At 45.6% G+C, this 72,089-nt stretch overlaps 5 protein-coding genes, 1 non-coding gene and 1 pseudogene across 6 annotated transcripts; all 7 read right to left on the bottom strand.

Moving 5' to 3' along the window:
* Positions 1-18,010: 18,010 nt before the first annotated feature.
* Positions 18,011-18,899, bottom strand: LOC123058810 (acidic endochitinase-like; annotated as a pseudogene).
* A 4,713-nt stretch (positions 18,900-23,612) lies between these two features.
* On the bottom strand, positions 23,613-24,512 carry LOC123058809 (zinc finger protein 6-like). The gene has a single exon (XM_044481484.1). The coding sequence runs from the start codon at positions 24,450-24,452 to the stop codon at positions 23,715-23,717; it is 738 nt and encodes a 245-aa protein (XP_044337419.1). The 5' UTR covers positions 24,453-24,512; the 3' UTR covers positions 23,613-23,714.
* Positions 24,513-45,884: 21,372 nt separating this feature from the next.
* LOC123058808 (acidic endochitinase SE2-like) lies at positions 45,885-46,778 on the bottom strand. The gene has a single exon (XM_044481483.1). It carries the CDS (start codon positions 46,776-46,778, stop codon positions 45,885-45,887), a length of 894 nt encoding a protein of 297 aa, XP_044337418.1.
* Positions 46,779-49,289: 2,511 nt separating this feature from the next.
* LOC123058807 (acidic endochitinase-like) lies at positions 49,290-50,183 on the bottom strand. Its single transcript, XM_044481482.1, has one exon. It carries the CDS (start codon positions 50,181-50,183, stop codon positions 49,290-49,292), a length of 894 nt encoding a protein of 297 aa, XP_044337417.1.
* A 5,262-nt stretch (positions 50,184-55,445) lies between these two features.
* LOC123062676 (acidic endochitinase) lies at positions 55,446-56,781 on the bottom strand. Its single transcript, XM_044486312.1, has one exon. It carries the CDS (start codon positions 56,554-56,556, stop codon positions 55,675-55,677), a length of 882 nt encoding a protein of 293 aa, XP_044342247.1. The 5' UTR covers positions 56,557-56,781; the 3' UTR covers positions 55,446-55,674.
* Positions 56,782-56,997: 216 nt separating this feature from the next.
* On the bottom strand, positions 56,998-60,195 carry LOC123062677 (60S ribosomal protein L10a). Its single transcript, XM_044486313.1, has 6 exons — positions 60,085-60,195; positions 59,949-59,978; positions 58,877-59,096; positions 58,380-58,545; positions 57,313-57,518; positions 56,998-57,200 (listed from the first exon to the last, which is right to left on the bottom strand). Exons 2-6 carry the CDS (start codon positions 59,951-59,953, stop codon positions 57,147-57,149), a joined length of 651 nt encoding a protein of 216 aa, XP_044342248.1. The 5' UTR covers positions 59,954-59,978; positions 60,085-60,195; the 3' UTR covers positions 56,998-57,146.
* LOC123063923 (small nucleolar RNA snoR26) lies at positions 57,904-57,999 on the bottom strand. The gene has a single exon (XR_006430621.1). It is a non-coding gene; the product is annotated as a small nucleolar RNA snoR26 (small nucleolar RNA).
* Positions 60,196-72,089: the final 11,894 nt, after the last annotated feature.

Here is a 72,089-nt window from a genome sequence, read left to right as displayed (position 1 = left end):
TGCGATATCACAATATCTCTTATTTAATTAATGCATCTATATACTTGGTAAAGGGTGGAAGGATCGGCCTTATGCCTGGTGTTTTGTTCCACTCTTGCCACCCTAGTTTCCGGCATACCGGTGTTATGTTACTTGATTTTGCATTCCTTACGCGGTTGGGTGTTATGGGAACCCCTAGACAGTTCGCTTTGAATAAAACTCCTCCGGCAAGGCCCAACCTTGGTTTTACCATTTGCCTACCTACCACCATATACCTTCCCTTGGCTTCTGCAGACTCAAGGGTCATCTTTATTTTAAACCTCCCCCCCGGGCCAGTGCTCCTCTGAGTGTTGGTCCGAAACGGGCGACCTGCGGGGCCACCTCGAGGCAACTTGAGGGTTGGTTTTACTCGTAACTTGACCTATCCGGTGTGCCCTGAGAACAAGATACGTGCGACTCCTATCGGGATTTGTCGGCACATCGGGCGGCTTTGTTGGTCTTGTTTTACCATTGTTGAAATGTCTTGTAACCGGGATTCCGAGTCTGATCGGGTCGTCCTGGGAGAAGGAATATCCTTCATTGACCGTGAGAGCTTGTGATGGGCTAAGATGGGACACCCCTACTAGGTTTTGAACTTTCGAAAGCCGTGCCCGTGGTTATGGGCAAATGGGAATTTATTAATGTCCGGTTTTAGAGAACTTGACACTTAACTTAATTAAAATGCATCAACCACATGTGTAGCCGTGATGGTCTCTTTCCGGTGGAGTCCGGGAAGTGAACACGGTTCTTGTGTTATGTTTGAACGTAAGTAGATTCAAGATCACTTCTTGATCACTTCTAGTTCACGACAGTGCTTTGCTTCTCTTCTCGCTCTCATTTGCGTAAGTTAGCCACCATATATGCTAGTGCTTGTTGCAGCTCCACCTCACTACCCCTTTTCCTACCCATAAGCTTAAATAGTCTTGATCTCGTGGGTGTGTGATTGCTGAGTCCTCGTGACTCACAGATTACTTCAAACAATTCCAGGTGCCGATGATACCATGCAGGTGACGCAACCGAGCTCAAGTGGGAGCTTGATGAAGATCGTGTTTGTTGTGTTGTTTCGTTTCCAGTCGATCAGTAGTGGAGCCCAGTTGGGGCGATCGAGGATCTAGCATTAGGGGTGGTCTTCTTTTATTTTGGTTCTGTAGTCGGACCGTGATTGTATTCTGGATGATGTAATGCTATATTTATGTATTGTGTGAAGTGGCGATTGTAAGACAACTCTTTATTCCTTTCTTATTCAGTACATGGGATGTGTAAAGATTACCCCTCTTGCGACATGCCTACTATGCGGTTATGCCTCTAAGTCGTGCTCCGACACGTGGGAGATATATCCGCATCGTGGGTGTTAGAACCTATCAGAGCAAAGTTGATGACTACTCGATAGTTCAGTGTGCCATGCTTTACGGCTTAGAACCGGGACTTCAACGACGTTTGAACATCATGGAGCATATGAGATGTTCCAGGAGTTGAAGTAAATATTTAAAGCAAATGCCTCGATTGAGAGATATGAAGTCTCCAATAAGTTCTATAGCTGCAAAATGGAGGAGAATAGTTATGTCAGTGAACATATACTCAGAATGTCTGGGTACCACAACCACTTGACTCAGCTGGGAGTTAATCTTCCTGATGATAGTGTCATTGACAGAGTTCTTCAATCACTGCCACCAAGCTACAAGAGCTTCGTGATGAACTATAATATGCAAGGGATGGATAAGACGATTCCTGAGCTCTTCGCAATGCTAAAGGCTGCGGAGGTGGAAATCAAGAAGGAGCATCAAGTGTTGATGGTCAACAAGACCACCAGTTTCAAGAAAAAAGGTAAAGGGAAGAAGGGGAACTTCAAGAAGAACATCAAGCCAGTTGCTGCTCAAGTGAAGAAACCCAAGTCTGGACCAAAGCCTGAGACTGAGTGCTTCTACTACAAAGGAACTGGTTACTGGAAGCGGAACTGTCCCAAGTATTTGGCGGAGAAGAAGGATGGCAAAGTGAAAGGTATATTTGATATACATGTTATTGATGTGTACCTTACTAATGCTCGCAGTAGTGCCTGGGTATTTGATACCGATTCAGTTGCTAACATTTGCAACTCGAAACATGGGCTACGGATTAAGCGAAGATTGGCTAAGGACGAGGTGACGATGCGCGTGGGAAATGGTTCCAAAGTCGATGTGATCGCCGTCGGCATGCTACCTCTACATCTACCTTCGGGATTCGTTTTAGACCTAAATAATTGTTATTTGGTGCCAGCGTTGAGCATGAACATTATATCTGGATCTTGTCTGATACGAGACGGTTATTCATTTAAATCAGAGAATAATGGTTGTTCTATTTATATGAGTAATATCTTTTATGGTCCTGCACCCTTGATGAGTGGTCTATTTTTACTAAATCTTGATAGTAGTGATACACATAGTATTGAAGCCAAAAGATGCAGAGTTGATAATGATAGTGCAACTTATTTGTGGCACTGCCATTTAGGTCATATTGGTATAAAGCGCATGAAGAAACTCCATTCTGATGGACTTCTGGAATCACTTGACTATGAATCACTTGGTACTTGCGAACCATGCCTCATGGGCAAGATGACTAAAACTCCGTTCTCCTGAACAATGGAACGAGCAACAGAGTTATTGGAAATCATACATACTGATGTATATGGTCCAATGAACATTGAAGCTCGTGGCGGATATCGTTATTTTCTCACCTTCACAAATGATTTAAGCAGATATGGGCATATCTACTTAATGAAACATAAGTCTGAAACATTTGAAAAGTTCAAAGAATTTCAGAGTAAAGTGGAAAAGCATCGTAACAAGAAAATAAAGTTTCTACGATCTGATCATGGAGGAGAATATTTGAGTTACGAGTTTGGTCTTCATCTGAAACAATGCAGAATAGTTTCGCAACTGACGCCACCTAGAACAGCACAACGCAATGGTGTGTATGAATGTCGTAACCGCACTTTATTAGATATGGTGCGATCTATGATGTCTCTCACTGATTTACGGCTATTGTTTTAGGGTTATGCTTTAGAGACGACTACATTCGCATTAAATAGGGCACCATCTAAATCCGTTGAGACGACACCTTATGAACTGTGGTTTGGCAAGAAACCCAAGTTGTCGTTTCTTAAAGTTTGGGGCTGCGATGCTTATGTGAAAAAGCTTCAACCTGATAAGCTCGAACCCAAATCGGAGAAATGTGTCTTCATAGGATACCCAAAGGAGACTGTTGGGTACACCTTCTATCACAGATCCGAAGGCAAGATATTCTTTGCTAAGAATGGATCCTTTCTGGAGAAGGAGTTTCTCTCAAAAGAAGTGAGTGGGAAGAAAGGGGAACTTGACGAGGTAATTGTACCTTCTCCCTTATTGGAAAGTAGTTCATCACTAAAATCAGTTCCAGTGATTACTACACCAGTAAGTGAGGAAGTTTTTGATGATGATCATGAAACTTCTGATCAAGTTACTACCGAACCTCGTAGGTCAACCAGAGTAAGATCCGCAACAGAGTGGTAAGGTAATCCTGTTCTGGAAGTCATGTTACTTGACCATGACGAACCTACGAACTATGAGGAAGCGATGATCAGCCTAGATTCCGCAAAATGGCTTGAGGGCATGAAATCTGAGATGGGATCCATGTATGAGAACAAAGTGTGGACTTTGGTTGACTTGCCCGATGATCGGCAGGCCATAGAGAATAAATGGATCTTCAATAAGAAGACTGACACTGATGGTAATATTACTATCTACAAAGCTCAACTTGTTGCAAAAGGTTTTTGACAAGTTTGAGGAGTTGGCTACGATGAGACCTCACCCGTAGCGATGCTTAAGTCCGTCCGAATCATGTTAGCAATTGCTGCATTTTATGATTATGAAATTTGGCAAATTGATGTCAAAATGCATTCCTTAATGGATATCTTAAAGAAGAGTTGTATATGACGCAACCATAAGGTTTTGTCGATCCAAAAGGTGCTAACAAAGTGTGCAAGCTCTAGTGATTCATTTATGGACTGATGCAAGCCTCTCAGAGTTGGAATATACGCTTTGATAGTGTGATCAAAGCATATGGTTTTATACAGACTTTTGGAGAAGCCTGTATTTACAAAAAAGTGAGTGGGAGCTCCGTAGCATTTCTGATATTATATGTAGATGACATATTGTTGATCGAAAATGATACTGAATTTCTGAATAGCATAAAAGGATACTTGAATAAGAATTTTTCAATGAAAGACCTCGGTGAAGCTGCTTATATATTGGGTGTCAAAATCTATAGAGATAGATCAAGACGCTTAATTGGACTTTCACAAAGCACATACCTTGATAAAGTTTTGAAGAAGTTCAAAATGGATCAGGCAAAGAAAGGGTTCTTGCCTGTCTTACAAGGTGTGAAGTTGAGTCAGACTCAATGCCCGACCACTGCAGAAGATAGAGAGAAAATGAAAGGTGTTCCCTATGCTTCAGCCATAGGCTCTATCATGTATGCAATGCTGTGTACCAGACCTGATGTGTGCCTTGCTATCAGTTTAGCAGGGAGGTACCAAAGTAATCCAGGAGTGGATCACTCAACAGCGGTCAAGAATATCCTGAAATACCTGAAAAGGACTATGATATGTTTCTCGTATATGGAGGTGACAAAGAGCTCGTCGTAAATGGTTACGTTGATGCAAGCTTTGACACTGATCCGGATGACTCTAAGTCACAAACCAGATACGTATTTTTATTAAATAGTGGAGCTGTCAGTTGGTGCAGTTCCAAGTAGAGCGTCGTGGCGGGATCTACGTGTGAAGCGGAATACATAGTTGCTTCGGAAGCTGCAAATGAAGGAGTCTGGATGAAGGAGTTCATATCCGATCTAGATGTCATACCTAGTGCATCGGGTCTAATGAAAATCTTTTGTGACAATACTGGTGCAATTGCCTTGGCAAAGGAATCCAGATTTCACAAGAGAACCAAGCACATCAAGAGACGCTTCAATTCCATCCGCGATCAATTCAAGGAGGGAGACATAGAGATTTGCAAGATACATACGGATCTGAATATTGCAGACCCGTTGACTAAGCCTCTCTCACGAGCAAAACATGATCATCACCAAGATTCCATGGGTGTTAGAATCATTACAATGTAATCTAGATTATTGACTCTAGTGCAAGTGGGAGACTGAAGGAAATATGCCCTAGAGGCAATAATAAAGTTGTTATTTATATTTCCTTATATCATGATAAATGTTTATTATTTATGCTAGAATTGTATTAACCGGAAACTTATTACATGTGTGAATATGTAGACAAATAGAGTGTCACTAGTTTGCCTCTACTTGACTAGCTCGTTGAATCAATGATTGTTATGTTTCCTAACCATAGACATGAGTTGTCATTTGATTAACAGGATCACATCATTAGAGAATGATGTGATTGACTTGACCCATCCATTAGCTTAGCACGATGATCGTTTAGTTTGTTGATATTGCTTTCTCCATAACTTATACATGTTCCTATGACTATGAGATCATGCAACTTCCGAATACCGGAGGAACACTTTGTGTACTACCAAACGTCACAACGTAACTGGGTGATTATAAAGGTCCTCTACACGTGTCTCCGATGGTGTTTGTTGAGTTGGCATAGATCAAGATTAGGATTTGTCACTCCGATTGTCGGAGAGGTATCTCTGGGCACTCTCGGTAATGCACATCAATATAAGCCTTGCAAGCAATGTAGCTAATGAGTTAGTTACGGGATGTAGCATTATAGAACGAGTAAAGAGACTTGCCGGTAACGAGATTGAACTAGGTATTAAGATACCTACGAGCGAATCTCGGGCAAGTAACATACTGATGACAAAGGGAACAATGTATGTTGTTATGCGGTTTGACCGATAAAGATCTTCATAGAATATGTAGGAACCAATAGGAGCATCCAGGTTTCTCTATTGGTTATTGACCAGAGACATGTCTCTGTCATGTATACATAGTTCTCGAACCCGTAGGGTCCGCACGCTTAACGTTCGGTGATGATCGGTATTATGAGTATATGTGTTTTGATGTACTGAAGGTAGTTTGGAGTCCAGAATATGATCACGTACATGACGAGGAGTCTCGAAATGGTCGAGACATAAAGATCGATATATTGGATGACTATATTCGGACATCGGAATGGTTCCGGGTGATTTCAGGCATATCCTGGAGCACCGGGAGGTTACCGGAACCCCCGGGAGGTATTGTTGGAAATATGCCCTAGAGGCAATAATAAAAGGATTATTATTATATTTCCTTGTTCATGATAATTGTCTATTATTCATGCTATAATTTTATTATCCGGAAATCGTAATACATGTGTGAATACATAGACCACAATGTGTCCCTAGTGAGCCTCTAGTTGACTAGCTCGTTGATCAACAGATAGTCATGGTTTCCTGGCTATGGACATGGGGATGTCATTCATAACGGGATCACATCATTAGGAGAATGATGTGATGGACAAGACCCAATCCTAAACATAGCACAAGATCGTATAGTTCGTTTGCTAGAGTTTTTCCAATGTCAAGTATCTTTTCCTTAGACCATGAGATCGTGTAACTCCCGGATACCGTAGGAGTGCTTTGGGTGTACCAAACGTCACAATGTAACTGGGTGACTATAAAGGTATACTGCTGGTATCTCCGAAAGTGTCTTTTGGGTTGACACGGATCAAGACTGGGATTTGTCACTCCGTATGACGGAGAGGTATCTTTGGGCCCACTCGTTAAAGCATCATCACAATGAGCTCAAAGTGACCAAGTGTCTGGTCATGGGATCATGCATTATGGTACGAGTAAAGTGACTTGCCGGTAACGAGATTGAACGAGGTATTGGGATACCGACGATCGAATCTCGGGCAAGTAACGTACCGATTGACAAAGGGAATTGTATACAGGGTTGCTTGAATCCTTGACATCGTGGTTCATCCAATGAGATCATCGAGGAGCATGTGGGAGCCAACATGGGTATCCAGATCCCGCTGTTGGTTATTGACCGGAGAGCCATCTCGGTCATGTCTACATGTCTCCCGAACCCGTAAGGTCTACACACTTAAGGTTCGGTGACGCTAGGGTTGTAGAGATATGAATATGGAGTAACCCGAAAGTTGTTCGGAGTCCCGGATGAGATCCTGGACGTCACGAGGAGTTCCAAAATGGTCCGGAGGTGAAGAATTATATATAGGAAGTGCAGTTTCGACCATCGGGAGAGTTTCGGGGGTCACCGGTATTGTACCGGGACCACCGGAAGGGTCCCAGGGGTCCACCGGGTGAGGCCACCCATCCCGGAGGGCCCCATGGGCCAAAGTGGGGAGGGGAACCAGCCCATAGTGGGCTGGTGCGCCCCCCTTGGCCCACCCCATGCGCCTAGGGTTGGGAACCCTTGGGTGGGGGGCGCCCCACCTGGCTTGGGGGGCACTCCACCCCTTGGCCGCCGCCCCCCTTAGGAGATCCCATCTCCTAGGGCTGGCGCACCCCCTAGGGGGCTATATAAAGGGGGGGAGGGAGGGGGCAGCCGCACCCTTGAGTCTTGGCGCCTCCCTCTCCCCTGCAACACCTCTCCCTCTCGTAGTAGAACGGTGAAGCCCTGCTGCGGTGACCCCTGCATCCACCACCACGCCGTCGTGCTGCTGGATCTTCATCGACCTCTCCTTCCCCCTTGCTGGATCAAGAAGGAGGAGACGTCACGCTGACCGTACGTGTGCTGAACGCGGAGGTGCCGTCCGTTTGGCGCTAGGATCTCCGGTGATTTGGATCACGTCGAGTACGACTTCCTCATCCCCGTTCTTTGAACGCTTCCGCGCGTGATCTACAAAGGTATGTAGATGCAATTCGATCACTCGTTGCTAGATGAACTCATAGATGGATCTTGGTGAAACCGTAGAATTTTTTTTGTTTTCTGCAACGTTCCCCAACAGTGGTATCAGAGCTAGGTCTATGCGTAGTTCTCTTTGCACGAGTAGAACACAATTTGTTGTGGGCGTAGATGTTGTCAACTTTCTTGCCGCTACTAGTCTTATTTTGCTTCAGCGGTATTGTGGGATGAAGCGGCCCGGACCGACCTTACACGTACGCTTACGTGAGACTGGTTCCACCGACTGACATGCACTAGTTGCATAAGGTGGCTAGCGGCTGTCTGTCTCTCCCACTTTAGTTGGAGCGGATTCGATGAAAAGGGTCCTTATGAAGGGTAAATAGAAGTTGACAAATCACGTTGTGGCTTTCACGTAGGTAAGAAAACGTTCTTGCTAGAACCCTTTTGCAGCCACATAAAACTTGCAACAACAATTAGAGGACGTCTAACTTGTTTTTGCAGCAAGTGCTTTGTGATGTGATATGGCCAAAGTTGTGATGAATGATGAATGATATATATGTGATGTATGAGATCATGTTCTTGTCATAGGAATCACGACTTGCATGTCGATGAGTATGACAACCGGCAGGAGCCATAGGAGTTGTCTTTATTTTTTGTATGACCTGCGTGTCATTGAGAAACGCCATGTAAATTACTTTACTTTATTGCTAAACGTGTTAGCCATAGTAGTAGAAGTAATAGTTGGCGAGCAACTTCATGGAGACACGATGATGGAGATCATGATGATGGAGATCATGGTGTCATGCCGGTGACAAGATGATCATGGAGCCCCGAGATGGAGATCAAAGGAGCTATGTGATATTGGCCATATCATGTCACTATTATTATTTGATTGCATGTGATGTTTATCATGTTTTTGCATCTTGTTTACTTAGAACGACGGTAGTAAATAAGATGATCCCTCATAATAATTTCAAGAAAGTGTTTCCCCTAACTGTGCACCGTTGCGACAGTTCGTTGTTTCGAAGCACCACGTGATGATCGGGTGTGATAGATTCCAACGTTCACATACAACGGGTGTAAGACAGATTTACACATGCAAACACTTAGGTTGACTTGGCGAGCCTAGCATGTACAGACATGGCCTCGGAACACAGAAGACCGAAAGGTCGAGCATGAGTCGTATAGAAGATACGATCAACATGAAGATCTTTACCGATGTTGACTAGTCCGTCTCACGTGATGATCGGACACGGCCTAGTTAACTCGGATCATGTTATACTTCAACGCGTGGGAGTTCATTATATAATTTGATTAGATGAACTTAATTATCATGAACTTAGTCTAAAATCTTTACAATATGTCTTGTAGATCAAATGGCCCATGTTGTCCTCAACTTCAACGCGTTCCTAGAGAAAACCAAGCTGAAAGACGATGGCAGCAATTATACGGACTGGGTCCGGAACCTGAGGACCATCCTCATAGCTGCCAAGAAAGATTATGTCCTAGAAGCACCGCTAGGTGACGCACCCATCCCACAGAACCGAGATGTTATGAATGCTTGGCAGACACGTGCTGATGACTACTCCCTCGTTCAGTGCGACATGCTTTACAGCTTAGAACCGGGGCTCCAAAAGCGTTTTGAGAGACACGGAGCATATGAGATGTTCGAAGAGCTGAAAATGGTTTTTCAAGCTCATGCCCGGGTCGAGAGATATGAAGTCTCCGACAAGTTCTTCAACTGTAAGATGGAGGAAAATAGTTCTGTCAGTGAGCACATACTCACTATGTCTGGATTACATAACCGCTTAACTCAGCTGGGAGTTAATCTCCCGGATGACGCGGTCATTGACAGAATCCTTCAGTCGCTTCCACCGAGCTACAAGAGCTTTGTGATGAACTTCAATATGCAGGGGATGGAAAAGACCATTCCTGAGGTATTTTCAATGCTGAAATCAGCAGAGGTAGAAGTCAAAAAGGAACATCAAGTGTTGATGGTCAATAAAACCACCCAGATCAAGAAAGGCAAGGGTAAAAAGAACTTCAAGAAGGACGGCAAGGGAGTTGCCGCGCCCGGTAAGCAAGCTGCCGGGAAGAAGCCAAAGAATGGACCCAAGCCCGAGACTGAGTGCTTTTATTGCAAGGGAAGTGGTCACTGGAAGCGGAACTGCCCCAAATACTTAGCGGACAAGAAGGCCGGCAACACAAAAGGTATATGTGATATACATGTAATTGATGTGTACCTTACCAGTATTCGTAGTAGCTCCTGGGTATCTGATACCGGTGCGGTTGCTCACATTTGTAACTCAAAGCAGGAGCTGCGGAATAAACGGAGACTGGGGAAGAACGAGGTGACGATGCGCGTCGGGAATGGTTCCAAGGTCGATGTGATCGCCGTCGGCACGCTACCTCTACATTTACCCACGGGATTAGTTTTAAACCTCAATAATTGTTATTTAGTACCAGCTTTGAGCATGAACATTGTATCAGGATCTTGTTTAATTCGAGATGGCTACTCATTTAAATCCGAGAATAATGGTTGTTCTATTTATATGAGAGATATGTTTTATGGTCACGCTCCTATGGTGAATGGTTTATTCTTAATGAATCTCGAGCGTAATGCTACACATATTCATAGTGTGAATACCAAAAGATGTAAGGTTGATAATGATAGTCCCACATACTTGTGGCACTGCCGCCTTGGTCACATAGGTGTCAAACGCATGAAGAAGCTCCATGCAGATGGACTTTTAGAGTCTCTTGATTACGAATCATTTGATACGTGCAAACCATGCCTCATGGGTAAGATGACCAAGACTCCGTTCTCAGGAACAATGGAGCGAGCAACCAACCTATTGGAAATCATACATACTGATGTGTGCAGTCTAATGAGTGTTGAGGCTCGTGGTGGCTATCGTTATGTTCTCACCCTCACTGATGACTTGAGTAGATATGGGTATGTCTACTTAATGAAACACAAGTCTGAAACCTTTGAAAAGTTCAAGGAATTTCAGAGTGAGGTTGAAAATCAACGTGACAGAAAAATCAACTTTTTGCGATCAGATCATGGAGGAGAATACTTGAGTCACGAATTTGGCACACACTTAAGAAGATGTGGAATAGTTTCACAACTCACGCCGCCTGGAACACCTCAGCGTAATGGTGTGTCCGAACATCGTAATCGCACTCTATTGGATATGGTGCAATCTATGATGTCTCTTACCGATTTACCGCTGTCATTTTGGGGCTATGCTTTAGAGACTGTCGCATTCACTTTAAATAGGGCTCCGTCGAAATCTGTTGAGACGACACCGTATGAATTATGGTTTGGGAAGAAGCCTAAGCTGTTGTTTCTAAAAGTTTGGGGATGCGATGCTTATGTCAAGAAACTTCAACCTGAAAAGCTCGAACCCAAGTTGGAAAAATGCGTCTTCATAGGATACCCTAAAGAAACTATCGGGTATACCTTCTACCTCAGATCCGAAGGCAAGATCTTTGTTGCCAAGAATGGATCCTTTCTACAGAAAGAGTTTCTCTCAAAAGAAGCAAGTGGGAGGAAAGTAGATCTTGATGAAGTACTGCCTCTTGAAGCAGAGAGTAGCGCAGCTCAGGAAAATGTTCCTGTGGTGCCTGCACCAATTAGAAAGGAAGTTAATGATGATGATCAAGATATTTCTGATCAAGCTCCTACTGAACTTCGAAGGTCCACAAGGACACGTTCCGCACCAGAGTGGTACGGCAACCCTGTCTTGGAAATCATGTTGTTAGACAACGGTGAACCTTCGAACTATGAAGAAGCGATGGCGGGCCCGGATTCCGACAAATGGCTGGAAGCCATGAAATCCGAGATAGGATCTATGTATGAAAACGAAGTATGGACTTTGACTGACTTGCCCGATGATCGGCGAGCCATAGAAAATAAATGGATCTTTAAGAAGAAGACAGACGCGGATGGTAATGTGACCATCTATAAAGCTAGGCTTGTCGCTAAGGGTTATCGACAAGTTCAAGGGGTTGACTACGATGAGACATTCTCTCCCGTGGCAAAGCTGAAGTCCGTCCGAATCATGTTAGCAATTGTCGCATACTATGATTATGAGATATGGCAAATGGATGTCAAAACGGCATTCCTTAACGGTTATCTTAAGGAAGAACTGTATATGATGCAGCCGGAAGGTTTTGTCGATCCTAAGAATGCTGACAAGGTGTGCAAGCTCCAACGCTCGATTTATGGGCTGGTGCAAGCATCTCGGAGTTGGAACATTCGCTTTGATGAGATGATCAAAGCGTTTGGGTTTATGCAGACTTATGGAGAAGCCTGCGTTTACAAGAAAGTGAGTGGGAGCTCTGTAGCTTTTCTCATATTATATGTAGATGACATACTTTTGATGGGAAATGATATAGAACTTTTGGACAACATTAAGGCCTACTTGAATAAGAGTTTTTCAATGAAGGACCTTGGAGAAGCTGCTTATATATTAGGCATCAAGATCTATAGAGATAGATCAAGACGCCTCATAGGTCTTTCACAAAGCACATACCTTGATAAGATATTGAAGAAGTTCAATATGGATCAGTCTAAGAAGGGGTTCTTGCTTGTGTTGCAAGGTGTGAAATTGAGCTCAGCTCAATGTCCGACCACGGCAGAAGATATAGAAGAGATGAGTGTCATCCCCTATGCCTCAGCCATAGGTTCTATTATGTATGCCATGCTGTGTACCAGACCTGATGTAAACCTTGCCGTAAGTTTGGTAGGTAGGTACCAAAGTAATCCCGGCAAGGAACACTGGACAGCGGTCAAGAATATCCTGAAGTACCTGAAAAGGACTAAGGAAATGTTTCTCGTTTATGGAGGTGATGAAGAGCTTGTTGTAAAGGGTTACGTCGACGCTAGCATCGACACAGATCTGGATGACTCTAAGTCACAAACCGGATACGTGTATATTTTGAATGGTGGGGCAGTAAGCTGGTGCAGTTGCAAGCAAAGCGTTGTGGCAGGATCTACATGTGAAGCGGAGTACATGGCAGCCTCGGAGGCAGCACACGAAGCATTCTGGGTGAAGGAGTTCATTACCGACCTAGGAGTCATACCCAATGCGTCGGGACCGATGACTCTCTTCTGTGACAACACTGGAGCTATTGCCCTTGCCAAGGAGCCCAGGTTTCACAGGAAGACCAGGCATATCAAGCGTCACTTCAACTCCATTCGTGAAAGTTCAAAATGGAGACATAGAGATTTGTAAAGTACATATGGACCTGAATGTAGCAGATCCGTTGACTAAACCTCTCCCTAGAGCAAAACATGATCAACACCAGAATTCCATGGGTGTTCAATTCATCACAATGTAACTAGATTATTGACTCTAGTGCAAGTGGGAGACTGTTGGAAATATGCCCTAGAGGCAATAATAAAAGGATTATTATTATATTTCCTTGTTCATGATAATTGTGTATTATTCATGCTATAATTTTATTATCCGGAAATCATAATACATGTGTGAATACATAGACCACAATGTGTCCCTAGTGAGCCTCTAGTTGACTAGCTCGTTGATCAATAGATAGTCGTGGTTTCCTGGCTATGGACATGGGGATGTCATTCATAACGGGATCACATCATTAGGAGAATGATGTGATGGACAAGACCCAATCCTAAACATAGCACAAGATCGTATAGTTCATTTGCTAGAGTTTTTCCAATGTCAAGTATCTTTTCCTTAGACCATGAGATCGTGTAACTCCCGGATACCGTAGGAGTGCTTTGGGTGTACCAAACGTCACAACATAACTGGGTGACTGTAAAGGTATACTGCGGGTATCTCCGAAAGTGTCTATTGGGTTGACACGGATCAAGACTGGGATTTGTCACTCCGTATGAAGGAGAGGTATCTCTGGGCCCACTCGGTAATGCATCATCACAATGAGCTCAAAGTGACCAAGTGTCTGGTCACGGGATCATGCATTACGGTACGAGTAAAGTGACTTGCCGGTAACGAGATTGAACGAGGTATTGGGATATCGACGATCGAATCTCGGGCAAGTAACGTACCGATTGACAAAGGGAATTGTATACGGGGTTGCTTGAATCCTCGACATCGTGGTTCATCCGATGAGATCATCGAGGAGCATGTGGGAGCCAACATGGGTATCCAGATCCCGCTGTTGGTTATTGACCGGAGAGCCATCTCGGTCATGTCTACATGTCTCCCAAACCCGTAGGGTCTACACACTTAAGGTTCGGTGACACTAGGGTTGTAGAGATATGAATATGGAGTAACCCGAAAGTTGTTCGGAGTCCGGATGAGATCCTGGACGTCACGAGGAGTTTCGGGATGGTCCGGAGGTGAAGAATTATATATAGGAAGTGCAGTTTCGGCCATCGGAAGAGTTTCGGGGGTCACCGGTATTGTACCGGGACCACCGGAAGGGTCCCGGGGGTCCACTGGGTGGGGCCACCCATCCCGGAGGTCCCCATGGGCCAAAGTGGGGAGGGGAACCAGCCCATAGTGGGTTGGTGCGCCCCCCTTGGCCCACCCCATGCGCCTAGGGTTGGGAACCCTAGGGTGGGGGGGCGCCCCACCTGGCTTGGGGGGCACTCCACCCCTTGGCCGCCGCCCCCCTTAGGAGATCCCATCTCCTAGGGCCGGCGCACCCCCTAGGGGGCCTATATAAAGGGGGGAGGGAGGGGGCAGCCGCACCCTTGAGTCTTGGCGCCTCCCTCTCCCCTGCAACACCTCTCCCTCTCGTAGTAGAACGGCGAAGCCCTGCTGCGGTGACCCCTGCATCCACCACCACGCCGTCGTGCTGCTGGATCTTCATCAACCTCTCCTTCCCCCTTGCTGGATCAAGAAGGAGGAGACGTCACGCTGACCGTACGTGTGTTGAACGCGGAGGTGCCGTCTGTTCGGCGCTAGGATCTCCGGTGATTTGGATCACGTCGAGTACGACTTGCTCATCCCCGTTCTTTGAACGCTTTCGCGCGTGATCTACAAAGGTATGTAGATGCAATCCGATAACTCGTTGCTAGATGAACTCATAGATGGATCTTGGTGAAACCGTAGAAATTTTTTTGTTTTCTGCAACGTTCCCCAACAGGTATATGGGCCTTATTGGGCCATAGTGGGAGAGAAGAGAGGGAGGCCTAAGAGGGGGCGCGCCCCCCTCAAGCGCAATCCGAATTGGGTGGGGGGCGACCCCCCTTTCCTTCCCCCTCTCCCCCATCCTTCCACTCCTAGTCCAAATAGGGAAGGGGGAATCCTACTCCCGGTGGGAGTAGGACTCCCCATGGGGCGCGCCATAGGAGGGCCGGGCCATCCCCTCCTCCACTCCTTTATATACGGGGGAGGGGGGCCATCCCCTTAGCCGTGTGCGGTGCCCCCTCCACCATAATCCACCTCGGTCATATCGTAGCGGTGCTTAGGCGAACCCTGTTCCGGTAGCATCATCATCACTGTCATCACGCCATCGTGCTGACGAATCTCTCCCTCGACACTCTACTGGATCATGAGTTCGTGGGACGTCACCGAGCTGAACATGTGCAGATCGCGGATGTGTCATACGTTCGGTACTAGGATCGGTCGATCATGAAGACGTACGACTATATCAACCGCGTTGTCATAACGCTTCCGCTTACGGTCTATGAGGGTACGTAGACAATACTCTCCCCTCTCACTACTATGCATCACCATGATCTTGCGTGTGCATAGGAATTTTTTTGAAATTACTTCGTTCCCCAACAGTGTTGCAGACCGACCAATCCATCTGCCTACTTTCTGCTTCGCCCCCATCCACAACCACCGCCAAGTCAGGGAGATGCGCCCCACGGTGGCCAATCTCCGGCGACCACCGGCGAGGTCGCCCGGCCCCACCACGCACCTCTCTCCTCCTTGTCAGCTTCGCTGGAGCCGTCCCTTCCTCGACCCTTCAGTCAAGCCCCGCCTGTAGGTCGTCTTCGCTTGAGCGCCTCCATCTCGGATCTCCGCTGCCAAACGCCTCCCCGCCACTGGATCGACTGATCCGGCGAGATTCGACACACCGCCGCAGAGCGCCGCCAACCTTGTCATTGTCATATCACGCCGGCAAGAGCCATAACCACCGCGTCGTTCATCTGCGCTTTCCCTTCTCGGCCCGGTCGCGAACGGTCTCCAGCCCGCCACGGGAAAAAGGTTAGGAAGGTGACGTTTCTACAACATGAGTTATGTTGCAACTTTTTTTGCAACAAGGCTATTGTTGCAGGAATATAGGGAAGAAACCGAAAATGCTATTGCAATTTTTTGCAACAAGGGTCTTGTTGCAAGAATATTTTGCAACAAAGGCCTTGTTGTAGGAAAGTAGATAAGCGGAACGATCAGGAAAATAGATAAAAAGAAACGATTGGATGCCTCGTGATCCGACCAATATTTTAAAAAGATCAGCTGGCTAGCACGGCCCTAACCCAACATGACTTAATTCTCTTATCTACTCAGATCGAATCAGAGTGGGGGTTCCCCCCTTAAGTGTGTGAAGTGTGAACCCATATGTTCTTGATCAGTTACACATGTCATGAGCAGCCTACGTGAACTCAATCGACCCTCGAGTACCTAGTCAGGCTCGAGTACACTACTCGAACTCTGACTTACTCTAACATGGACCATAATTGGTACTGGCCCCTAGAAGGATGTGCCAACTAACGTGCTCACAAATTCATGTAGAAGAACCTCACAATGTGGCATATGCTGCCGCAGGATATATGTTGCCCAACCCACTGTGAGTATTTAGAATCCTTGTCGAGCGGCTCAACATCTACTAGACTCATGATATAGATTCCTCGATAAGGTTAGCACTTAAAGTTGGCTACACAGCCATGCATCATTTAGTCTAGCCAATTGAGAGGCCCAAGAGTCATCTCTCCAAGTCTGGGAAAAATCCTATCTTGGTCGGCCATGCCTCGCGGAATGCTTGGCAGCAAGCTCTAAAATCATCTTTATGACTATTCAGTTACGAACAAGTGTTGATAGACCCTAAGGAGGCCTATTAAGTATTCACATCCCGAGAATGTATGGTGACCTCAGGTGTAGACCATGGCATATACACTATACTTTAGACCAACAAATGACAATTCACACTACATCTTAAAATAGGTATGTCACGTATACTCAAGACCTACAAAACAAGGTCATCGACAAATGATATGCTAATCTTCGAATATGTGAGCTCATATCCTCAATGGATAGCAATTGTTATCACAACATCATACAACAAAGAGTTTCACAAAAGCTAAAGTATTCACCAACCTATGTCACGATGATGTTGAAGGACAATATTAGTAACTCATGGATACATGGGAGCATAATCATCATTATAATTGCCTCTAGATCATATTCCCAATCCAACATGTGACGTAAGGCCAAGGTTTGATAAATGAAGATGAGGCAACCTATTTTGTCTACGCTATGCAAATAACTTTCACATATGGTAAAACAACCACTCATGCAATCTTATGTTATGTACCTCTGTAAAAAATGTTGTTTGAATAGTGCTTTGGCCTTTGTTGGCTAGTTCGGTTGTATTGTAAACTTTGTACTCCGGAAATTTTGGAAAATAAATCTGGCCGGTTGTTCTCCATTCATCGTCCCACAAAATATTAGAGCCTCTTTCTTCTCTTGAGATATGCAAATGACTTGTTGATGTCCTGCAAGTGCACAGAAATAATTGAATCAAAATTCCAGGGAAGTATTTTCCAAAAACTTATTATTCTTAAATACTTTCTTCTAGTTCTAGTTCTAGCTCTAGTCCTAGTTCAGCATCATCTATAAAATTTCTTCTAGTTGCAAGATGGCAAAAGTTATTATTCTTAAAATTTTGACAAGTCATGTTGTCGGTTAATGGTATCCAAACTGACCAATATTGAACTAGAACCACGGTTGATAGACCAGATATTGTACACTTACTTTTCTATAGAATCAAAAGCAATATAGTGCATGATGAAAAATATGGAGTTCAAAATTTGATGTAATATGGGACTTGGTTCAAAGAAACTATACTGTGTTTTTATTCATATATTCACATATGGCAATAGCAGATGTCATCTCAAACAATTAACACATGATCCTATGATACATAATACAAGACACACAATAATAACAACTCAACCGAACCAAACAGACTAGAGAAACTATCACACATCGCTCTTGATGGCAGAGCTATAGCCGGTTTGGTCGTCATAGAACTTGGACCATAGCATGACACCACCGTACTTTGAAGAGCCCTTGATGAGTGGCAGCACACTCGAAGTGAGCTCGCTGGCAGGGACGAACCCTGTGCCCGCTGCGTCCTTGGAGACCGGAAGCCCCAAGAAGATCTTCCCCGCCGGCACTGACTCCCACTTCTTCCACGCGTCCATGAATGCCCCCCGCCCCGCACTAAACTGGCATTCTTCGTTGTTATAGAACTGCACCCACACGTAGTCGAACAGCCCTGTGCTGATCGCACCGCCATCCCATTCATCCGGAAACGGGCACTGAGGTGCCGCGCTCAGCAGTACGGTCTTGCCTCCGTTCTTTCCCAAATTCTTTAGGTCAGTGGCGAGATCGTTCCAGAATTTGGCGCTGCCTTGCTCGATGTCAAAGTCAATGCCGTCCAGCACGACGTCGCCGAGGGGACCGGACGAGAACACACTGCCCAGGTAGTTGTTCCAAAGGTACAAGGCAACCTGTCGTGCGTCGCCGGGAGAAGAGAGGCCATAACTACCATCGCCGCCGCCGATGGAGAGAAGGACTTTCACGCCACGGCTCTGGCACATTTTGATGTCCTTGCTCTGGCCTCTACAGCCACCGGACGAAGGGTCGCAGTGGCTAGCAAGGTCGAGCTGTGGCGTTTGGCCCTTACCGAACTTCGGGATTCGAGGATGACAACTCGTAGTTCCGGAAGGTGCACGTCTCTGCTAGCGACGCCTCGCCGTCATTCTGGCCCCAGTAGACGGCTATGCTGCCGGCATGGCATGTCGCGAGTAGCGCCACCAAGAGGGTGGCAGTGAGCTGGAGGAGAGGGAGAGCTCGGCTTGCCATGGCTGGGATCAAGCGGAGCGTACCTAGCTAGCTGCTTCCGAGGCAGTAGTGAGGAGGTGCGCTCTGTATTTTGAGTTGTGATGGATATTGGGTATGTTTGGATTTTATAGTGTCTCGATGGAGCGTCATGGACGCTTTCTTTAGTGGATTTCGCTTCGTGTCGTCGCTTGTCCGTTCCTGCGTCTAAATCTACCGGCAATGTTCGCGGTTAAAGTAAGGCTGAGATGCAGAACAAATTTCGTTGCAGCCGGTATGTTTCCATGCTAAATAATTTTACATTAGGACTGATCAACGGTTCACCAAAGATTAGTGAAAGCGAGTGCGTCTCCTAAAAAAAAGAGTGCGTCCAAATCACAAACGCTCCGCCGTACTCAACCAAAATATCAACAATACGTGCGATAGAAACTGTACCTTCTCCTCTGTTTTCTGGCGTACATACGAAATCTTACTCCTCTGGTCTTTTTTACTCCAATTCGTCAAAAGTAAAATTTCAGAAAGTATGACCAACTATAGAAAAGAAATATAAACATTCACAATGCGAAATCAAAATCATTAGATGCATCATGAATTTGACATTTCCATTGTATAACTTTAGAATTATAGATGTTGATATATTTTAATATAAATATGGTCAAACGCTATGAAATTTGGCTCCTGACAAATCTTATATATGGAGTAAAAAGAACCGCAGAGAGTACGATTTGTCAGGAGCCCATATATATGGAGTAAAAAGAACCGCAGGAAATCACGACCGTGCATCTCAGGAACGAAAAAAAAACATGTTTTCTCTCTTTTTTTTCTTTCGCAAGACGTACGGTTTTCCTTCCCCGAGAGGCACGGGCGTGCCTCTTTCGGAAAGGGAAAAAACCGTGCTCCCGAGTTGGTTTTTTCATATGATTTTTGTCGTGAAGAAAAAGTTCGTCAAAACCTATCAACATGGGATCTAGGTTTGAAGATATCGACATGGGGAATCCAACGATAGAAACGGTTCGAGATTTGGACGCGCGGTTTAAGAGATAAAACGTTTTGAATAAACGAATCTACAAAAAAAGGAAACCTTCCAGGTTGCGACAAGTGGCGCACATCTCGCAACCTTGAAAGCTGGGAGTGATCTTTACAACGAGTACTTCTTAATTAGTGATTTCGCCAAGCCGGGCACGTTTATATCTCATTTATAGCAAGATGTAGGGTAGCCTCTCCTAAAGGCGACCACCAGAGAGTGACGGCCCAGGTGTGCGGGAGGCCACAGGCCACAACTTGATTTTTTTTTTCAAATGTTTTTTTCATGTTTTTATATGTGTATAAAAAAAATTCTTGTGTCTACGAAAAATGTATACAAAAATATACAAAGTTAACCAATCATTTGAAAAATGTTCATCACACATTTGGAAAATGTTAAATATGTATAGAAAAAAATGGTTCCCATGTATACAAAATATATACAATATGTATGAAAATAATGTTGATCATGCATTTTAAAAAGGTTAAACATGTATAAAAAATGTTGATCGTATATTTATAAGATGTTCAACATTTATAAAAAATATTGATCATGTGTTGAACACTTTAATGATGGCAATAGCTATTTTTCACACACAATGTACATTTTGTATATACATCAGAAACAATTTGCATACATGTTTAACATTTTTAAATACATAATTAACTTATTTTAGATGTATGTTTTTTGGTGTCTACTTTTATTTAATGTACGGTGTACATTTTTTGTATACACCAGTAACATTTTTATACACGTCTAATATTTTGAAAATGCGTGATCAAATATTTTTCATATAAACAATAAAAAAAGACCAATGAAAACTTAAGAATAAATAAAGGAAATCATTATAAAAAGAAAAAGAAAAAACCACAAAAAACCACCACAAATAGAATTGAAAACCGAGAAAGAAACAAAGAAAATGACAAAAACCGAAAACAAGAAAGATACAAAAAGAAAACCGGCAAAAAAAAGAAGAAAAGAAAAAATACCAGTGAAAACCAAGAAAGAAACAGAAAAATCAAAGAAAACAAAGAAAAATAGAGAATCGATAAAGACACAAAGAAAACCAGTGAAAAGCAAAAAAAGGGAAGAAAATCAGCAAAGAAACAAAGAAACCGAAAAGAGAAACAAAAAGAAACGATAAAAAACAAAGAAAACCGCGTTTGAACCAGGGAAAAAATAACAAAGAAGATCGTGAGCCAAGGAGCAAAAAAAAAACCCAAAGAAACGGGGCAACCCAGTTGCCACGTTAGATAAAAATCCTTCGGACGAGAGAAGTTACCAACTCGCACTAAGCGAGCAATAGCTCTCGCGCGCCACCCCTGCCCAACCCCGAGCGCCCGTAAGCACGAATGAACGGCACAGCTAGCCCACCCCACACTAGCACTGCTTGATTCCATGGAGACTACTCAGCATGCATGAGTAAAAAAAGTGTGTGTTGTTTCAAACACACGAGATTCAATACTTATCTTTTTCAAACTAAGCCTCCAAACCAGTAGCGGCGGCAGGATATCAATCCATGCATCAAGCAAGTTGTTAGATAACTGTATACTACATTGTGCTAAAGTGTTACTTTTTGCTACAGTCAACAAAGCCAAACTCCCCCACGCTCCAGGCCAACGCCCTGCCTGCCTGGGGCCTAACGCCACCCCTGCTCCAATCCATGATCTGCTTGAACGGCTGTACTTGTTGCAATGATGACATCATTCTAACAAGGCCAAACACATGTACATTTGGGCGATACTTTTTTGATATTTTTTTCTTTTGTGTGTGTGCGTGTTTGTGGGGGGGAGGGGGGAGGGGGTTGTGGGTACTACGATTATGTCCAATGAAGCCTGTGAGTTGTGTTGGGCGCATTTTTCCCATGGTGGTAATCGGCGGAAAACCTCTGTCGATTACCAGGGAAAAGGGTCCCATTTTTCGTCGATTACCATATTCAATGAAGCTCGTGAGTTGTGTTGGGCACACTTTTCACATGATGTGTCCAATGAAGCCCGTGAGTTGTGTTGGGCACATTTTTCCCATGGTGGTAATCGGCGGAAAACCTCTGTCGATTACCAGGGAAAAGTGTCCCATTTTTCGTCGATTACCATATTCAATGAAGCTCGTGAGTTGTGTTGGGCACACTTTTCACATGATGTGTCCAATGAAGCCCGTGAGTTGTGTTGGGCACACTTTTCACATGGTGGTAATTGCAATTTGATAGCTGGAATAACAACATAAGTAGAATGGTGATAAAAATAGCATATGCAACTAGATAACTAAATATTAAATCAGTGTCATGGTGGTAACTGCAACTTGAAATTTGGGTAACCATGCTACTGCTATCGTCATAACTATAACCTAAAGTGCCTGGTAATTATATTATTGTTATGATGGTAATGCCAAATTGAACGACTCAGTAAGTACATACATGTTATGGTGATCAGTACTACCTAGACATCTGAGTAATTACATCAATGCGATCCTGGTAAATATGACATATAGATTCTGTCGTGGAAAGCATTTACCTGAAAGTCTGGGTAACTACACCATTCTATGGTGATAATTATAACCTAAATACTCTCCATTCACAAATATAATACTCCCTTCGTTCCTAAATATTTGCCTTTTTAGAGATTTCGAATGAACTACCACATACGGATGTATATAGACATGTTTTAGAGTGTAGATTCACTCATTTTGCTCCGTATGTAGTTACTTGTTGAAATCTCTAGAAAGACAAATATTTAGGAACGGAGGGAGTATGTTCTAACTTTTTTCTAAATCTGATATATACAGATACATTTTAGTGTGTTCGTTCACTTATTTCAATCCGTATGTCCTTCAATGTGAAATATCCAAAACATTTTATATTTGTGAAAGGAGGGAGTAGTTGAGAAACTACATACATATGTGTGGTGGTAGCTGTAGTCTACAGTGGCAAGTATCAAGAGGTAATTCGCACCTACACATCCAGGGACGCAGCTCCTCTGACGTACGGCGCACTCGCTGACGTGTGGACCCGGACCCACGCGTCAGTGGCCCAACGTCAGGTGGCCGTACGTCAGGGGATCCGGCTCGCACATCCAGATACATATATTAGCACAACTGTAGTAACTATAATATGGACAACTGGGTAACTTCATTGGTGTAATAATGATACTTTAAACTGGACATCAAGATAATTACCGTGATCTTAGCATTTTGTAACTAATCACATACTATGATGCTGATTAATCACTAAACAGCCCGAGTACATTATCATTTTTTGCGGGGAGTACTACATTATCATTTACAATGATAACAGATCACTTAATAACTAGCTATGGTGGTTATTATCTAATATCGAGGTACCTATATCACCTGCAGCATGTCTGTAGCTGGTTACCCTGATAAAGATCAGGTAATATTTAATTGAATAACAATTGAAATATTTGGTGTCAAGTTCAGTAGTTAGTATGAAATGGTGGCCTCCTTTTCTTATGGATTAATTTAAATACTGGGCAATCTTTGGTTCCAAATACTGTTAACAATGTTATCACGATTTACTTATGGATTAATTCAATTGAAAAATGGTTAATATATTCAATATGATATGATCCGGAAAGAATATTTGAGATGTATTTAATTTCTTAAACGATTTTTCAGATATGATCATCATGTATACCCATCGATCATTTCTTCGCATGAAAGTCCGAATGAATGGACAACGAGTAATAGGATTCCCAAGAGAACGAAAGAAGTGACGTGGTCATAAACTTTGGAAGATGGGACTTGACAACTTGTTACATTACATGGTTAACTCATGCATGTGAGGATGGATTTATCCAATTTCACGATGACGTGGCCGGAGCAAGTCTGAGATCGAGGTCGAGCCCCACCCCCATCGCCGAGGCTTCCTCGGTGCTGTCATCCGCTGGAGTGCAGGCACGAGCACCACTGCTGGTGCTGATGGCGGCACTGCCGCAGTCCTCCTTTGGTTCCTGGAGCAGCCGCGGCTGGGCGTGGCACCCACCACCGGCCGGCAGAGCATGGAACGGCAGGCCCGCCGCTGACTGGTGCGCGAAGTAGACCCATCTGTGGAAGGCGTCCCGCGTGTAGGCCGACGACCCTGCGTGTCCCACGGCGATCAGGTGCCCCGGCGGCGGCGCGAAGTAGCTCATCCTGGCGTCCACGTGCAGGCGCGCGCGCTTCAGCTGCTGCCGCTCCTTCTTGTGCGCGTTCTGATGCCCGCCCAGCGCCTGCGAGTTGGCGAACTCGCGAGAGCAGTACTGGCACCCGAACCTCCGCGCGTCGGCCGGCGGCGTCGGCGGCGGAGTCAGCACGGCGGCAGCGGCGTCGGTGGCGCCGCCGGGCACGTCGTAGCCGAAGATCCTTAGGGACGACGGGCTTGCTGGCGTCATCTTGGGCTGGTCGCACCGTATGTCCGCCATGGATGATCTAGCTAGCTTGCTAGGTAACACGTAAGTGTTGAGGTGCTCAAGTGTCAGCGATGCACGAGGTGAGAGATTATGTAGCGCGCGGGGAGCGGAGGGAAGTCGCACCTGCTCGGAGAAAATGGAGTCATGCATGGGACGGGAAGAAATCGGAGGGCATGCATGCCTAGCAAGATTGGAGGTAGGTGAGTGAACATTGAGCAGATGGTCACACGCAACGCCAAAGCTTCCACCTTCCAGATGAGATATCAAAGTAGCATCGTTCTAGAACGGCAAAGTGCGTCTGCTTGTGCGCTACGCTGGCCCTCCGGGATGCCATTCTCGTACCGCTCGATGTATGGGTGTGAATGACATCTTTATCGATTGTGTCGTTTGTAGATGGTGACATGAAGGTTCCATGAGTTCCGCGCAAGTAGGACGTACGGAAAGACCCATTAGCTTACCTGCACCTTTCCCTTCTTGTCAATACTCAGTACCAACCAAGGAGAATTTTTTCACTTTATATAAGAACTTCAGAAATAGATTGGTAGAGAAAAAAGTTAAGAATAGGTTTGCTTCTCTCTATTAGTCTATGGGCCAACAAATTAAGAGGATTCACGTGGTAAAAACATTGTTTGCATATACAAGAAGATTCACACACTAATTACATTATTTGATAAGAAGCTTCTAGGCGCCCGGCTGTGCATTTGAAGGAGCATTTAATTAGTTAGATAATATTTCTCTTAAGTGGGCTGAACCTACAGGAGTCTTGCACTGCTGTGTGAGCAATATTTTACGTGTGCATAGGGTGTTGTTCACAGGACGAACATTCCCTTTCTTTGACATGATTGTTTCTTGTTCAGCCCAACCCCCCCCCCCCCCCCCAGCAGGAGAGAGAGAGAGAGTATGTGTGTGTGCGTGTGTGTGTTGTTGTTGTTGCAATGTTTTTTTTACATAATGAATGGGAGAAAGAGTGTGTTTTGCAAACAAGTTAGGAGAGAGAGAAAAGAGCATGGTCCGGTCCCATGTGGCCACAAAAAGGGCAAATTTAGGGGGCGAGGGGAGGCTAGACCCCCCCCCCCCCGCCCCCCTAATGAATTGTTTTTCTTTGTTACTACTGGTTGTTGTTACAAAAAAATCACTCCATAAGAACTTTGCCTCCTCCATTAGCAAACTTGTCCCCTCTATGTGTGAATCATGGCTCTGTCATACAAAGCAACATCCTACCTACACCGTTCGCCATGGGTTGATGTTCCCTCCGTTTCCTTTGGTGGCGGACGAGGTGGTTGGCTGGTGCGGCCTGCATAGCGGATCGGCTGTGTGGGTGTGGCGGCGCAAGGAGCACCGGCGGCTGGATCAGTTGCTCGGCTTCCAGATCCAAGGGATTCGCATGCTGAGACAACCTTGTCCGCTTGCAGGCGGCTATGTGCTCCTGATCTAGCAACGACCGGGCTCCGCAAGCGCCCGTCGGTGATGATGATCTGCCTTTTGTGCTCTAGCTCCAGCAATGTCAGCCTTAGGCCGATGGGCCTGTGCAGAGAGCTCTCTTTGGCAAAGTGGTAGTCTGCAGTGGTGTGCTTCGCTGTCGGATTGGTCCTTATTACTCTGACCTGCGACGGCAACCTTGCTGCGGATTACGGTGGCCACCGATCTTCAGGTTCAGTGATTGACTTTGGCGAGAAGATGCAAGCTATAGACAACGAATTGATGTAGAGGGATGGTTGTGCAGCAGCGGCGGTACATCGCGGGTAGCTGTTGGGGTGGCGGAAAAGCGGTGGCGACGACACATGATTGCCTTCGATGGTGGTGCTTCTCGAGCACCTGGTCTTAAGCTCCGGGGTGAAAACCTAGGTCTGGCCTGGTAATGGCAATGTTTTTTCATCGTTACCTTGTTGAAGGCATTGTTCGTACATGCTTAGACTGATTCTTCAAGGTGAAAACCTAGAATCTGGCCTTGAGTGGTTGGATCTTGCTGCTGAAGAACTTCGTTGTCCATGTAATGTCATGAGTCGGTTGGTGCGGATATGGTCATTGTTGTAGTTTGTCAATCGCGATCTGGTCGCTTTGGGGGGGGGGGGGGTCTCGCCAACACATAGCTTCGGTCTTATATGACTTTGTGGGTGTTTTTGTGTATATGTGTTCACTGGTATTGGTTGTGTGCATCCTAACTATACAGAGGCCGAGTGTGTGCTCGTTATGTTTGTATCTTCTTGATGCTCTATTTGAGTGGATAAAAACCACCCTTTATCAAAAAAAGGTCGGGGGTTTGTAGTGCTATGCGAACAATACTTTGCGTGTGCGTAGGTGTTGTTTACCGAGTGGAGATTCCTCTTCTCTCACATGATTGTTTCTTCTTTATCCACATGTTGCTCAAAATTAGAGTGTATGGTGCGTCAAAAATTAGGAGAGAGAGTATTCAATTGACATTTTCAGACAAAGAGCGTGAGAGAGAATGTGTGAAGCAAGCGAGTTAGGAGAGAGAAGAGAGAGCCTGGTTCGGCCTCATTTTGGCCACAAAGCAACAACCTTCCTATAACCTAGCTAGCCACCCGGCTCAAAACATCGAGTCAACCCCATGTTTTGAAACACCCACAACCTGCAAACACGTTTGCATGGCTCATAACTACGCACACATCTCAGTGTTCAACAATGGCTAGGATAAGTGGTGTGGGTAAGCCCAGGAGTAGTCACACATTTCCCTATTTCACAAAAAAAAAAGTGGACTTTCTACTCTTGGATGTGGGTACACCCTCTATCCACGCCATTCGCCACAGGTTGTTGTTCACTCGTGATGTAGACAATGTGCATGTGGTCGGGCTGATTTGAAAGGATGTGGGTCGAACTTGCAAGAGTCTTGCAGTGCTATGCGGACAGTATTTTGCATGCGGACAGATATATAGAGAAGTGATGATCGACTATTAATGAAAAAACACCATGCATGTTGAGGTGGGCCTTTGATAAGGTGGCATGAGTAGTGATGCATGTTGAGGTGGGCCTTTGATGAGGTGATGTAAGTAGTGATGTAGTATGTCTGTATGTTGAGAGAATTTAGTAGTGGAGATCAACTACTTAGATCTATATAAAGGATATGTTAATGTGTATTCGCATATTTAGACCATGAGAATATGGTGAACCTGCATACCGGATCGTTATACATTGAGGTTGCTAAATGTCAGATCATAACTAGGTGATCGTAAAAGTAACTTATAGGTATACCAGAAAAGTATGTCATGGTGCTTGTTGTAATTTACTATATGTCGGGGATATACCCCACGGTGTAACCCGGCTGGATGTATAACCCGGATGGATCTTGGTGACTCACTGGTGACCCGCCCGGAGCTTGGCGACTCACGAGTAACCTACCCGATCTTGGAGACTCGTTAATAAACCGGCGTGCGGGTCAGACGGATGACAAGGCCCAAGGCCCAGTATGCCGGTTCGTATGATGGTGGGCCGGTTTAAGAGGAAAGCATAAGGAATATTCCCTTACAAAGGAAGCAAGACTAGGACTCCACTTGTAATAGAGTAATCCTAATCCTAATAGGACTAGTCATATAAGCCGCCCCTTCAACATATATAAGGAGGGGCGGGGCTCCCCAAGAGGGACATGTTCCACAAGTTTCACAAGTTAGGTTTAGATAGACAAGTCAATAGCTCTCGAGAAAGAACACCCTTGTAATCGTGATCATCATCATCAATATCAATGAAGCAGCATGTAGACTTTTACCTCCACCGTGAGGGGCCAAACCTGGGTAAAAGCCTCGTGTCTCTCGTCCCGTTCAACCACTCTCAAGTTACCACATAGATGCGTTGGCCTTACGACTAAGTCCTCACACTAGGACATCTGCAGTGACAATTCCACGACAGTTGGCGCCCACCATAGAGCTTGCGTATGATGGTGTTGAGTTCTTGAAGAAATCTCTTTAGGGATCGAGAAGCTCATGAATAGACGGATGAAGAAGAGCCGGCTTTGAACAATCGCGCAGGGTAACGCGAGGCCGGACAACCTTGAGCGCAGCTGGTGGTATTCATCGTGTTGATTAAACTTTGGAGCCATCAGGTACAAGATTATGATCACAAGAAAGGTAGGGTTGCGTCCGCTCCGCCGCAACCGTCCAAAAAAGTAGTCGAGACCGAGATTAAAACTTTCCGTTGTAGTTTTTTCCTTTTTGGATTAGGGGACATATACACCGAGGCCGACGCGAAGTCATCTTGTGCTATGGTCAAGTCGCCGTAAGCTTTGTTTTCCTCCAATCGATCAAGTTAGGTACACCGTATATGCACATGCAAGGGATCAGACCAGCTGCGGTGTCCTCTGTTTGTACGAGACAACAGTAGCAATCCTACTACTTCAAATTAGTACTCTGCCACGAGTTGGCCAAAGTTGATCTACAAATTTTCTATTGGCCAAAACTGCTACAGGGGGAGCGACCAGATCGGATCTGCCTTTGCAAATTTATACAGAAAATATACACCAAGAAGACTGAAGTTATTATGTGGTCAGACAATCCATCATGATACTAGATGATGTTGCTAATACGCAAGTGGTCAAAGGTCAAAATACTATGAGTCAGCGAGAAAAAAAAAGGGGAGCCAACGAGGGGGGGAGATCGCGGACTTGACCTCGGCAATTGTGGCCCATCTTGCCCTGACCTCGCCTCGCCTTGCTGAACGACTCGCCTCGCTCCAGCTGACTTGACTCGACTCCGTATAGCCCTGTAGTGTTGGGATGTAAGCCGCCGTTGTCTGAGCCGCCCCCGCACGGACCTCGCGTCGAGCTGCGCGCTTCTGTCGGCGCGCCTCCGCTGTCAAGCCGCCTTCACCGGCTGTTGTTGTGCCTGACTCTCCTGCGGTCACCTCCCGCAAGTCGCCATTGCAGGTGCGCCGGCCGCCTCCCGTACCGAGCGCTGGGCCGCCTCCGTTGAGCCGCCCATGGCCGGCTGGCTCCGTGTCCATTGCTTCGCCGCTCACCTACTGAGGTATCAATTCAAAATCGCCATGGAATCAGGCCGCGGCCTCGCGCTGAGCCGCCCCGTAGCCGTAGTCTTGACCCGCTGACGCGTTCTTCCGACCCGCCATGGCTTTGAGTCGCCTCCGCCTCGCTGTTGCGGGCTCGCCTGCGCTAAGCCGCCGCCATGGATTTGCCTCGCGGCAGCCGTTGAGACGCCCCGCGATCAGCGTGTCGTCTCTACGGCCTCAAGCCATCTCTGCTCGCGAGCCGCCCCTAAACCGATGCGACCTCAGTTCTACGCAAGTCGACGTGGGCCACCTGCTCCTTGCTGGTTTTGATTCCGCGTCAGCTGCCGACGAGCCTCGCTACTGCATATGTTGCGTGGTTGCAGTTTCTCCAAATCACCGCTACAGCCTCGCTTCCTCACTCAGAGCCTCTGTTGTTGCTACCGCGTTGAGCCGGCCCGTCGTCGCTGCGGCCTCCCCTCGCAACAACAGCAGCACTCAGGAATATGCGTGTGGAGTTGACTGGCTGTTACTACTGTTTTCCTGTATAAAACTGCATGACAAGATTGAGCAGTTAAGAATGCAAGGACTTACAATGACAGTCTCCGAAAGCACTTTTTGAGGAAAGGAACTCCTCTCACGCCAAGTGAGGGAGTCCTGGATTAGGGGGTATCCGGACAGCCAGATTATATCCTTTGGCCGGACTGTTGGACTATGAAGATACAACATTTCATACTAAATTCCTCTGCATATTTAATAGTCCTATCCTCAAATAGAATTATTAAAGAAGCAAACATATGCAAACAATGCAAACATAACAGCAATCTGCCTAAACAGGATAGTCTGTAAAGAATGCTGCAACATCCATACTTCCTAGCTCCAAAAATTATGAAAAAAATACCCACTGTATTAAATTTATCAGAGATTAATATGAAAAAGGTTTCAACATTTTATCGCATTCTGACTTTTCTAGGGACTTATTGCAACAGCGGTAAACTTTCTGTTTTCAAACAGCAATATGTGGACTTCTAACATAAGCATAGTAAAGGCTATCAATGCCAATTTTATTAAAATAAAGGATGCAAGACATTATTCTAAATAACAGAAAGCAAATCATAACAAAATAAATTGACGCTCCAAACAAAACACATATCATGTGGCGAATACAAATATAGCTCCAAGTAAAGTTACCGATGAACGAAGACGAAAGAGGGGATGCCTTCCGGGGCATCCCCAAGCTTAGGCTCTTGGTTGTCCTTGAATATTACCTTGGGGTGCCTTGGGTATCCCCAAGATTAGGCTCTTTCCACTCCTTATTCCATAGTCTATCGAATCTTTGCCCAAAACTAGAAAACTTCACAACACAAAACTTAACAGAAAACTCGTAAGCTCCGTTAGTATAAAAAAATAAATCACCACTTCAAGGTACTGTAATGAACTCATTCTTTATTTATATTGATGTTAAACCTACTGTATTCCAACTTCTCTATGGTTTATAAACTATTTTACTAGCCATAAATTCATCAAAATAAGTAAACAACACATGAAAAACAGAATCTATCAAAAACAGAACAGTCCGTAGTAATCTGGATCAAACGTATACTTATGGAACTCATAAAATTCTCAAATAAATTGCTGGACCTGAGTAATTTATCTATTAATCATCTGCAAAAATAATTAACTAAATAGCACTCTTCAAATAAAAATGGCAGCAATTCTCGTGAGTGCTAAAGTTTCTGTTTTTTACAGCATGATCTTAAAGACTTTCCCCGAGTCTTCCCAACGGTTCTACTTGGCACAAACACTAATTAAAAGCATAAAACCACATCTAAACAGAGGCTAGATGAATTATTTATTACTAAACATGAACAAAAAGCAAGGAACAAGAATAAAATTAGGTTACCTCCCAACAAGCGCTATCGTTTAACGCCCCTAGCTAGGCATGATGATTTCAATGATGCTCACATAAAGGATAAGAATTGAAACATAAAGAGAGCATCATAAAGAATATTACTAGCACATTTAAGTCTAACATACTTCCTATGCATAGAGATTTTGTGAGCAAACAACTTATGAGAACAAGAATCAACTTGCATAGGAAGGTAAAACAAGCATAACTTCAAAATTTTAAGCACATAGAGAGGAAACTTGATATTATTGCAATTCCTACAAGCATATATTCCTCCCTCATAATAATTTTCAGTAGCATCATGAATGAATTCAACAATATAACCAACACCTAAAGCATTCCTTTCATGATCTATAAGCATAGAAATTTTATTACTCTCCACATAAGCAAAATTCTTTTCATGAATAATAGTGGGAGCAAACTCAACAAAATAACTATCATGTGATTAAAAATTAAGATCAAGATGACAAGTTTCATGGTTATCGTTATTCTCTAAAGCATACGTGTCATCACAATAATCATCATAGATAGGAGGCATGCTTTCATCATAATAAATTTGCTCATCAAAACTTGGGGGATAAAAAATATCATCTTCATCAAACATAGCCTCCCCAAGCTTGTGGCTTTGCATATCATTAGCATCATGGATATTCAAGGAATTCATACTAACAACATTGCAATCATGCTCATCATTCAAATATTTAGTGCCAAACATTTTATAGATTTCTTCTTCTAGCACTTGAGCACAATTATCCTTTCCATCATACTCACGAAAGATATTAAAAAGGTGAAGCGTATGAGACAAACTCAATTCTTATTTTTTTGTAATTTTCTTTTATAAACTAAACTAGTGATAAAACAAGAAACTAAAAGACTCGATTGCAAGATCTAAAGATATACCTTCAAGCACTCACCTACCCGGCAACGACGCCAGAAAAGAGCTTGATGTCTACTACACAACCTTCTTCTTGTAGACGTTGTTGGGCCTCCAAGTGCAGAGGTTTGTAGAACAGTAGCAAATTTCCCTCAAGTGGATGACCTAAGGTTTATCAATCCGTAGGAGGCGTAGGATGAAGATGGTCTCTCTCAAGCAACCCTGCAACCAAATAACAAAGAGTCTCTTGTGTCCCCAACACACCCAATACAATGGTAAATTGTATAGGTGCACTAGTTCGGCGAAGAGATGGTGATACAAGTGCAAAATAGATAGTAGATATAGGTTTTTGTAAACTGAAATTATAAAAACAGCAAGGTAGCGAGTGGTAAAAGTGAGCGTAAACGGTATTGCAATGATAGGAAACAAGGCCTAGGGTTCATACTTTCACTAGTGCAAGTTCTCTCAACAATAATAACATAGATAGAGCATATAACGAGCCCTCAACATGCAACAAAGAGTCACTCCGAAGCCACTAATAGCGGAGAACAAACGTAGAGATTATGGTAGGGTACGAAACCACCTCAAAGTTATTCTTTCAAATCAATCCGTTGGGCTATTCCTATAAGTGTCACAAACAACCCTGGAGTTTTTACTAGAATAACACCTTAAGATACAAGTCAACCAAAACCCTAATGTCACCTAGATACTCCATTGTCACCTCAAGTATCCGTGGGCATGATTATACGATATGCATCACACAATCTCAGATTTATCCAACCAACATAAAAGTACTTCAAATAGTGCCCCAAAGTTTCTACCGGAGAATCAAGAACGTGTGCCAACCCCTATGCATAGGTTCATGGGCGGAACCCGCAAGTTGGTCACCAAAACATACATCAAGTGGCACGTGATATCCCATTGTCACCACAGATAAGCACGACAAGACATACATCAAGTGTTCATAAAAGACTCAATCCGATAAGATAACTTCAAAGGGGAAACTCAATTCATCACAAGAGAGTAGAGGGGGAGAAGAAACATAAGATCCAACTACAATAGCAAAGCTCGGGATACATCAAGATCGTGCCATAGATGGAACACGAGAGAGAACACGAGAGAGAGAGATCAAACACATAGCTACTGGTACATACCCTCAGCCCCGAGGGTGAACTACTCCCTCCTCGTCATGGATAGCGTCGGGATGATGAAGATGGCCACCGGAGATGGATCCCTCCTCCGGCAGGGTACCGGAAAGGGGTCCCGATTGGTTTTTCGTGGTTCTGGAGGCTTGCGGCGGCGGAACTCCCGATCTATCTTATGTTTTGGAAGTTTTAGGGTACGACGGTATATATGGGTGAAAGGAGTACATCGGTGGAGCTACGGGGGCCCCACGAGGCAGGGGGCGCGCCCCCCACCCTCGTGAGCACCTCCCGTATCTTCTGACGTGGGGTTCAAGTCCATTAGGTGGGTTTCCTTCCAAAAATAACTTCTCCAGTTGATTTCGTTCCGTTTTGACTCCATCTGATATTCCTTTTCCTCGAAACACTGAAATAGGCATAAAACAGCAAATCTGGGTTGGGTCTCCGGTTAATAGGCTAGTCCCAAAAATAATATAAAAGTGGAAAATAAAGCCCAATATTGCCTAAAATAGTAGATAATATAGCATGGAGCAATCAAAAATTATAGATACGTTGGAGACGTATCAGTCACCCATCATGTTGCGGTGGTGGAGAAACAATGCGGCGATTCTCCCTCTATCTTGAGGACTAACTATGTCCGAATTCCTGAGCTCTCTGAGCCGGATACCCGTTTACGGGTGGACATCACCCAAACCCTGAACCTAGAGTCAGGCAGCGGGCCAGACTCATCGGGCAACATACCGGAATCTGAACTTCCAAGATCGGAAACCCCTCGGCCCCTGGGTCTTAGATCGGGTAGGGGTCCGGACTCAAATCGACCCACCCACCCAGACATAAATGATCTTTCCCACATCAGGCAAGAGCCCCGTGAAACAGTACATCATTATTGGGCCAGATTCCTCCTTGTGATGAACAAGGTTAAGGACTGCCGCAAAGAAGACGCAGTCTCACTTTTCTGCAATAACTGCACGGACAAGGGAATCCTTAACGCCATAAGTCGCCGTGACATATCATGCTTCGCCGACTTGGCATTCATAGTATGGAAGTACTGTGCGATGGAAAGTGCCTGGAAAACCGAAACGAAATTTTGGGATAATCCGGCTCTGTATATGCACCCAGTCCGACGTAAAAGGGTGCACTATCATAAGACACCCGAGTTCATTACAAAGAAGCAAAAACCCTCTACAGGGCACGGAACCGTATTGGAGGGATGGCTTAACGGACCCTGCAAAATTCATAGCACAGTGGATACAATACCAACGCACGGCCTTAGAGCATGTTGGATACTCCGATAGGTGGCCAAAACTGGTGATGATCTTCTTATCCCAAATGCCACAGAGCACCATCCCGTGGATAACAATACGGTATTAACAGTCTTTGAGACCTTCGCATCAAATAATAGGCGCAAGCGAACACTCCGCAGCATTGCCAAAATTTGCCACGTAGCAGCAATAAATCCATGGAGTGACACGGCTATTACCTTCAATGCCAGTGACGAACCTAAATTCCGAAAAGCCCGAGCACCAGCCACACTGGTCCTCAGTCCAATCATGGACGGCTTTAGACTCACCAAAGTACTCATGGACGGCGGCGGCGGATTAAACCTCATCTATGAGGAAACTCTTCAAAAAATGGAAATAGACTGGAACCGCATTGAGCAAAGTAGCACAACCTTGAGAGGAATCATACCCAGTCGGGAAGCACGATGCGCTAGGAAAATCACACTAGATGTGGTATTCGGTACGCCAGAGAACAATAGGTCCGAAGAAATTACATTTTAAGTGGCCCCGTTCAGCAGTGGATACCACGCCCTTTTAGGACTTGAGGCGTTCACGATCTTCCAAGCCGTACCCCATTATTGGTACATGAAGCTCAAAATGCCCGGGCCCAACGGAATCATCACTCTCGCCAGTGATCCGGACACAGCACTCCGCGCCGAAAATAAAACAGCCGCACTGGCCCTCGAGGCATTATCCGAAGCCCTCTCGACCGAGGAATTAACCACGCTACGCTCCACAGTGGACAGGGACGACGTGCTACTCGACAAGAGATCCAAGTCCGCCTCTTTTAAACCAGCGGATGAAATAGTCAAATTCCAAGTCCACCCAATGGACCCTACAAAAACAGCCTCCATCGGGGCACAGTTAAACCCCGCCGTGGACGCCGCACTACGAGAGTTCCTGCGCGATAATTGGGACATATTCGCTTGTCATCCCTCAGACATGCCAGGAATCCCACACAGGCTGGCCGAGCATAGCCTCAATATCCTAAAGGGATTCAAGCCGGTCAAGCAAGCTCTTCGGTGTTTCTCCGAACCTAAGAGACAGGCCATGGGAGAGGAACTAGCCAAGTTATTGGAGGCCGGATTCATCAGAGAAATAAAACACTCGGACTGGCTAGCAAACCTGGTGATGGTACCAAAGAAGGATAAATCCTGGCGCCTTTGTGTCGATTTCAAGGACCTCAATAAAGCTTGCCCAAAGGATCCCTTCCCCCTCCCCCGCATCGATCAAATTATTGATGCTACCGCAGGACACGAGTCATTGTGTTTCCTCGACGCATACTCCGGTTACCACCAAATCAAGATGGCGGAGTCCGACCAAGCCGCAACGGCATTCATCACACCATACGGTCCCTTCTGTTTCAACACAATGCCTTTTGGGCTCAAAAACGCCGGCGCAACATATCAGCGCATGATTCAGACATGTCTGGAGAAACAAATCGGCAAAACAGTAGAGGCATACGTAGATGATGTGGTCGTCAAAACCAAGCACGTCGACTCTCTGATAGACGACTTGAGGCTCACATTCGACAACCTCCGAACATACGACATCAAGCTCAATCCGGAAAAATGCGTTTTCGGCGTACCAGCCGGAAAGCTCCTGGGTTTCATTGTCTCCAGTAGAGGTATTGAAGCTAATCCGGCCAAAATCCGAGCTTTGTCACAGTTGGCTACCCCAACAGACCTCAAACAAATCCAGAAGTTAACTGGATGTGTGGCGGCTCTAAGCCGCTTTATCTCCCGCTTAGGAGAAAAGGTATTACCCCTTTATCGCCTCCTTCGGCGCACTGAACACTTTGAGTGGACGGATGCTGCCACAGCCAGATTGGAAGAAATAAAAGCCATACTGGCAACCAACCCAATCCTGGCCGCGCCAAACATCGGCGAACCAATGCTATTATACATTGCGGCAACTCATCAAGTTGTAAGCGCAGTGCTCGTCGTCGAACGAGAAGCGGACGGACATAAATTCCATCTTCAAAAGCCGGTATATTATGTATCCACTGTCCTCACTCCATGCAAATCACGGTACCCACATTATCAAAAGATAGCCTATGCGGTATTCATGGCATCCCAGAAACTGCGACACTACTTTCAAGAGTGTTCGATTACAGTAGCCTCGGAGGTGCCACTCAATGATATTATAAACAACCGCAATGCCACGGGCCGGATTGCCAAATGGGCCATTGAGCTCCTCCCGTTTGACATAATATACAAACCTCGGCGAGCCATTAAATCGCAAGTATTGGTCGACTTTGTCGCCGAATGGACGGAAGCCGAACTCCCTAAAGAGTGCGCATACTCCAATTGGATTATGCACTTCGACGGCTCCAAAATGCTGGCTGGACTGGGGGATGGCATCGTCCTGACGTCCCCAACCGGAGATACAATTCAATACGTACTGCAGATACTGTATACAGACTCCAATAATGCAGCCGAATACGAAGCCCTGTTACATGGTCTTTGGATGTCAGTTTCCATGGGCATTCAGCGTCTGGAGGTGCGTGGGGATTCGAACCTCGCAATACCCCAAATAAATGGAGACTTTGATGCCAAGGATCCGAAGATGGCGGCCTATTGTAACGCTGTCCTAAAGATGTCAGCTCGGTTCGAGGGGCTCGAATTTCACCATGTGGCTTGGGAAAACAATCAGGCGGCGGATATCCTCGCCCGCATCGGCACAAAATGTGATGCGGTCCCCCCAACATCTTTTTAGAGAGGTTGTTTAAGCCATCCGTGGTATGGGAGGGGGACACCGACAATATTAGTCCGGACCGGGCCACAACACTCGATACCGAACACTCTGACATAATCGGAGGCTTTGCCACCGAAACAACACCTTCAGCCCATGTAATGATGGCCATCATAACCCCGTGGATAGAACCATTCCTGGCCTACCTAACTAGGCAGGAACTTCCAGAGGACCAAAATGAGGCACGCTGCATAGCGCGGCGATCTAAGGCCTACAGGGTCCATGAGGGAGAACTGTATAAAAAAAGCACTACCGGAGTCCTTCAAAGGTGCATCTCTGAAGAGGAAGGGCGGAACCTTTTGGCAGAAATTCACGCCAGACTCGGCGGTCACCACGCCGCAGCCCGGGCTCTTGTAAGCAAGGCCTTCCGTACAGGATTCTATTGGCCGACGGCCCGGGCAGACACACAGGACTTGGTCCAACGCTGCGCCGATTGCCAGCTTTTTGCAAATCAAAGCCACATGCCACCCACCACCCTCCAAACAATCCCCATTACGTGGCCCTTCATGGTCTGGGGGCTTGACATGGTTGGACCCCTTAAAGGGGGAACCCACAAGAAAAAATACTTACTGGTCATGGTGGATAAATTCACCAAATGGATAGAAGCCAAACCTATTAAAACAACCGGATTCGGACCGGTGATAGACTTCATATCCGGGGTCGTACACCGTTATGGCGTCCCCCACAGCATCATCACTAACAATGGCATGAACTTCACGGCCGATGAGGTAAAACTCTGGTGCAACAAAATAGGCATCAAGCTCGATTATCCTTTAGTCTATCACCCACAAACCAATGGCCAAGTTGAGCGAGCAAACGGTCTTATAATGAGCGGCATTAAACCCAGGTTAGTGCGGTCCTTAACGGAGTCTAACACGCACTGGGTAGAGGAGCTCGACTCCGTACTCTGGGGGCTGCAGACCATGCCGAATCGTAGTACCGGATATACACCCTTCTTTATGGTGTACGGCGCAGAGGCAGTCTTGCCCTGTGACATAATTCATGACTCACCTCGAATGCGCATGTACGAAGAAAGAGAAGCCGAGCTCGATCGGCATGACAGTCTGGACACCCTGGAGGAGGAGCGTGACGTGGCAAAAGCCTGTTCCGCATTTTATCAGCAACAGGCTCGCGGATACCAAAGCAGAGAAGTACGGGCCAAAACTTATAACGTTGGTGAATTAGTTCTACGCCTGCCGGATAAGAAAAAGAACAAGCTCGAGCCCAAATGGGAAGGTCCCTTCATTATTGACCAAGTTCTGACCAGTGGAGGGTACCGTCTGCGGGATGCATCGAATAATCGACTCGAGCCGAACCCATGGAACGCGGCCAGGCTCCGAAGATTCTACGCCTAGCGCCGGACTCTATGTTCGTCTCCTTCCTCTGTCCATTTTTTGCATATACATTATTTGTTTTGTTTTTCTTTCTTTCTTTTATTCCTTCTCTAGGCCTTCAAAGGCCAACTTGTGCCTCGCTTGCACATTATAGATGCGCTAGCCGCGCTCATCATACCTGGGGGCTTCTTTCACAAAAGCTTAATTATTTATCTGGGCCTCATGCCCCGCACATGTGTTATACTTCCGCATGTACCTTTTTTCGCCATTATATGCATCGATATGACTTAAGTTTTGGCCAAGCTGGGTTGCCTGGCTCTTGTATTTATGCCCTACGTTCCCGTTAATTCGGCTAGGGCATAAGGGGAGCACCTCTGCGATTGTTACTGCCGGGTCAGCCGGATGTATACCTCAGACTGGGTGAAGCCGAAAGCTAGCGTTCTTAAGGGAATATTCGGTCGGTGAACAAAAGATGATTTTTATTTATTTTCCATATGTGCCCCCAGATGTTTTTTCCTGCGTTTCCTATCGCAGTCCGGACATGCACTTTAGGGCATGCGTACCCAGGGAAAGGAACCCTTAACGGAACTATTCTCCCTGGAAGATGTTTCTTACTACCCATGTAATATAACATAACTAGTTGGGCACTTGTCTGTTCAAGCACTAATGACCCCTACGCCTGGTCTCCACGCATACCCCGGTTCTTATATAACTGAGCGGGTATTCGGATACACTCCGGACTATCGGGTCCCGAGGTTGAAGCGAAAAAGTCCGCCATGACAAATGATCTACAATACGGCTAGAAGGCATTATACATGTCACTTTAATTACATAGTCATGCAGACTGACTAAATTCCTCTTCTATACCATCCAACAGGCGGTCTAGCCTACAATCCTGTTGGGAGTACTTTGCGGCTAATTCTACTTGCCCATAAACTAAGCTAATGGGGATCTCTTTTCCGTCGGGCCCCACAGGTCCGACCTCGGCCATGTGATTTGGGTCAACCTTGGTATACCGCGTCTTCACCATGGCCCAGGCTTCCCTGGCACCTTGACGGCAGGCCGATATCTTCCATAATCGGAAGCGCCGCCGTGCTCCTTGAGCTTCTCCGTAAGCTCTGCAACGCCTTTTGGCAGGGAGACGGATGGCCACAAGGCCTGGGCAACACCTTGCATCACCTGCCGAACTTGTTCGTGCAATTGTGAGAGCTCGGATAGAAGATCACACGCAGACCCGGGCATTTCCTCCGCGGGACGACCCGTCAGCATACCTACAGACATAATGCTGTTAGTCGGCTTCTTCGCTGAACTCCTTCAAAAGGATTCGTTCAAGCACTTACTGAAAATGCCGCGCCGAAGCCGCTTATTCTCCTTCTCAGAGTCTGCAAGCTGGGCTCGAACGTCTTTCAGTTCCACGCTCAGCTTGGTATTGGCGTCTTGGAGATTGTTTTTCTCTCGCCTGACCTCAGTCAGCATGCGTTCGCCAGCCTTTAGCTGTCGCACGACATGCTGGTCCTCCGGATTTTCTCCGGATTCATCTGCAACATCTATTGTTAGATCTGCAGCCACGCCGCACACTATATGGTAACCATCATTCTTCAAAGTAAATGTTACCAGCGGGGGACTTTTTCGGTTCCTTCAATGCGGCAACAGCGGCCCGCAGTTGGGTCTTGCATTCCTCCAGCTCCTGTGACAGCCAAGTATTCTTCTCTGTAAGAACCTGCACAATAAAGATGATCCTTAAATCAGTTCTGTTAATTGTTTCAAGTCTCAGGGGCTACTGATACATATAATCATCAGATTTACTTACCCGTACATCCTTTACATACTGATCCGTGGCTCTGGCTAGACCATCTTGAGCAGCACGGAGGTACGCCTCTCCAGAATTGAAGGCATCAAATGCCTCTGGTGAGAAACAAGCGTCGCGGAGTACGGCCCGGTGGTGCCTATGATTCATAGCGCTTTCCACTCCTGAATTTGTGGCGGATAATCTATCTGCATCCTCTGTAGGGGGGTTATCTGGTGCCCGCACCATATCGGCTTCTGCCTCTATGTCCGGTCCTGGCGCCCGACTGGTGGAAGCGTGATTAACAACATCGTCGGACATATTCCGGCGAGCGTTTTTTCTGTTAAAGAAACACGGGCGTCATTACATTTGAAGAAAGACGACAACCACGGAGCGGGGTTTCTGCTATACCTTTGCGCCAGCGTCTCCGTCCTAACCGCCTTCCTTTTTGGCCTGCCCGGCCTCGGTGCCTCTTGTTGGCAATTGCTGCGGGTTCGGCAGGGCGTCCCGAATGCCTTCCCTGTAAAAACGCCATATGTATATGGTAGGTGAAGTGTCTAAAAGGGGATCCTAGTTTTTGGAGTTGGGATTTTTTGATTTTTCTTATGTGCGATGCAGAAAGCAGTCCGGGATAGTCGGCCATAATGGCCACCATGGCATCATCACAGCTTAACTGATAGAACTGCCGGTCTATCAGCTCCACGAATATAACCGGATCGTCTTCGAGTCCGGAGTCGAGGGCCCGGTCAGGGTCCTCTGGTTGTGGAGAGGGGCTGCTGACCTCCTTTATGGCTTTTCACAGTTCCTGCAGCAAAATGGCAAGGTGAATACTTACGACAAAGAATGCGGGAAGAATGGGAGTAAGGAGATATAACTTACCCAGCTTGGAGGATTGTACATGGAGAATCCATCCCGTGGCTTGATGCGGATGAACTCCTCTTCCTCTCCCCTGAACAATTCGGACAGAATTTTTGCTAAAGCGACAGCATTGTCCGGACCGTTACGCCCGCAGCGGGTGGCATCATCCGCCCCGTTAAAACACCACAAGGGGTGCCCACGATATTGAAGTGGTTGCACTCCCCACATTATGCAAATCGACATAACTTCGATTACTGTCAATCCTGATTGAGCCAGTGCTTTAATCTGGTTCATCAGGTAAAGGACTTCTCCATTGTCTTCCTCCTGGGGGCTTCGTGGGCGCCAACTTCGGCGTTTCTTCAGAGGAGCATTGCTGAATTCAGGAAGACCCCGCCGAACAGGGTCCGAAAGGGGAACGTCCTCCATATAAAACCATTCCGAAGGCCAGTCTTCGGACGACTTCTTCGGGGTACCGGACAGGTATCCGGTTCCGGCGATGCGCCATATTTCGGCTCCGCCCACTTGATAAAGTTACCCCCTCTGTGTGCGAGGGATGAGGCAAAATAGCCTTTTCCATAGCTCGAAGTGAGCCTTGCAGCCCAGGAACAACTCGCAGAGAGCAACATAGCCAGCGATGTGTAGAATGGAGGCAGGGGTGAAATTGTGTAATTGGAGGCCGTAGAACTCCAGGAGCCCGTGGAGCAACGGATGAATTGGAAATCCGAGTCCCCTTAATAAATAAGGAATAATGCAGACCCGCTCCCCCGTAGAGGGACTGGGAAAACTCTCCGCTTGCTCCCCGCCATTGTAGGTGGCAAGCCCGGCTCAAACGGGCACCATGTATGCTGGAGGGAGAAATCTCTTAGTCTGTAGTTCGATTAATCGACTGTGTGGGACTGAACATCTCTCCCAATCACCGGGCTTAGGGCTACGGGGGCGGAGGAGGAGTTGCGGAGGTCGGCCATGCTGGAATGGATCTTTCTGAAGCACGCTCTGACGGATTCTCGCTGGGGGAGGATGGTATGGATCGGATCTGAGAATCCCCATCCTTTTAATAGACAATTTATTTATCTGGCTAGGGGGGCAAATGTAAAAACGCCCTGGTGCCTCGTATTCATTTGACGCGTGGGAGATAGCCCTTATTGGGCACAGAAGCCAAGAGGTCCAAACATTTATGGGACCGGACACTGCTTTACAAATGTTTGAAATATGGAGAAGAACCCGCCTTGCAATGCCGAAGACAACACTGCGCACCGGACTCATCGTCATTGAAGCCTGGTTCGTGGGCTACTGAGGGAGTCCTGGATTAGGGGGTATCCGGACAGCCGGATTATATCCTTTGGCTGGACTGTTGGACTATGAAGATACAAGATTGAAGACTTCATCTCGTGTCCGGATGGGACTCTACTTGGCTTGGAAGGCAAGCTAGGCAATACGGATATGTATATCTCCTCCTTTGTAACCGACCTTATGTAATCCTAGCCTCCTCCGTGTCTATATAAACCGGAGGGTTTAGGTCCATAGGACAACATACAATCATACCATAGGCTAGCTTCTAGGGTTTAGCCTCTTCGATCTCGTGGTAGATCAACTCTTGTAATACTCATATCATCAAGAATAAATTAAGCAGGATGTAGGGTTTTACCTCCATCAAGAGGGCCCGAACCTGGGTAAAACATCGTATCTCCTGCCTTCTGTTACCATCCGCCTTAGACGCACAGTTTGGGACCCCCTACCCGAGATCCGCCGGTTTAGACACCGACACCAAGGATACCAGTCAAACACCCGACCGTGTGTTTCTTTTGAATGGTTGTTCTGAGGGGCCTCTTGTCAGATTATAATGGTCAAAAATTATCAGAAGTCATCTACACACCCTATATACGGGTCAACGGTCGTCTGGACGAATCAGGTGCTATTTATTTTATTTATTTTTAAACACATATTATTTCATCCAAACAAAATTACTTTGCCATGCGGTATTTTATATGCAGGAGAATTATCCATTACAAAGTGGTATTATGCCACGGAGATGGAGGCGTGCCAACATCATTCGGCACAGGTGGGCGTCCTTACTCAACAGACTCCCGCACCGGCTTACAACGTCGTGGCCGACTCACCCGTCCGCCGCCTTACAACGCCACGAACGACTCGCCCATCTGACCTCGTGGCGGTTCACACGTCCGCATCGGTTTACAATGCGGAGGACAACTTGCTCGTCTGCACCGGCTTACAACGCCGCGGCTGACTCATCTGTCTGCTCCCGCGATCGACTTGCCCGTGATTAACTTCAGCTTTACCATAGTGATCACCAACTTCGCGGCGGATAACTTCCGGCCTAACATATCAGGTGAAATCCATCTAGTATATTTTTATATTACATATTGCTTTCTTTAAAAAGAGCAATTACTCTGTCTTGTGAAGTTCTCCAATGCAAGACAAAATGTCTACTGCAAAAGGGACTATTATATAACTGAGGTGTTAAATAACTCATACCGGTTTATATCACAGTCAAATATGAAGAATCTCAAGACAACTCCTCGAGTCGCCTTGAGACTTGGGGGCTACGATGACATGACTCGGTAAATGACTGACAGCTTAAAGCAAGTCAAGAACTCCGGGTCAGTGGAGGGAAAAATAACCCAGCCCCAGAGGCTACTGCCTTATTGGCGAATATTTTGAGGCCGTCGGAAAATTTCCGGTTTAAAAAGAAGGATTCTGGTTCAAAATCCGGCTCAAGGTAAACATGTCTCCCACAAAGCTTTAAAACTCTCAATATCCGGTTCAAAATCCCGGTTCAAGAAGAATTTATCTCTTGCAAAAAGTTAAAGGTTGCCGAAGAGGACCTGTTGCCATGATGCGCAGTTCAAACATGGGTATCCGATCCGGCTTATACGCCTTGTTACAAAATACATGGGGGCTTCCTGCTCACTGAGCATAACTATGACTACCCTTTGATCCGGCTTATAGGCTGGGCTGTAAAGGTCATTTGGGGGCTTCCTGTTCAAACATAGGTCGTATTCGAACCAAAGAGAACATAGTTGTCGGTACCGTCTTGACCGGCACAATGCCAAACTCACTAGGGGGCTTCTTGATCGTATTCGAATCATAGCTTAACCCCTTTTGGGTCCGACTTTGATCGTATTCGGATCATAGCTTAACCCCTTTACAAACCGGATATTTTTGGCAATGATAAACCGGCAAGTTCTACAAGCCGGCTGAAAATCAGATTAGTATTTCAAGACCAATATTTTTGTTAAGCATTGGGAGCTGAATCAAATATTCTTCACAATATATTTGTGTGAGAAACCCATGTCAGCAAATTGATTATGAAGCTGGTCTATTGACCCGGACTGTCCAGAAAAAGGAAATGACAAGGACTTAAGGATGATCAAGTGCCGGCTTACAAGAATTTTTAACCCGGAGCATAATCTGTCAAATTTGTTCTTGTGTTTATTTTGCAGGATCAGTTTAACGTGGATAAATCCAAATTAAACTGGGGGCTAATGTCGGGGATATACCCCCACGGTGTAACCCGGCTGGATGTATGACCCGGATGGATCTTGGCGACTCACTGGTGACCCGCCCGGAGCTTGGTGACTCACAAGTAACCCACCCGATCTTGGCGACTCATTAGTAAACCGGCGGGCGGGTCAGACGAATAACAAGGCCCAAGGCCCAGTATGTCGGTTCGTATGATGGTGGGCCGGTTTAAGAGGAAAGCATAAGGAATATTCCCTTACAAAGAAAGCAAGACTAGGACTCCACTTATAATAGAGTAATCCTAATCCTAATAGGACTAGTCATGTAAGCCGCCCCTTCAACATATATAAGGAGGGGCAGGGCTCCCCAAGAGTGACAGGTTCCACAAGTTTCACAAGTTAGGTTTAGATAGACAAGTCAATAGCTCTCGAGAAAGAGCACCCTTGTAATCGTGATTATCATCATCAATATCAATGAAGCGGGATGTAGACTTTTACCTCCACCGTGAGGGGCCGAACCTGGGTAAAAGCCTCGCGTCTCTCGTCTCGTTCAACCCCTCTCAAGCTACCACATAGATGCATTGGCCTCACGACTAAGTCCTCACACTAGGACATCTGCCGTGACAATTCCACGACACTATATGAATTGACAGTCCTGAGCACTCACAAGAATAGCAAATATTCATTGCATAATGGGGTCATTCGATATAGAGGAAGAGTATGGGTTGGTGCAAACTTCTAAATTAAAAAAACATCTTGCAATCACTTCATGCCAGTGGTATTGGGGCCCGCTCTGGCATCACTGATACTTATCGGCGCATCAAGGCACTATTTGCTTGGATAGCATTTCTCTTCTGCATGTCTATGGAGTTTTGCAAAACCCAAACACCTCGGAGATAGATATAGAGGTTGGAATTTGTCGAATGAACCACACTCCTTCGTAGACGTCAGGAGTCCATTGATGAAAAGGGGCTGGGGAAAGCTTAAACCCAAGTCCTACGGTGATGGATATAAGCGCAACTGAAATTCCTGGGGAGTTATGGGACTTAGCTTAGAAATAAATATAAATTCTTCATAAATATTTACAATGGATGCATATCTCCTCATGTACACCGGTATGCTAGCTACCAATATGATGACATCTCAAACCACTAACACAAGATACTATGATACAGGACAAGGGACACAAATACTAGGCCAAGCACACCAAGGAGAATCACACATGGCTCTTGATGGCGGAGCTGTATCCAGTGCGATCATCATAGAATTTTGACCAAAGCATGACGCCGCCGTACTTGGGCGAGCCCTTGATGAGTGGAAGCACGCGTGATGTGAGCTCAACGGCAGGCACGAACCCGGTGCCCGCGGCGTCCTTGGAGGCCGGCAGTCCTAGGAAGATCTTCCCTGCCGGCACCGACTCCCATCTTTTCCATGCGTCCATGAACGCTCCACGCCCCGCACTGAACTGGCACTCTGGGTTGTTGTAGAACTGTACCCAAACGAAATCGAACAGACCCGTGTTGATCGCATTGCTGTCCCACTCGTCCGGGAATGGGCACTGCGGTGCCGCGCTCAGTAGCACGGCCTTGCCTCCGTTTTTTCCCAATTTCTTCAGGTCTGTGGCGAGATCATTCCAAAATTTGGCACCACCGAGCTCGATGTCGAAGTCAATGCCATCGAGTACCGCCTCGCCGAGAGGGCGGAATGATGACGTGCCGCCCAAATAGTTGTTCCAGAGGTACATGGCAACTTGTCGTGCATCACCAGGTGATGAGAGGCCGTAGCTGCCATCTCCACCACCGATGGAGAGTAGGACCTTGACACCGCCGCGCTGGCAAGAGTGGATGTCCGTGCTCTGGCTTTTGCAGCCGCCCGACGAGGCGTCGCAATGGCTGCCAAGGTCCAGCTGTGGCGTCTGGCCCTTACCGAACTTTGGGAGGAAAGCCAGGATGACGAACTCGTAGTTTCCAGACGCGCACGTCTCAGCCAGCGACGCCTCACCGTCGTTCTGGCCCCAGTACACGGCGATGCTGCCGGCATGGCAAGTCGCGAGTAGCGCCACGAGGAGGGTGGCAGTGAGCTGGAGGAGAGTGAGAGCTCGGCTTGCCATGGCTGGGATCAAGCGGAGCGTACCTGGCTAGCTGGTATAGTAGCGCTCTGTGTTTTTAGCTGTGATGGATATTGGGTATGTCTGAATTTTTATAGTGTCTTGAGGGAGCATCATGAACGATTTTTAGTGACGTTCCTGCCGTCGCTTGTCCGCTCCTGCATCTAAATTTACCGGCAATGTTTCACGTTCCGTTTGAAGTTAGTATTTTCCTTGCTTAATTTACTCAGACTGATCAGCAGTTGATAAACGATTAGTGAAGAGAGTGCGTTAAGATCACAAACGCCCTGCCGTGTTCAACCAAAATATCAACAATACGTGCCATAAAAACTGGGCCTTCTCCTCTGTTTTCTACTGCAGAAGAGTACCAGGCAGAGCACATATGCAAAGTCTTATACTCGTACTAATAGTTTATTGTGACACGGTAATTTGCGGCTCGAAGCTACCTCAACGATGGTTAAAATTATACTTGGCATATTACACGCAATTCTTTAGTTAAATTGGAGCCCTAACAACCCAGGCTCGCCTTAGAGATCTACTCCCTCAGTTTCAAAATAGATGACTCAACTTTGTACTAACAAAGTTGAGTCATCTATTTTAGAACGGAGAGAGTATATGCTAGCAAGGTAGGAACGAGTCCTCCCTTTTTTGAGGTCGGTTCTCATAGTTTTCTTGAAGAAGAAGAATAAAAGCGGGCAAAAATTAGCCTTCATTCATTTAATAAGAAAGAGTATATTACAACATGAAACAATAGAGGTGTACTCTCCCTCCAAATATGACCCCAAGTATCTAGCGGCCGAGAAAACCAGATTTGTTGTGTCAATTTTATTACATGCTAAAACAAGGTGTGGAGCGTAGGGATGTTGCGGAAGACACTCACGGTAATTTCTTCCAAATTTCTCAAGAGTAAAGCATGGTCAATGACATCATGATTTTTCCCATTCTTCTTTGATGGACGATGTGTGTCGAGCATTCTTTAATGCAATCCATGAGTGGAAAATGCCTTCCATCTAGTCAATTTGACGGACACGTGCATTTCACTAAGGAGCATCATGAAGACACTATTTTTCCCTATTAGAGATTGGTAGAGCCATGTTGCCAAGTCGTTGCACATTCCCATGCCGCATCCCAAAAGCATCCTCCCCCCTTCTTATTGTGACGGTTGTTGAGGTGTAGAACAGATCCCTGTCATTGTCATCACAAGGTTTTCCCTTTTCAATTGTGAAGGTACTTTTGTTATTTGAACAGGGGCTAACGGACATTGCAACTTGTGGAAGTGGCATACACGTGAATGTTTTCATAAATGAAGATGAGCCATGGACGCCCCCTCTAAAAATGCAAAATAGTTTACAGTATATGACTAACACTAATTATCTAGCACTTTAATGTTGTTTTAAGACTATTTCTCATAATTCTAATGTTGTTTACAAGAAATTATACTATTTGTAGTGTCATTTTACAAATTTTGAACTTATTTATTATAGCTACCTTTTATATACATTATATATGTGAATTACGGCAATCCCCATGCTAAATTCCTAGGTCTATTTCAGCTTCCCGTACTATGTAAATGAATAGCTCATTTCGTCAAATAGCTGCTCAAAATCACCACTTGGTGGATTGGGAATGCCAAACTTATCAATTTGTCTTGTGTGCCTGCTCCTTCATCAGTTTCATCAGTTAAATTGTTAGTGAGATTAGCTCGAGGTTAAACCACAAGGAGCAAGTCTGGCGCCCTACCAATCTACTCGTGGGATGGCACGAGCTCCACGGTCGTAATGGCGCAAAGCTAGGGGCCCTGACCCCGTTCTTTTCATTGTTGCTCGAATAAATACAGTGAAGGAGAAATTGAAAAGTTGTGGAAGTTTGAGCAGGCAAACATCGGCTTCCACTTCAGTTCAGCGCCAGAATTTCGCCATTAGAACCAACACATACATGTAACCGAGCCGCCATGGAAAGCTGTAACTAAGCCACCATGGGAGGATGTAGCTATCTCTCAAGATCTTAGTAGTGGGTAGACAAGCAACCATTATATGTTGGTCTAACTACCTGACCACTAGCAATAGTTCACCATTTTGCCATGCCCAATTAATTCCAGGTGAGGCACTCAAGGTAACCAACAAAAAAACTGAGAATGTTATGTTTTTGGTCCATCGATAATGTTCCAAAAAATAACAAGTTCTTCAAGTTGAATAGAAAAATATGACCACTCGAGAGTCATTTTGTAGGATAATGGTATTCAAATGTTGAACCCAAGCTTTAGCTGATTGACTAAAAATTGTACTTCTCTGCAGAAACATCGACAGTGTAGTACATGATGTATATGGGACTTATCTTAATTAAAGAAAGTATATTAAAATTCTTAATAAATATTTACAATAATGGATGCATATCTTCTCATGTACACCAGTATACTAGCTACCAATATGATGACATCTCAAACAATAAACGCATGATACTATGATACAGGACAAGGGACAGTGGGGCACACAAATACTAGCACACCCAGGCGAATCACACATAGCTCTTGATGGCGGAGCTATATCCAGTGCGATCATCATAGAACTTTGACCACAGCATGACGCCGCCGTACTTGGGTGAGCCCTTGATGAGCGGAAGCACGCGTGAAGTGAGCTCCCCGGCGGGCACGAACCCGGTGCCTGCAGCGTCCTTGGAGGCTGGCAGTCCTAGGAAGATCTTTCCTGCCGGCACCGACTCCCATCTTTTCCACGCGTCCATGAACGCTCCACGCCCCGCACTAAACTGGCACTCTGGATTGTTGTAGAACTGCACCCAAACGAAGTCGAACAGCCCCGTGTTGATCGCGTTGCCGTCCCATTCATCCGGGAAGGGGCACTGCGGTGCGGCGCTTAGCAACACGGTCTTGCCACCGTTCTTTTCTAAGTTCTTCAGGTCCGTGGCGAGATCATTCCAGAATTTGGCACCGCCGAGCTCGATGTCGAAGTCGATGCCGTCGAGTATGGCGTCGCCGAGAGGGCGGAATGATGACGTGCCGCCCAGGTAGTTGTTCCAGAGGTACATGGCAACTTGTCGTGCATCACCGGGTGATGAGAGACCGTAGCTGCCGTCTCCGCCGCCGATGGAGAGGAGGACCTTGACACCGCCGCGCTGGCATGACTGGATTTCTTTGCTCTGGCTTTTGCAGCCGCCCGACGAGGCGTCGCAGTGGCTGCCGAGGTCTAGTTGTGGCGTCTGGCCCTTGCCAAACTTTGGGAGGAAAGCCAGGATGACAAACTCGTAGTTTCCAGACGCGCACGTCTCGGCCAGTGATGCCTCGCCGTCGTTCTGGCCCCAGTACACGGCGATGCCGCCGGCATGGCACGTTGCCAGTAGCGCCACGAGGAGGGTGGCCGTGAGCTGGAAGGTGGTGAGAGCTCGGCTTGCCATGGCTGGGGTCAAGCGGAGCGTACCTGGCTAGCTACCTGGTACAGGAAGGAGTAGAGAGTAGAGACTAGAGACTGGTGACGAGGTGCGCTGTGTATTTTGAGTTGTGATGGACGTCGGGTATGTTTTGATTTTTATAGTGTCTTGATTAGCGTCATGGAGGCTTTTTTAGTGACTTTCCTGCCGTTGCTTGTCCGCTCCTGCGTCTAAATTTACCGATTTATCGGCAATGTTTTGTGTTCCGTTTGCGGTTGGTAATCTCTTTGCGTAATTTACTCGGGCTGATCAATGGTTGATAAACTATTAGTAAAAGAGAGTGCGTTACAAAATTACACAGAAAGTTTTTCGACCCCCGCGTCCCTCTCCGAGGCGGCACGGGGGGAACCCCAGACCCCGCCGCCAGCCACCCCCCTCCCTCCCCTTCCCCTCGTCGCCGCCATGGGCCGCTGCCGGGCGAAGCCCGTGCACTGCCGGTGGCGGCGGGGTCTCTCCCGGGCGCGGCCCCCTCCCCTCTAGCGGCGGCGTGGAGCTCCACCGACGGGGCTCTTGGCGGCTTGGTGCGGTGAACCTCCGGCGGCGGCTCGGCGCGTTGGCTGCGGTGGTGGGGCGTGCTTCGTCCGGTGGTGTGACCTGCGGTAGCGGCGGCCCGGGGTCCCTGCCCTGTTCCGGTCCAGTCCGATCTGGATCTGGTTCTGGCCGGCAGGGTCTCGGCCACGGCTGCCGGCAGGCGTGGTGGCGCCGGTCCTCGGCGGCTGCTGAGCACCGTGGTGGTGCTGGCGGTTGTGCTGGTGGCTCGGTGTGGTGGATGGGGCTCCGAGGCGGCGGCCTCGGACCGAGCTCCCGGCGTGGCCTGGGAGTGGACGATGGGTGTGGACGGCGTACGTGCGCGCGGAGGCTCTGGATGTGTGCGTGGGGCGCGGATCGACTGCCGGGCGCGGCGGCGGCCGGCGCACGTCGGGCGCAGCGACTGACTGAACGGGCGCGGCGACTGGTTGGTTTCTCCGGGGCGCGAGGTGTGCTGCGGGTGGACGGCCTGCTCCTGCTCAGCTGCTTCACTCGAGCGGCTCTGATCTGGGTGCTGCTCCTGGCGATGCGGCGTTGGTTGCTGCGGTGGTGCTGCGGTGGTGGACGGCGGCTTCGGCCAGGGGGTGGTGCGTGTCTGGTCATGGTGGATCGTGGGATCCCGTGGCCAGAATGAGGTCGGCCTCAGCAGGTGGTGGCCGGTGGGCGGCGGTCGGTGGTGGAAGGTGGTTGGCGCATCTCCGGGAGAAATCTTTGCTCCGACCTTCTTCGGAGCCGGCAACGGCGGCACCCGCGGGTGCCGTGATCTTTCTTGAAAGCGTCGCCGTGGAGGTGTGCTCCTCCTCCCCACGGCTTTAGCTTCGGAGGGAAACCTCAGATCCGTTGGGTCGGGCGATGGAGGCGTATTCGCGTCTTTCTCCTTCTTGGGGGCATCGTCTCGGAGCAGGCTATGACCGAAAGACTGGTGGATTGCGGCATCTTCGCCGTGGATGGCGGCATCTTCACCGCATGGTTTGCTGAGGCGGGGCGCTGGTTTCTGTTTGGCAATGATGATGTCGTCGAGAGGAGCTCGGGTCGCGGCGTGGACTTCGGTAGCCGGTTCTTCCCGACGTGTCCGAGGTGCTCTTCTGTGGGCACGGTCGGCGCAAGTCCTGCATATTTCCTTGGTGAGGCTCGTTGTCAAAGTCGAAGATGTCGGTTGCTTGCGCGTATGGCCTTCTGGTGGTATGTGCCGTCGTGGCTTTTATGCAGCTGTTTGCGGGTCGGCTTGGTTGGAGCTCTATGGTGAAGTCGGAGTCGCCCGTTCGAGGCAGCCGGTGATGACGATGACGCTTGCGACTTCTCGGCGAATGCCTTTCTTCTTTGCAGCTTTGTGTCCCATGTCGGTGATCAGGTTGGCCGGTGGTGCCCATATCATGTAGGTTGAGTTGTATCGTTTTTAGCTCGGTTTTCCGCCAATTAACCAGGTAATTTTCTTCTTCTTAATCAATAAAAATGGCAAATCTTTTGCCTCGTTTCAAAAAAAAAGAGTGCGTTCAAAGCACAAACGCCCTACCCTGGTGGACCAAAACATCAACAAGACGTGGAATAAAAATTGAGCGCTCTCCTCTGTTTTCTACACCAGGAGTACCAGGCAGAGCATAATATGCTTGAGAGTGGATTTTTAAAACCCGGGTGTATTGGAGGACCTTATTTTAAATACTTTAAAAATCACATTTAAATTTGCAAAAAATTCTGAAATAACTCTACGTGATCATATGGATGTATATTACATATGTGTAAAAGTTTGGTGATGAAATAAGTAAACATGTGAGCTGTACAAAAATGACAAAATGATGATTTCCAAATAGTCAATAATACATGCACTATTCATCTTTCCAAAATCATGATTTTGTCTTTTTTGTATGACTCACATGGTTACTTATTTCAGCGTTAAAATTTGCACATATGTAATATACATCCATAAAAACATGTTGATTTATTTAATGATTTTTTGAAACTTTAAAATAGCATTTTGACACTATTTGAAATACAGGGCTCCAATGCACCCGTCCTCCAAAGTGACTTTTTGGTCTTAGAGCATCTACAACCATAACTCGCAAAAATAGTCTCCCAAACACCCGCGGTCGTGTTCGGACATGCCCGCTGGCAGTGACCGGGCAGTGTCCATTTTTCGATATCCACAACTGTAGTAGCCATTGCCCGCGCCAAATCATGCAATGCATGCAGCGACGTAAACAAAATTAATGTAGATCAACATCGAACGATAAATTTCTCCACATAGTTAATAGGACATACTATGGGTTTTTCCTTGTATATTATAGGGAACACAAGCAAGGTTAGACTCTTGCGATCGTGTCGCCCCCGCGGGCGACCGGCCGCGCCCCCGGCGCCTCCTCCCCGAGCCCTCCCCCTTCCCTCCCTCCCTGCCGCCGTCGCTCGCGTCCGGCGCCGGGCATGGGCCGGGCGGTGCTGGTGGCGGCGGCAGCTGGCCACTCCCCTCTCGGGTCGCGCCGACGCGGGGTGGGGCGGCGTCGCGGAGTACTCCTAGGCAGCAGCGGTCCAGTGTGGCGGGGAGGGGGGTTCTCTGTCATGGTCGCAGGCGATCTGCTGGGCGGTGGGGTGGGGCGGCGGCGCGACCTAGCGATGGCCGCTCGGCCCAGATCTGTTGAGTCCTTCGGGCCCCATCTGGGTCTGGGCGGGCCGGCAGCGGGGAGGGTCATCGGGGTGGCTCCCGGGAGGCAGGGAGCGGCGATGGGCGGGGTGGATGCTAGTGCCACCCTGCTGCAGTGGGGCTTTGCGGGCCTGATTTGGGCCTGGCCGGGCTAGGGGTGGCCTGGTATGCCCTGCTGCCACGTCCAGACGGCGACCATGATGGTGCCGGAGGCACGGGCCTCCCGCGCGACGGCGGTGGAGGTAGTTCCCTCCCGCGCGGCTCTGGTGCTGCTGCTCCCATCGCCTGGTGCGTCTCTCTTCGTCCTCTTGGCCTCGTGATGATGATCTCGGTGAGGCGGCGTGGGTGGCGTCAAGACCGCGGTGGCGCATGCTGGTGGGTGGCGAGGTGGTTGGATTGGCTCAGGCCCGGTTGGGCAGCGGGGTTTGGAGTGCGGGAGAAATCCTTGCCGGTTCTTCCAGCTCCGATGCGGGGACACCTACGGGTGCCGCATTCCTTCCTGGAGGGTGTCGGAGGTATCCATGCCCCACCCCCTTCCGCGTGTCGGGGGAAACCCTAGGACATGTCCGAGCAGCAGCATCGTCGGTTTCGCATCCTTTCTTGGAGGTGCTGCTTGATACGCGGCGGATCGGATCCTTGGTTTGTGGTGGGTCGATTCTGGAGGGCACAGTGGTGGCGGGTCATCCGTGATTTGTCGAGGTACCATTGTTGGCATTTGTTCCTTCTTCTTTATTCTTTCTCTATTTTTTTGGGCTTGTTGTGCTACTCGCCCGAGCAATTGCTATGTGATTGGTGTTGGTTGCTTCGTAATACAAAGTGGAGGGAACCATTTTTGGATAATAGGACATACTGCATCTAACCCAAAAGACATAGTTCATCCGAACTATAATACAAAAGAAAATATAACTAGATAAAATGTGGAGGCGGTGTCGGCCGGAGTTCACCGCTTCCTCGGGCCATTGCCCTTAATGCAATTCATCTCAATCATTCCTTAATGCAATCCATCTCAATCCATGAGCGGAAAATGCCTTTCACCTAGTCGATTTGATGGAAACGTGCATTTCGTTTTGGTTCATTGGTTATGATCCATAAACACATGTTCCGCAACTTGAATGCCAAAATACATGACATCTCCACCTTTTAAACCGGAAAGCTTTGGGCCCTCTTATGGATGATATTGAAGTGATTTCGTAAACGTAGTAGTAAAGTCAACAATATTTTTGAATGAAATTAAAAAAAATACTCCTTCCATATTACAGATAAGTACCATTTTGGGCAATGCCTTCACGCAAAAAAAAATATACTTTGTCCATGAATATCATTTTAAATTTTCCAAGTTGCAAATACAATAGTATAGATTTTTGTCTCAAAAATATTTCTAAAATCTTATATTTTTATGCTGTTTATACATATGTTACATTCAAAGTTAGTAGTCAAACCCAAAATATCACTTATTATGATATGGAGGGAGTAGAAAATATAAGTAAAATTATAATACGAATGAAAAAAAATAGGAACACCATATGTGGTATACAACAAGGAAATTTTAAAAAGAAAAGAAGTCATAAGTATAACGGAAAACCCAGAGAAAATAGAGAGTGATCACAAATAATTCCTAAGGTTTCGTGAATGCTCCTAAACTTGTTTCCTCGCTCTGCTTATTTTTTTATTTACAGACTATCTTTCCAATTCTAAAATGTCATTATTATTTTTATTCCTTTATTCAGTTTTCCTTATTTAACCATTGTTGTGATGTATTGAGAAAATGTTTAGTTTGTGCCACCTATGTGAAACCACTGCCACGTCACCCATCAAACTGCTTCTAGGTAGGAGAGGCCCAAAGTTGTCCTGCCTAAAATATTGAGATGTTATACTGTCAACAACAGCAACAACAATAACAACAAAGTCTTTAGTCCCAAACAAGTTAAGATAGGCTAGAGGTGAAACCCATAAAATCTTGTGACCAACTCATGGCTCTGGCATATGGATAGCATACTGTCAAGTAGTGGTATTCAAATTTAGCATTGATGCTGAACTCGAGCTATAGTTCATTGACCAATAGTTATACTTTCATTTTATATAGATATACTAACGATGTAGTGCATAATGTAATATGTAGAGTTCCAAATTTGAAGTGATTAGGACAAGGCGGCTTCAAAGAAACTACACCGTGATCCTTACATATTGGGACATAGTCGCTACCAATATGATGTTATTTCAAGCAATTAACACCTGATACTATCGTACAGGAGCGGCACACACGACAGCGCCAATCAAGCGAAGAAATACCAGGGAGAATCACACGTGGCCCTTGATGGCGGAGCTATATCCAGTGTGATCGTCATAGAACTTAGCCCACAGCATGACGCCGCCGTACTTGGGCGTGCCCTTGATGAGCGGCAGTACCGACTTGAGCTTGCCGGCGGGCACGAACCCGGTGCCCGCCGCGTCCTTGGAAGCCGGCAGCCCCAGGAAGAGCTTCCCTATCGGCAATGACTCCCACCTCTTCCACGCGGCCAAGAATGCTCCAGGGCCTGCGCTGATCTGGCTCTCCGGGTTGTTGTAGAACTGCACCCACACGAAGTCGAACAGCCCTGTCCTGATCGCGCCATCGTCCCACTGGTCAGGGAAAGGGCACTGTGGCGCCGCGCTCAGCAGCACGCCCTTGTCCAAGTTCTTGAGGTCCCTGGCAAGGTCACCCCAGAACTTGGAGCCGCCTTTCTCGATGTCGAAGTCGATGCCGTCGAGCACAGCGTCCCCGAGGGGGCGAGACGACGACCTCGTGCCGCCCAGGAAGGTGTTCCAGAGATACATGGCAACCTGCCGTGCATCGCCGCGGGACGAGAGGCCGTAGCTGCCGTCCGCGCCCCCGAGGGAGAGGAGGACCTTGACGCCGCGGCACTGGCACGAGTGGATGTCCTTGCTCAGGATTTTGCAGCCGCCAGATGAAGGGTCACAGTGGCCGGCGAGGTTCAGCTCCGGCTTCTGGCCCTTGCCAAACTTTGGGAGGAAAGCAACGACGACGAACTTGTAGTTACCTGACGCGCATGTCTTAGCCAGCGACACCTCGCCGTCGTTCTGGCCCCAGTACACAGCGATGCTGCCGGCATGGCACGTGGCGAAGAGCGCGACCAGGAGGATGGCAGCGAGCTGGAAGGGGGCGAGAGCTCGGCTTGCCATGGCTGGGATCAGTAGCTAGTGACAATGGAATACGTTGTGTTTTTTGAGTCGGGGTGGCTGTTGTTTTTATAGCGGTTTGGGGAAACAGAAACCAAACTTATGCCAGAGAATATAAAATTCGTACACGCATGATCAGGAACCAGATGGGCAACGTCGATACGTTCCAGAGAATTGGGTGTGAAAGCATAAAAGAATTGGGTGTGAAAGCATAAAAGAATTGGGTGTGATCTGAAGACAAAACTCGTCCGTGCAGACTCCAAAGAGATTACTGGGATGCTCCAAGGATGTCAGCGGGGCAGCACGGATACACCGAGATTCCACCGTCCGACACACTCGGTAAAATAAGATTCTGACGGTCGTAAATACCGAAGGAGTAATGCTGAATCTAGTGTTAAGCTGATGACAGCAGGCAGAGCAGTAGTAAGGCACAGGGACAACGGATAAAATGTCATCAAGTTCCAGACAATAGAACAAAGCATCTCAGTACAAGACAATAATTGTCACTCCTCAGCGCACGAAAATTTGATAATTGAGAAAGCAACAAAAGTTCCCAAGTTGTCAATCTCCTGGAAATCCTAGAAGACTAGAGCCTAGAACAACCGGTACACCTTCCCCATCGTGCTCTTCAGGTACAAGCATCTCACCTGCAAGAAATTACAGATCAATCAGTAATCTATTTTTAACATATAACCATCAATCAATAGCCAAATGTTGATGAAAATAGTGTGCAGGTATGGCAGGGGGCACATAACATACGTTTTGCCAGTTCTTCTTCAACAGAGAGACGAGGAAGTTGACGCTCATCTGCACGTTCTGGAAGATCTGCTTCTCCTCCATACCCAGGTGGCCAACGGCAACACCCATGCAAAGCACCTTTTTCAACTGGAACTTGACTGTGGCCTTGGTCTCATTAACCTTGGACTCAAGGGATTCCTGGTGAGACACCAAAGTTGGAAACTTTCCTGCAGTTGATTATCACGTAAGAACAAGAGTAGTAACAAGGTAGAAAACAACACTTCAGTTACTAACTATAGTCCAGAAGATAGCAACGTATGCCTAATTGCGTCATACACTACGAAGTACATAATCTAAACAAAATACATTGACATGCCAAAGTGTATGTCTCCTAAATTTCAATAAAAATCCACTAGAAGGTATGATTTTAACATAGATTTCAGCATTCATCAATGGACTACTAAAGACCAGTAAACCCTAGGCCTTGCCACAAACCCAGTTCCCATATTTCTTACCTAAGAAAAACTGAAATATTATAAAGGCACAGTTTTATATACTTGTGGAATTTACATTTAGGGAACAAGGATTTGCAGTAATATATGAAACAAAAAGGAGCATCTCAGAATATTTTCCCCAATGCTTTCTTCATAGGTAAGCATACCTCAAAGTGCAAGGATGAATATAGAGGAAGCAGATCACAGATGCTCTCAAAAATAAAATAAAGACAGAGACGTTATGCCAGCAAGAGATAGCGATGCTATAGTGTGCCAGTGAGCTACTAAGGTTAAACAACACAAGCAGACAGCAAAGATGCTACTCCCTCCATCCCAAAATAAGTGACTCCACTTTGTAGTACCTTTAGTACAAAGTTGAGTCACTTATTTTGGGACAGAGGGAGTATGATTTACTGTATTTCATAGCATGGCCCACTTTTAATAACCTATGACTAAATGCAATATCCATGCAAAAGCAATGAGATGTTTATTTGGCAATAAAAATAACTGCCAATAGTCAAAGTTAATCAAACATGAACTGATCACACCAGCAAACAGTCTTCTAATGCAAAACATGGAACAAGAAATACTTGCCTGCCTTGTTAAGACCAGGTCCAAGAAGTCGGGGAATCTGCTTAATAATAGCCTCAGATGCAAGGAAAGCATGATACTTCTTTGCAAGCTTCTTGACCAGCTTCTTGTTTTTGTTCATCTTCTTAAGGGATTCCACATCCATGCAGTCTAGGCCCATTTTCCCTGCCTGCATCCAGCATTGATAACAAGAGTACAACAGAAATATCAGGAAACGTAAAGCAAAGAATTGCTGAATAGCATACAATCTAAAACAAATGATAAAACTAAGTGTTGCTAGTGAAACATTATAAAAATGAACTTATGGCTCAAGAAAAATACTTTGCATGTATGAAAAGTTCTGACTGAAGGTAGAAAATCACTGGACTTATACTGGGTTTTGAATGATCAAGGTAAACAACTCATTTCACTAAACACAAGTGAAAACCATATTGAAGAACAATAAACTTAATTATGTTTTCAGCACAGGTGAAATAAAAATTGATAGAAGCATATGGTACCTCTTCAACGTGCTGGGCATCACCAAGCATGCAAACCCTCATCTTTGGGCGAGGGATGTGAGGAAGCTTGACAGAACCACTGAAACGCTTGTCCTTTTGCGGGTCATAGTTCTTCAGACCAATCTGCAGCTCAATGGTTTCAACGAACTTGCGGTTCTTCTCACGGCAGTCATTGATAATGTTTGTGATTGCCTCCCTCAGGGCGTCGCTCTGCAACTTACTGAAATATGGAGGAATCAGCAGTTAGTTGAATGGTACGGCACGACAGTGGAGGTTAAGTTCTATGCTTCTATAACTGGCAAGGTGCCAATAAAACATGACCTACGTTTGCAAGAAACACATACAGCTCTAATAAGCTTGTGAGGACTTCATGCAGCAGCATCAGTAACTAAGGTTGTAAAAAGTTCAGCTAAATATAAAGCATGTTGCTAATTCACAGAACAGGTTCAACAAAAACTGATGTTCACAGCAATTAAACATATAAATCACAGCATTGTGCAGCAGACACAAAGGGGCGCCTACAAACAGAAAGACTAGATTCGATACAGACTTATTCCTTCACTTATGGAAATTTTGCAGGAATGCTCCCATCCCAGAGCAAGCTAGCTGCCGCTGAACAAATATATTTAGCATCTAATGCCGCTACAGCTTTCTAGGGACAGCGTGGCATGCAACAAATTCATGGGTCTGATTCTATGAACTCTTTCGGAAATGTATCTAGCAACTGACAAGATAGATGATACAGTATATAGCATCTAATGTAGATCTACAGGACGCATCAGTGCTTGCTCCAACAAACAAAAGGGAAAACAAGCATGCTTTCTGATTAAAAAGCAACCACACCAAGGATGCGAGGCATGTAACACGGTACGAAAGATAAATTTGCTCGCCGCTAACAACCGCTCGGTAAATCCTAAGCACCACGGAACAGACCAGTCGCCACAGCAGCAAACAAACTGACTAGCGACCAATGCTGGATCACATAGTTAACAGACTGTAAACATCTCACGGATCCCGCACCCCAAAGCAAACCAAAACTACTGTCGGGGCCAAAGGAGAAGCGTGTCCGTACCTCATGGCGCCGGCGGTGGGAGCACTGTTCCTGCGCAGCGACAGAGAGGGAGAAGAATGGCGGGTCAGACGGAAGGAACAGACGAGTTAAATGGAAGCACCAAGAGAGGAGAAAGGGAGAGGCGGAGGTGGCTTACCGCGACGAGGCAGGGTGGGAGAAGGGGGCGGCGCGGCGGAGTGGAAACCCTAGAGCCTGGTTTTATATCTATGCCGGGAAGCCTAAACCCTAAAACGCTCGTTTACCTTGGTGGGCCGGGCTGTGGGCTTGAACTTGACTTCGGCCCATAGATTGTTGGTGGGCCGGAAGTTTTCTTTTCCCTTCTTTCGTGTCGTTTTTTTTTCTCAAAAAAAGTGTCTTTTTTGTGGGTTTTTTTTAGTTTTTCTCTAGGTGGCTGGTTCAATTTGCCTCAAAAAATAAAGGTGGCTGGTTCAATATATTCTCCTTCTTTAAAAAAATTAAGCTCTCATACAAAAGGTGGCTGGTTCAATTGATTTGGTTAAATTTTTGTGAAGAGTACGAGTAGTTTGCATGGGAAAAAATCTTATGCGACTCGGGTCGCATGCTCCCAATGGTTGGACCCTCTCCATCAGTTGACACGTAGTCAAACGAATCTCAAAGCCATCAGCCAGTTGTCCCCTTCCCAGAAGTAAATCGTGAATGTCATGTTTCTCTCTCCAGTGCCCCACTCTCCTGCCTCCGGTGCTAGATGTTTGTTGTCGTCGTCGTCGTCGTCGCCGTAACTTGCCTTGTCGCGCTATCGCGGAGGTGTCGGCGATCCTAAAGGAAATATGCCCTAGAGGCAATAATAAAGTTGTTATTTATATTTTCTTATATCATGATGAATGTTTATTATTCATGCTAGAATTGTATTAATACTTAGTACATGTGTGAATACATAAGACAAACAGAGTGTCCCTAATGTGCCGCTACTTGACTAGCTCGTTAATCAAAGATGGTTAAGTTTTCTAGCCATAGACATGTGTTGTCATTTGATGAACGAGATCACATCATTAGAGAATGATGTGATGGACAAGACTCATCTGTTGGCTTAGCACTATGATTGTTTAGTTTATTGCTATTGCTTTCTTCATGACTTATACATGTTCCTATGACTATGAGATTATGCAACTCCCGAATATCGGAGGAACACTTAGTGTGCTATCAAACGTCACAACGTAACTAGGTAATTATAAAGATACTCTACAGGTGTCTCCAATGGTGTTTCTTGACTTGGCATAGATCGAGATTAAGATTTGTCACTCCGAATGTCGGAGAGGTATCTCTGGGCCCTCTCAGTAATGCTCATCACTATAAGCCTTGCAAGCAATGTGACTAATGAGTTAGTTACGGAACGATGCATTACGGGGCGAGTAAAGAGACTTGTCGGTAACGAGATTGAACTAGGTATGATGATACCGACGATCGAATCCCGGGTAAGTAACATATCGATGACAAAGGAAACAACGTGTGTTGTTATACGGTTTGACCGATAAAGATCTTCGTAGAATATGTAGGAGCCAATATGAGCATCCAGGTTCCGTTATTGGTTATTGACCGGAGATGTGTCTCAATCATGTCTACATAGTTCTCGAACCCGTAGGGTCCGCACACTTAACGTTCGACGACGATTTTTATTATGAGTTTATGTGATTTGATGACCGAAGGTTGTTCGAAGTCCCGGATGAGATCACGAACATGACGAGGAGTCTTGAAATGGTCGAGACATAAAGATTGATATATTGGACCATGTTATTCGGGCACTGGAAGTGTTTCAGATAGTTTCGGGTAAAAACGGAGTGCGGGAGGGGTTACCGGACCCCCCCGGGGGGAACTAATGGGCCACCATAGGCCTTGTTGGAGAGAGAGGAGGGCAGCCAGGGCAGCCCCCCCTGCAGTCCGAATTGGACAAGGGAAGGGAGGGCGGCGCCCCCCTTTCCTACTCCCTCTCCCTCTCCTTCCTTCCCCCTCTCTTCCTTATGGAGGAATCCTACTAGGATTGGTAATCCTAGTAGGACTCCTTATCCTTGGGTGCGCCCCTAGGGCCGGCCGGCCTCCCCCTCCCTCCTTTATATATGGGGCAGGGGGGCACCCTAGAACACACAAGTTGATCTTTTAGCCATGTGCGGTGCCCCCCTCCACAGTTACACACCTCGGTCATATCGTCGTAGTGCTTAGGCGAAGCCCTGCGCCGGTAACTTCGTCATCATCGTTGATAACCCACAAGTATAGGGGATCAATTGTAGCCTCTTTCATAAGTAAGAGTGTCGAACCCAACGAGGAGCTAAAGGTAGAACAAATATTCCCTCAAGTTCTATCGACCACCGATACAACTCTACGCACGCTTGACGTTCGCTTTACCTAGAACAAGTATGAAACTAGAAGTACTTTCTAGGTGTTGTTGGATAGGTTTGCAAGATAATAAAGATTACGTAAATAAAAAGTAGGGGCTGTTTAGATAAAGACACAACTAAGTTACTTTTAGTAAAGAGCTTTTTGTTACGAGAAAGTTATTTGTCCCTAGACAATCGACAACTAGACCGGTAATCACTATTGCAATTTTATATGAGAGAGAGGCATAAGCTAACATACTTTCTCTACTTGGATCATATGCACTTATGATTGGAACTCTAGCAAGCATCTGCAACTACTAAAGATCATTAAGGTAAAACCCAACCATAGTATTAAAGCATCAAGTCCTCTTTATCCCATACGTAACAACCCCCTTACTCGGGTTTGTGTTTCAGTCACTCACGCAACCCACTATAAGCGAATCATGAACGTATTGCAACACCCTACAGCGGAGATCCCTCACGCTTGCGCGGCACGGAGATCACCATAGGAAATCACCAATAATAAAACATGCAACTCAAACCAATCTTGATCATCAAATAACCCATAGGACAAAATGGATCTACTCAAACATCATAGGATAGCCATACATCATTGGGAAATAATATATAGCGTTGAGCACCATGTTTAAGTAGAGATTACAGCCGGTAAGAGAGAGGTTACACCGCTGCATAGAGGGGGGAAGAGTTGGTGATGATGGCTGTGAAGTTGTTGGTGAAGATTGCGGTGATGATGATGGCCCCCGGTGGCACTCCGGTGCCACCGGAAGCGAGGGGGGAGAGCCCTCCTCCTTCTTCTTCTTCCTCAACCTCCTCCCTAGATGGGAGAAGGGTTTCCCCTCTGGTCCTTGGCCTCCATGGCGTGGGAGGGGCGAGAGCCCCTCTGAGATTGGATCTGTCTCTCTGTCTCTCTCTCTTTCTGCGTTCTCAGATTCTACCCTTTCACCGTTTCTTATATTCCCGGAGATCCGTAACTCCGATTGAGCTGAAATTTCAACATGATCTCTATCCGGATATTAGCTTTCTTGCGGCGAAAGAAGGGCACCAACCGCCTTACGGGGTGGTCACGAGGGTCAGGGGCACGCCCCCTGCCTCGTGCCCCCCTCGGGCATCGTCTCGCGTGGATTTTTCTTCCCAAAAATCATATATATTCCAAAAAAATTCTCTGTCAGTTTTTATCCCGTTTGGACTCCGTTTGATATGGAAATTCTGCGAAACAAAAAACATGCAACAAACAGGAACTGGCACTGGGCACTAGATCAATATGTTAGTCCCAAAAATAGTATAAAAAGTTGCCAGAAGTATATGAAAGTTGTAGAATATTGGCATGGAACAATCAAAAATTATAGATACGACAGAGACGTATCAGCATCCCCAAGCTTAATTCATGCTCGTCCTCGAGTAGGTAAATGATAAAAAAGATAATTTTTTGATGTGGAATGCTACCTAGCATAATCTTGATCACATATCTAATCATGGCACGAATATTAAGATACGAGTTATTCAAAGCAATAGTCTATCATTTCACATAAAAACAATAATAACTCAAGCCTACTATTAAAGCAATCATGTCTTTTCAAAATAACATGGCTAAAGAAAGTTATCCCTACAAAATCATATAGTCTGGCTATGCTCCATCTTCACCACACAAAATATTCACATCATGTACAACCCCGATGACAAGCCAAGCAATTGTTTCATACTTTTGACGTTCTCAAACCTTTTCAACTTTCACGCAATACATGAGCGTGAGCCATGGACATAGCACTATAGGTGGAATAGAATGGTGGTTGTGGAGGAGACAAAAGGAGAAGATAGTCTCATATCAACTAGGCGTATCAACGGGCTATGGAGATGCCCATCAATAAATATCAATGTGACTAAGTAGGGATTGCCATGCAACGGATGCACTAGAGCTATAAGTGTATGAAAGCTCAAACTGAAACTAAGTGGGTGTGCATCCAACTTACTTGCTCATGAAGACCTCGGGCGTTTGAGGAAGCCCATCATCGGAATATACAAGCCAAGTTCTATAATGAAAATTTCCACTAGTATATGAAAGTGATAACTCAAGAGACTCCCTATATGAAGAACATGGTGCTACTCTGAAGCACAAGTGTGGTAAAAGGATAGTAACATTGCCCCTTCTCTCTTTTTCTCTCATTTTTTATTATTTTTATTTTTTTTACTTTTTTGGGCCTTCTCTTTTTTTGCCTTTCACTTTTTTTCTTTTTTTTACTTTGTTCGTCTGGAGTCTCATCCCGACTTGTGGGGGAATCATAGTCTTCATCATCCTTTCCTCACTGGGGCAATGCTCTAATAATGATGATCATCACACTTTTATTTACTTACAACTCAATATTACAACTCGATACTAGAACAAAGATATGACTCTATATGAATGCCTCCAGCGGTGTACCGGGATGTGCAATGACTCTATATGAATCCGGCATTGACCGTCGTACCATCAGTGTTGTCATTGTTGTTTTGACGATTGTATCTGTTGACTCGGGACTTGTTGTTGCTATTTTTGGTTTCAGGGGTGCCGACGTCGCTTGCATTGTTTTTTCTACGGGCCAGCGAACTATCCTCGCCCGCACAAAAGTGGGTCACGAGTGCTGTGAGGGCTGCCATGGACTTTGGCTTCTCTTGGCCGAGATGGCGGGCGAGCCATTTGTCGCGGATGCTGTGTTTAAAGGCTGTTAGGGCTTCGGCATCCGGACAGTCGACGATCTGGTTCTTTTTAGTTAAGAACCTAGTCCAGAATTTCCTTGCAGACTCTCCGGGCTATTGAACTATATGGCTTAAGTCATCAGCGTCCGGAGGTCGAACATATGTACCTTGGAAGTTGTCAAGGAAGGCTTCTTCCAGGTCCTCCCAGCTGCCGATGGAATTTTTGGGCAGGTGATGTCTACTACACAACCTTCTTCTTGTAGACGTTGTTGGGCCTCCAAGTGCAGAGGTTTGTAGGACAGTAGCAAATTTCCCTCAAGTGGATGACCTAAGGTTTATCAATCCGTGGGAGGCGTAGGATGAAGATGGTCTCTCTCAAGCAACCCTGCAACCAAATAACAAAGAGTCTCTTGTGTCCCCAACACACCCGATACAATGGTAAATTGTATAGGTGCACTAGTTCGGCGAAGAGATGGTGATACAAGCGGTATATGGATGGTAGATAAAGGTATTTGTAATCTGAATTTATAAAAACAACAAGGTAACTAATGGTAAAAGTGAGCGTAAATGGTATTGCAATGTGTTGAAACAAGGCCTAGGGTTCATACTTTCGCTAGTGTAAGTTCCCTCAACAATACTAACATAATTGGATCATAAAACTATCCCTCAACATGCAACAAAGAGTCACTCCAAAGTCACTAATAGCGGAGAATGAATGAAGAGATTATGGTAGGGTACAAAACCACCTCAAAGTTGTTCTTTCCAATCAATTCGTTGGGCTATTCCTATAAGTGTCACAAATAGCCCTAGAGTTCGTACTAGAATAACACCTTAAGACACAAATCAACCAAAACCCTAATGTTACCTAGATACTCCAATGTCACCTCAAGTATCCGTGGGTATGATTATACGATATACATCACACAATCTCAGATTCATCTATTCAACCAACACAAAGGACCTCAAAGAGTGCCCCAAAGTTCTACCGGAGAATCACGACGAAAACGTGTGCCAACCCCTATGCATAGGTTCATGGGCGGAACCCGCAAGTTGATCACCAAAACATACATCAAGTGAATCACATGGTATCCCATTGTCACCACAAATACGCACGAAAAGACATACATCAAGTGTTCTGAAATCTTTAAAGACTCAATCCGATAAGATTACTTCAAGGGAAAAACTCAATTCATTACAAGAGAGTAGAGGGGGAGGAGAAACATAAGATCCAACTATAATAGCAAAGCTCGCGATACATCAAGATCGTGCCAAATCAAGAATCACGAGAGAGAGAGAGAGAGAGAGATCAAACACATAGCTACTGGTACATACCCTTAGACCCGAGGGAGAACCACTCCCTCCTCGTCATGGAGAGCACCGGGATGATGAAGATGGCCACCGGAGAGGGATTGCCCCCTACGGCAGGGTGCCGGAACGGGTCTAGATTGGTTTTCGGTGGCTACGGAGGCTTCTGGCGGCGGAACTCCATATCTAATCTCAGTTCTGGAAGTTTTAGGGTACGTAGGTATATATGGGTGCAGGAGGTACGTCGGAGGAGCTACGGGGGCCCCACGAGGCAGGGGGCGCGCCCTAGGGGGGCTCCCCCCACCCTCGTGAGCACCTCCCGTATCTCCTGACGTGGAGTCCAAGTCTATCTGGTGGCTTTCGTTCCAAAAATAACTTCTCCAGTTGATTTCGTTCCGTTTCGGCTCCGTTTGATATTCCTTTTCTTCGAAACACTGAAATAGGCATAAAACAGCAAATCTGGGTTGGGCCTCCGGTTAATAGGTTAGTCCCAAAAGTAATATAAAAGTGGATAATAAAGCCCAATATTGCCTAAAACAGTAGATAATATAGCATGGAGCAATAAAAAATTATAGATACGTTGGAGACGTATCAAGCATCCCCAAGCTTAATTCCTGCTCGTCCTCGAGTAGGTAAATGATAAAAAAGATAATTTTTGATGTGGAATGCTAGTTGGCATAATTTCAATGTAATTCTTCTTACTTGTGATATGAATATTCCGATCCGAAAGATTCAAGACAAAAGTTCATACTGACATAAAAATAATAATACTTCAAGCATACTAACTAAGCAATCATGTCTTCTCAAAATAACATGGCTAAAGAAAGCTATCCCTACAAAATCATATAGTCTGGCTATGCTCCATCTTCACCACACAAAATATTTAAATCATGCACAACCCCGATGATAAGCCAAGCAATTGTTTCATACTTTTAATGTTCTCAAACCTTTTCAATCTTCACGCAATACATGAGCGTGAGACATGGACATAGCACAATAGGTGGAATAGAATGGTGGTTGTGGAGAGGAAAAAAGGGAGAAGATAGTCTCACATCGACTAGGCTTATCAACGGGCTATGGAGATTCCCATTAATAGATATCAATGTGAGTGAGTAGGGATTGCCATGCAACGGATGCACTAGAGCTATAAGTGTATGAAAGCTCAACAAAAGAAACTAGTGGGTGTGCATCCAACTCGCTTGCTCATGAAGACCTAGGGCATTTTGAGGAAGCCCATCATTGGAATATACAAGCCAAGTTCTATAATGAAAGATTCCCACTAGTATATGAAAGTGACAACATAGGAGACTCTCTATCATGAAGATCATGGTGCTACTTTGAAGCACAAGTGTGGTAAAAGGATAGTAGCATTGTCCCTTTTATTTTATTTTTTATTTTTTTATTTTTTATTTGGCCTTTCTTTTTTTATTTGGCCTTTCCTTTTTTATTTGGCCTTTCTTTTTTCTTTTTTGGGACAATGCTCTATTGAATGATGATCATCACACTTCTATTTATTTACAACTCAATGATTACAACTCGATACTAGAACAAAGTATGACTCTATATGGATGCCTCCGGCGGTGTACCGGGATATGTGATGATGCATGAGTGACATGTATGAAAGAATTATGAACGGTGGCTTTGCCACAAATACAATGTCAACTACATGATCATGCTAAGCAATATGACAATGATGAAACGTGTCATAATAACGGAACGGTGGAAAGTTGCATGGCAATATATTTTGAAATGGCTATGGAAATGCCATAATAGGTAGGTATGGTGGATGTTTTGAGGAAGATATATGGTGGGTTTATGGTACCGGCGAAAGTTGTGCGGTACTAGAGAGGCTAGCAATGGTGGAAGGGTGAAGGTGCGTATAATCCATGGACTCAACATTAGTCATAAAGAACTCACATACTTATTGCAAAAATCTATTAGTTATCGAAACAAAGTACTACGTGCATGCTCCTAGGGGGATAGATTGGTAGGAAAAGACCATCGCTCGTCCCCGACCGCCACTCATAAGGAAGGCAATCAATAAATAAATCATGCTCCGACTTCATCACATAACGGTTCACCATACGTGCATGCTACGGGAATCACAAACTTCAACACAAGTATTTCTCAAATTCACAACTACTCAACTAGCATGACTCTAATATCACCATCCTCATATCTCAAAACAATCATCAAGTATCAAACTTCTCTTAGTATTCAACACACTCATAAGAGAATTTTATTATTCTTGAATACCTAGCATATTAGGATTTTAAGAAAATTACCATGCTATCAAGACTCTCAAAATAATCTAAGTGAAGCATGAGAGTTCAATAGTTTCTATCAAAATAAATCCACCACCGTGCTCTAAAAGATATAAGTGAAGCACTAGAGCAAATGACAAACTACTCCGAAAGATATAAGTGAAGATCAATGAGTAGTTGAATAATTATGCAACTATGTGAAGACTCTCTAACATTTAAGAATTTCAGATCTTGGTATTTTATTCAAACAGCAAGCAAATCCTAACAAAATAAATTGACGCTCCAAGCAAAACACATATCATGTGGCGAATAAAAATATAGCTCCAAGTAAAGTTACCGATGAACGGAGACGAAAGAGGGGATGCCTTTTGGGGCATCCCCAAGCTTAGGCTCTTGGTTGTCCTTGAATATTACCTTGGGGTGCCTTGGGCATCCCCAAGCTTAGGCTCTTGCCACTCCTTATTCCGTAGTCCATCGAATCCTTACCCAAAACTTGAAAACTTCACAACACAAAACTTAAAGTAGAAAACTCGTAAGCTCCGTTAGTATAAGAAAGCAAATCACCATCATAAGGTACTGTAATGAACTCATTCTAAATTCATATTGGTGTAATATCTACTGTATTCCAACTTCTCTATGGTTCATACCCTCCGATACTACTCATAGATTCATCAAAATAAGCAAACAACACGTCGAAAACAGAATCTATCAAAAACAGAACAGTCTGTAGTAATCTGGATCAAACGTATACTTATGGAACTCATAAAATTCTCAAATAAATTGCTGGACCTGAGGAATTTATCTATTAATCATCTTCAAAAAGAATTAACTAAATAGCACTCTCCAAATAAAAATGGCAGCAGTTCTCGTGAGCACTAAAGTTTCTGTTTTTTTACAGCATGATCGCAAAGACTTTCCCCAAGTCTTCCCAAAGGTTCTACTTGGCACAAACACTAATTAAAAGCATAAAACCACATTTAAACAGAGGCTAGATGAATTATTTATTACTAAACAGGAACAAAAAGCAAGGAACACAAATAAAGTTGGGTTGCCTCCCAACAAGCGCTATTGTTTAATGCCCCTAGCTAGGCGTGATGATTTCAACGATGCTCACATAAAGGATAAGAATTGTAACATAAAGAGAGCATCATGAAGAATATGACTAGCACATTTAAGTCTAACCCTCTTACTATGCATAGGGATTTTGTGAGCAAACAACTTGTGGGAACATGAATCAACTTGCATAGGAAGGTAAAACAAGCATAACTTCGAAACTTTAAGCACATAGAGAGGAAACTTGATATTATTGCAATTCCTACAAGCATATATTCCTCCCTCATAATAATTTTCAGTAGCATCATGAATGAATTCAACAATATAACCAGCACCTAAAGCATTCTTTTCATGATCTACAAGCATAGATAATTTACTACTCTCCACATAGGCAAAACTCTTCTCATTCGGAATAGTGGGAGTATCATAGGAAACTTGAATACTATAAATTGTTTCCATATTAAAAGAGTAATGTTCAGAGAAGGGGTAATCATAATCATGACAAGTTTTATAAATATAATCACTACTTTTTATAGCATAAGTATCATCACAATAATCATCATAAGTAGGAGGCATGCTATCATCATTATAAACTTGCATATCAAAAGTTGGGAGACTAAAAATATCATCTTCATTAATCATAGCTTCCCCAAGCTTGGGACAAACATTAATTGCAGCAAATATATTCTCAAATATGTCATCCTCATCAAACATAGCTTCCCCAAGCTTGGGCCTTTTCATATCATAAGCATAATCACTCTCATCATTAATAGTATAGATAGCACCGATAGTATAACAATTATCATATTCTTCCAAGCAAGTGCCAAAAAGATTTTCAAGATTATAAGAAGTATCATTATCTTCCATAATTATATTTTCATGAGGCACAATAGTAATAGGAGCAGCATTATTTGGGAGAGATATCTTTTTACCTCTCTTCCTTTTTCTTTTCTTCTTCTTCACCACATCATGTGTGGGTTCAATCCTCTTTTTGGAGATCCTTATTAATGAGATTGGTTGAATAGGAGGCTCCTCCTTGTTACCTGATTCATCATAAGAAATAATAGGAGGATATTGGGAAGTCTCTTCCCTTTCATTAGTATTCTCTTCATCTCCTATTTGTTTTCTTTTCTTTATGTAATTGGCAATATAAGGATTTTCAATGCAATTCACCGCACAATACATATAAATCTTCTCTAGATCAAAACCAAGAAGTTTATCGAGATTAAATTTTGGAATACCTTAGTTATACATTTCATTTCTTCATAACCCAAGAGAAAACTAAGTTCATTATGATGTGCAAGGGAAATCAAGTCATCACAATTTTTGGACACGATACGGTCATGAAACAATTTGCATCTGATATTTAAATGACCATGTTCATTGCAAAGTTCGCAAGTATGGGTAAGATATCTTAAATTTTCAGCACATTCATCTAGCTCTTCTTGCAACAATTTGGTTTCTAAGTACTTATGCCTCTTGCAATATCTATCTTCCCTATTTGGTGTGTACTTGCAAACTCAGTCTACTCCACAAAAATTGAAATGTTTATAGGAGGCATTTTCATCATAACTAGTGCAATCATCATTAGCATCATGGATATTCAAAGAATTCATACTAACAACATTGCAATCATGCTCATCATTCAAACATTTAGTGCCAAACATTTTATAGATTTCTTCTTCTAGCACTTGAGCACAATTTTCCTTTCCATCATACTCACGAAAGATATTAAAAAGGTGAAGCGTATGAGACAAACTCAATTCCATTTTTTAGTTTTCTTTTATAAACTAAACTAGTGATAAAACAAGAAACTAAAAGACTCGATTGCAAGATCTAAAGATATACCTTCAAGCACTCACCTCCCCGGCAACGGCGCCAGAAAAGAGCTTGATGTCTACTACACAACCTTCTTCTTGTAGACGTTGTTGGGCCTCCAAGTGCAGAGATTTGTAGGACAGTAGCAATTTTCCCTCAAGTGGATGACCTAAGGTTTATCAATCCGTGGGAGGCGTAGGACGAAGATGGTCTCTCTCAAGCAACCCTGCAACCAAATAACAAAGAGTCTCTTGTGTCCCCAACACACCCAATACAATGGTAAATTGTATAGGTGCACTAGTTCGGCGAAGAGATGGTGATACAAGCGGTATATGGATGGTAGATAAAGGTATTTGTAATCTGAAATTATAAAAACAGCAAGGTAACTAATGGTAAAAGTGAGCGTAAATGGTATTGCAGTGTGTTGAAACAAGGCCTAGGGTTCATACTTTTGCTAGTGTAAGTTCCCTCAACAATACTAACATAATTGGATCATAAAACTATCCCTCAACATGCAACAAAGAGTCACTCCAAAGTCACTAATAGCGGAGAATGAACGAAGAGATTATGGTAGGGTACGAAATCACCTCAAAGTTATTCTTTCCAATCAATCCGTTGGGCTATTCCTATAAGTGTCACAAACAACCCTAGAGTTCATACTAGAATAACACCTTAAGACA

Source organism: Triticum aestivum, chromosome 3A (assembly GCF_018294505.1).
Source record: "Triticum aestivum cultivar Chinese Spring chromosome 3A, IWGSC CS RefSeq v2.1, whole genome shotgun sequence".
NCBI lineage: Eukaryota > Viridiplantae > Streptophyta > Magnoliopsida > Poales > Poaceae > Triticum > Triticum aestivum.
Note: the sequence above shows the minus strand (reverse complement) of the source record. Positions and strands in the feature narration are given on the sequence as shown.

What these genes read in the sequence shown, in the direction of transcription:
- LOC123058808 (XM_044481483.1), bottom strand. Translation starts at nt 46,778, where the DNA reads ATGGCAAGCCGAGCTCTCACTCTCCTCCAGCTCACTGCCACCCTCCTC.
- LOC123062676 (XM_044486312.1), bottom strand. Translation starts at nt 56,556, where the DNA reads ATGGCAAGCCGAGCTCTCGCCCCCTTCCAGCTCGCTGCCATCCTCCTG.
- LOC123062677 (XM_044486313.1), bottom strand. An exon ending in ATGCCCAGCACGTTGAAGAG is followed by an intron (nt 58,546 to 58,876) that starts GTACCATATGCT and finishes TGCTGGATGCAG; the next exon opens with GCAGGGAAAATGGGCCTAGA. An exon ending in ACCTGGTCTTAACAAGGCAG is followed by an intron (nt 57,519 to 58,379) that starts GCAAGTATTTCT and finishes AATCAACTGCAG; the next exon opens with GAAAGTTTCCAACTTTGGTG.
- LOC123058807 (XM_044481482.1), bottom strand. Translation starts at nt 50,183, where the DNA reads ATGGCAAGCCGAGCTCTCACCACCTTCCAGCTCACGGCCACCCTCCTC.
- LOC123058809 (XM_044481484.1), bottom strand. Translation starts at nt 24,452, where the DNA reads ATGCATGACTCCATTTTCTCCGAGCAGGTGCGACTTCCCTCCGCTCCC.